This window comes from Mauremys reevesii, linkage group 24 (assembly GCF_016161935.1).
Source record: "Mauremys reevesii isolate NIE-2019 linkage group 24, ASM1616193v1, whole genome shotgun sequence".
NCBI classification, from domain to species: Eukaryota; Metazoa; Chordata; order Testudines; family Geoemydidae; genus Mauremys; species Mauremys reevesii.
The window spans coordinates 819674-872817 of NC_052646.1; the positions used below are offsets into that span (position 1 = coordinate 819674).

Below are 53144 nucleotides of genomic sequence, written 5' to 3' on the forward strand. Positions count from 1 at the left end.
CTCTGCCCCCAACTGCCCCCTCCCCTCTGCCTGCCCCGCAGACCTCGACCCCTTCCCCCCCCTCCCGACTGCCTGTGACGGAGCAGGGAGTGGGGCAGATTTGACCTGGGAATGTTGCAGGGGAGTTACACTGGGGAGGGGGGACTTCCCTTGAAGGAAGCTACCTGAGCTGTAACCTGAGCCAGGAGTGGGGTTGGGAGAAGTGACACCTTCTGCCCTGGAGACTGAACAAAGGAGAGGAGGGGCCGGGGGGGCCGGAGAGAGTGGCTGGAGGAGGTTTTGTTTTCAGTCTTGGGCTGGGGGGGCAACGCAGGGAACCCCAAGCTGGGGTCTAAGCTCCCTAAACCCCCAGAAGGACTTGATTGAGGGGTGCTGGTTGTACCTACGAGCCCTGCTTGGGACTGTGTTCCTGTCGGCTAATAAACCTGCTGTGTTACTGGCTGGCTGAGAGTCCCGGTGAATCGCAGGAAGAGGGGTGCAGGGCCCTGACTCCCCCACACTCCGTGACACTGCCCCGCTCCCCTCCGCCTGCACCCAACACCCTGACTCCTCTGCCCCCAACTGCCCCGTCCCCCACACGCTAACCCCGCTTCCCCCAACTGTCCCGGAAGACGGGTCTAACAGGAGAAGCTTCTACTGCTGCCAAGGCTTCAGGACAACCCTGATGGGCCGGGGGCTGCTTGGAGATGGGGGGGGGGCAGCCTTTGAATGGGGAGTTGTCTTCACACATCTGGGGCTGGGGAGTTGGGTCCACACATCTGGAGCTGAGTCATACAAAACTCTGGCCTTAGTGGCGCTGGCTCCCAGCTGCTCTCGCTGTGTCACAGGCATGGGGGGGTGGGGGGACTGGGGCAGGACCAAAAATGGGAGGGGAGAGTTGAGGATCAGCCCCTGCTCTGCAAACACCAGCTCCTCGGGACTGCCCTGACCACAGGCTCCCAGCAGGGTTTGAACCCAGGACACTAGCACAGCCCCCAGCCTTTGGAGCTTAAAGGACTAACTCCCTCAGCCAGCAGGAGTAGCAGGCCATTATCCTGCCTGTGCACCAGCTGCTAGAGGGGGACATGAGACAGCCACGAAGGCCAAGACCAGCGTCTGTTTAATGAGCCAGGAGCCCCGTCCTGGGGAGGAGCCTCAGTCCGCGTAGGTCATCTGCTCCTCGCTGCTGCTGTCTCCAGACAGGGACACGTGGCCGGGGGTGCAGGCGAAGCAGACCTGCCCCATGTCCCTCCAGCAGGGCTGGCAGTAGATGGTGCCGCAGGTGGGCGTTGGGCACAGCTGGGAGGTGTGGCTCTCGGGCGAGCCGCACAGCACGCAGTACCGGCGCAGGCAGCGGCGCAGAAGTGGGCACCAGAGGTAGAAACGCTCCAGCAGGGGCTTCTCCTGCAGCAGGGACAAGGCCGGGGGCTCTAGGCGGGCGTGGGCAGTGGGTCCTTCTCCCAAGGGACTGGGAGAGGCAGTTTCCCTGGGGCTTTTGCTTGGCATCCTCCCCCGCAGCCCAGGCCGGGGTCTTGTCCTGGCTGTGGGGTCGGAGTGGGAGCCTGTGACTGTGGCCCCAGCTGCTGTGCCCTGGACTTTGGGACAGCAGAGAGGGGAGGAGCCGAATAACACGAGCTGGGGAGGGCTGTGGGGAGGGGTGGCCATCCACCTGTGGCAACGGGCGGGCGAGTGTGTGCACAGGGTGTGTGCAATGGCTCCCCCATGCATGTGTGAGCATGTGCACAATTGTGCAAAGGGGTGTGCGATGGCTCTCACCAGCAGGTGTGAGTGTGGCTGCTGTCTCCGTGGGTGTGCAGAGGTGTGTACGTATGTGGGGGCTGCAGGGCCCTCCCCTGCCCCTCGCCAGCCCCTCGCCCCACCCAGCCCGACGCCTGCACTCACAAAGGCCTGGTGCCGCCGGGCTCGCCGGGCGATGCGTCTCCTCTGCAGCCGGACGAAGGCCTGGCGCTTGCGCAGCAGCTCGTTGTACAGGAAGAGAACCCGCTTCTTCTCCCGCTGGCCGGAGGGGAGAGCCTGAGGGGCCGTGGGGGCAGGAAGGCAGAGCCCCTCCCCCAGCTTCACTCCCCTGGGATCTGGGGGCGACCCCACCCCCAGGAGTGTGGGGAGAGCGGGGTCTCAGCCCCCAGCCCAGGCAGGAGGGACCAGAGGGGAGATGGAGGAAGAGGGGAAGCACTGGGGGCCGGGGGTGTTGGGGAGAGAGGGGAGGGAGGCGTCTCGGGGGGTCTCAGGGCACAGGGTGGGGACAGTGGGGGGCTCTCGGGGTGCGGGAGGGGGGCACTGGGGTCTCAGGGGCAGGATAGGGCTCAGTGGGGGGCTCACCTTGGGGAAGTAGAAGGCAGCAATGACGCGGCGCAGGCGGTGGGCATACACCTGCCCCAGACACAGCAGCACCAGGGCCCCCAGGGGCAGGCAGCTGGCCAGGTAGTCGCTCTGCGCCATGGCCTGGGGCTGCGGCAGGCAGGCTGTGGGGGCCAGACAGACAGACAGGGTGAGGCCTCGGCTCCGTGTTCCCCTCGTCCCCCGCCCCAAGCAGCCGGAGCGCCGAGAAGGGGAGCGGGCGCTGCCCTGGGGTCTCGCCCGGACGCCCCCCGTGAATTTCCAGAGGGGAGGGGGAATATCCACAGGCTCTGGAGAGCAGCTGGGCTTGGGCAGAGATGGGCCAGGCCACGGGAGCCTGCGCCCTCAGGAGCCACGTGCCTGGGGGTGGGCACCCTCCATGTGGGGGAGGGGTGTCCATCTCCCCCACCCTCACCCAGGTTAGTCGACTCCAGTGCCATCTCGGAGGACGTGTTCAAGGCGCCGATGGTGCTTCGGAGCAGCCGGGCCAGCAGGGAGCGGCCCCCGACCCGCACCTCCAGGTGGTGGCTGCCTGCAGCGGGCAGAGAGCCGGGGTCATGGGGAGAGGGACACGCACAGGTGGGGGGTTGTAGAGGCCTTGAGAAGGCAGGGAGGGGAGTTGGTGAGCCCTGCCTGTGGGTGCCCCCTACCAGATATTGTGAAAGGCAGTTGCTGCTGCTGGAGGGAGGGAGGCCATCATCCAGAGACGGTGCCATGGGGCGGGGGAACTGTGCCTGTCCATGGGGAAGGTGTCGTGGGGCAGAGGAGCTGTCCCTATCCCTGAGGACAGTGCCATGGGGCTGGGGAGCTGTCCCTGGGGATGGTGCCATGGGGCGGAGGAGATGGGGCTGGGGATGGTGCCATGGGGCAGTGGAGATGGGGCTGGGGAGCTGTCCCTGGGGACGGGGCCGTGGGGCTGGGGGCGGTGCCATGGGGCTGGGGAGCTGTCCCTGGGGACGGGGCCGTGGGGCGGGGGCCGGTGCCGTGGGGCTGGGGACAGGGCCGTGGGCCTGGGCCGTGGGGCTGGGGGCGGTGCAATGGGGCTGGGCATGGTGCCGTGGGGCTGGGGGCGGGGCCGTGGGGCTGGGGAGCTGTCCCTGGGGACGGGGCCGCGGGGCGGCGGAGATGGGGCTGGGGATGGTGCCATGGGGCGGTGCCGTGGGGCTGGGGAGCTGTCCCTGGGGCCGGGGCCGCGGGGCGGCGGAGGGGCCGGGGCCCGTGCCCGGCGCTCACTGCGGAAGGAGTACTGCACGAAGGAGTGGTGCCGGATGACGCTGAACATGGTGTAGAGGACATAGTCGAGGCCCCAGGACAGCAGCAGGAAGAGCAGTGGGGGGACGCACTCCAGGAGCTCCAGCATCTGAGGGGGAGGGGTGCGTTACAGCCTCCCCCAGACCTCCCGGCTCCCAGCCCAGTGCTCCCCCAGAGTACAGCGTGCGATGCTCGGTCAGCGCCAGCCGCCAGGCCTCCCACGGGGGTGACGCCGCCGGGCAGCCAGGAACAGCCTGTGCCAGTGTGGCCCCGGCCCCCACTCACCAGGCTCTTCAGCTCGGGCGGCTGCACGGCCAGCCTGCAGGGGAAGATCACGCCGGAGACCTCGGCCCGGCGCAGGGGCAGCAACGTACGCTTCTTCTGGAGAGACAAAGCAGAGCAGCACAGGCTGGCACCCGGGGCCTGCCCCTCCCGAGGGCCCTCACCCCACCTCCCGCCTGGCCGGGGCACTCACCTGGAACAGCAACAGGGAGCAGGACAATTAGTGGATTGTCTGCCTGAGAGCCCATCGCCGAGCCCCCCGAGCCCCAGCCCGCGGCTCCCCATGCCCTCCCTGAGCCAGGCCAGGTGCCCTCACCTGCTTCCAGCGCCGGGCGTCGAGCTGGCGGAAGTAGGTGGTGACGTAGAGGTTGTCAAAGCGGATGTCATGGTTATAGTGGTTCGTGTAGGAGAAAGCGCTGGGAGAGGAGTGGGGGAGCTGAGACCTGGGGCCCCGCTGGGCCAACCCCCCCGCCCCACGCTGGGCACTGCCAGACAGGCACACGGGGCACAGGGCCCCACCCCTTGCTGCCAGGGGAGGCCTCATCCCAGAGGCTGCACACAGCTCGTCCACAGGTCGCAACGGGCTTTACAAGGTCGGGATCCCGTCTCTCTTTTACACATGGGGAAACTGAGGCATGGAGTTGGAACAGGACTTGCCCCAGGTCACGCAGTGGCCAAGGTGGGACTAGAAGCCCAGTCCCGAGTCCCAGCCCCTGGTCTACCCCCTAGGCCATGCTGCGTCCCATACCATCCCCCAGGGCATGTGGGAGTGGAGGCTCGGTGCCATCCCGTGCAAGGGAACGGAGCCCGTCCCCTGCCCCCGCGGGCCGGCGGCCGAGCTCACGAGATGAAGACGAAGAGGAAGGTGCAGGAGAGCAGCAGGCGCAGCACGGAGATGGCCTGGCCCAGCCGGACGCTCTGCTGACGCACGTGCGAGGTCACCTCCTCGGTGAGCCGCTCCCGGGACACGTTCACGCCCATCAGCGTGTCCTGGGGCTCGTGCTGGGGGGCAGAGAGCCAGTCAGCGGGGCGGGGGGTGCAGCAGGCGTGGGGGCTGGGCACTTTGTACAGGGGGGCTTTACGCACCGTCGGGGCCTGGCTGGGGGGAGAGGTCGGGCTCACACCCGGGAGGGTGGGGAAGATGTTACAACCCCAGGGGGGCACTCTTTCTGCCCTAGAATGTCACACCTTGGGGGGGGGAGGGTGTCACACCCTAGGGATGGGGGAAGGGTGGGCGTTACATCGGGGGCAGGGCGGTCACACCTGGATGACCAGCTGGGCGCTGAAGTCCTGGCTGATGCCGGCCACGGAGCCGTTCACCTTGTCGTAGGTTTGGCCGAAGTTTCCCTCCACGGGGATCTTGTCCCTGCACCAGGCGTGCATCACTGCGGGGGAGGGGGTTTGAAGTGAGCTGCATGGTGTGGGGAGCCCCCCGCCGTGGGCCCAGCCCCACCTGTCCTTCCCAGCTCAGGGCCGCTAAAGGTGTGGGGGGGCTTCCTGGTTCTTCCGGGCTCTGGCAGCACCGGGCCCCAGGTGGGAGAGGGTCCTAGCGTGGGGGGGGTCATGGAAGGAGGGTCTCTCACTCTCTGCAGCAGGCCTAGTCCTCTCCGCCACCCCGCTGCCCACGTCCCTGGACCTGGGCACGCAGCAGCCAGCCAGGGCTTCCAGCTCCTCCACCGTGGGGTCACCCTCTGGCCCCTTCCCCTCCCCCACAGCTGCCCCCAGCCCAGGGTCTCCCCAAAGACTCACCCTGCACCACGTGGCAGAGGAACTTGAACTTCATGGGCAGGCAGAGCAGATGGCTGATGAGGGGCACTGCAATGCGCTGCAGACAGGCCTTGTGCTTGGCGTCGAACCAGGCCTGGCAGCGCCCGATCGCCTCGTCAATCACATCTGGGGGGGGGAGCAGGTCACTGGGGCCTCTCGCCACAGCCCAGCGCAGCCCCCGGCTCAGCCCCACAGAGCGAGCGGAGCCACAGTGACAGCCCTGCCTGGTGCAGCCTGGCCCCGCCTCGGCCCCTCACAGGCCGCCTGGCACTGTGTCCCCCGCTCCCGCGCTGCCTGGGCACACTCACATTTGCAGCGCAGTTTGGTTTTCTGCTCGTACAGCTGCTGTGTGCTGGCGGCGCGCTGCCCCTGTGCCTGGCGCGGGCGCCTCACGCCGTACCCCGCCTCGCTGGCCACCTGCTCGTTCAGCTGCTGTGTGCTGGCGGCGCGCTGCCCCTCTGCCCGGTGCAGGCGCCTCACGCCGTACCCCGCCTCGCTGGCCACCTGCTCGTTCAGCTGCTGTGTGCTGGCGGCGCGCTGCCCCTCTGCCCGGTGCAGGCGCCTCACGCCGTACCCCGCCTCGCTGGCCACCTGCTCGTACAGCTGCTGGGTGCTGGCGGCGCGCTGCCCCTGTGCCCGGCGCGGGCGCCTCACGCCGTACCCCGCCTCGCTGGCCACCTGCTCGTTCAGCTGCTGTGTGCTGGCGGCGCGCTGCCCCTCTGCCCGGCGCGGGCGCCTCACGCCGTACCCCGCCTCGCTGGCCACCTGCTCGTACAGCTGCTGTGTGCTGGCGGCGCGCTGCCCCTGTGCCCGGCGCGGGCGCCTCACGCCGTACCCCGCCTCGCTGGCCACCTGCTCGTTCAGCCCTGCGAAAGCCTGCGAGACGTTCCGGGTCTCCGCATTGAGGGTCTGTCCGCCTTTCTGCTGGGGGAAAAGGTGCTCACGGGGGGGGCGGGTCTGACGATGGGGGGGAACCCCACCCTGGGCTGAGTGGGGGACCTCCAGGAACCACCACCCAGTGCAGCTCCTGTCCCGCTGCCCTCACCCCGGTGCCCATCCTCAACTGCCCAGCTCATCTGCCCGGCCCCAGCCGGACTCCCCGGTGTCCCTGTGCCCCACCGCCAGGCTCCCTGGTGTCCCTGTGCCCCCCCGCCAGGCTCCCCGGTGTCCCTGTGCCCCACCGCCAGGCTCCCTGGTGTCCCTGTGCCCTCCCGCCCCCCGCCAGGCTCCCTGGTGTCCCTGTGCCCCCCCGCCAGGCTCCCCGGTGTCCCTGTGCCCCCCCAGCTGGGCTCCCTGGTGTCCCTGTGCCCTCCCGCCCCCCGCCAGGCTCTCCGGTGTCCCTGTGCCCTCCCGCCAGGCTCTCCGGTGTCCCTGTGCTCCCCCAGCTGGGCTCCTGGTGTCCCTATGCCCCCCCCAGCTGGGCTCCCCGGTGTCCCTGCGCCCCCCCCCCAGCTGGGCTCCCCACCATCCTGGTGTCTTTGTCCCGCTCCCAGCCAGGCTCCCCAGTGCTCCAGGCCTCCCCCCCGATCCCCCACGCTCCCTCCACCACACACACACACTGTGCCCTCCCTGGCCGGAGCGCCTCATTGCCCATCCCGGCCAGGCTCCTGCCCGTGCTCCCTGCTCCTCACCACCATGTCGCGCAGCACGGCACGCAGGGGGGCCGTGGACACCTTCCAGATCTGCCGGCTGTGGTTGATCTGCAGCTCCACGGTGCAGCCCACGGAGCGGATCACCTCGTCCAGGTTGTGCCGCATGTTGGCGATGGGGCCTGGGGATGGGCCATGCGGCCAGGTCACAGCCCCTGGCACCAGGGCAAGGCCTGGGGCCAGAACCACCTGACAGCCCCCTGCTGAGATGGGGTGAAAAACGAACCCCCCCTTGCCATACCCCGAGTGAGGGTGCAGTGGGGAGGGGGGTCACACCAGGTGCCCAGTGAGGGCGCAGTGAGGGGGTGACGTTATTGACACAAACTGGGACCATATAGATCAGGGGTAGGCAGCACACAAGCTGATTTTCAGTGGCACTCACACTGCCCAGATCCTGGCCACCGGTCCGGGGGGCTCTGCATTTTAATTTAATTTTAAATTAAGCTTCTGAAACATTTTGAAACCTTATTTACTTTACATACAATAATAGTTTAGTTATATTATAGACTTATAGAAAGAGACCTTCTAAAAACGTTAAAATGTATGACCGGCACGTGAAACCTTAAATCCGAGGGAGTAAATGAAGACTCGGCCCACACTTCTGAAAGGTTGCTGACCCCTGGTATAGATCATTGTTCCAACCAAGGTCCTGTAGTGGCACCAAATCTTGTATAAAGGGGGTCAAAGAAGGTGTCTAAGACAAGGCTCTGGTTTGCTGGTTATGATGCTGCTGTCTGGGTGTGTGTATCATTTTTGTAGCTGAAGTTATGAATATTGGCTCTGACCTGTCTGTATTTCAAACCTGTGCTGTGCTTCTGGGTGACACCCCAGACAAGTTGGTGTCAGCTCGGCCTAGCCTGCTTGACGGCCCATTACGGACCATCAGCTACACAACTGACCCATGGAGAGAAAGCAGATCCGCCTCGTGACTCAGCAAGACATGCAGGGACCTGCCCATGCACAGAACTCTGAGCTTTTTGGACAGCTTGTCTTTTGAACAAAGAAAGAGAAGCCACAGGGCAAGAGACTATAAAAAGCTGCTGCAGCTCCTCCATCTTGTCTTCAGTCCTGCTTCTTGCCTCTGGAGGGACTTTGCTACAAACTGAAGCTCTGAACAAAGGACTGACTGACCCATCCCAGCTGGAGATGGACTCCAGAGACTTGATTTGAACCTGCAGTTTATTCCATCACTGCTACAAGCCTGAACCAAGAACTTTGCCATTATTGGATGTAATTGATTCCATCTAACCAATTCTAGCTCTCAGCTCTACCTTTTTCCTTTTATGAATAAACCTTTAGATTTGAGATTCTAAAGGATTGGCAACAGCTTGATTTGTGGGTAAGATCTGACTTGTATATTGACCTGGGTCTGGGGCTTGGTCCTTTGGAATCAGTGTGACGAACTGGAAATGTTCTTAATGTTTGCTCTGAATGCTGTGTTGGTGCCTCAGAGTCCCCTATGCAGTTCTTAAATATCTAGGTGGTCCTCGTCCCCAGCCAGCTCCAGACTGAAACTCCCCTCCAGCCTCTCCTTCTCTGCTCAGCCCCTTTCCCTGGCCAGGAGGTCACCTGACCTCTTTGTCTCCAACACCTTCAGTTGGCACCTTTGCAGAGGAGGGGCCCAGGCCATCAGTCGCTAGGAGACAGAGTGTCGGGCATTTAGGTGCACTGGCCCTTTGCGCTGCAGCAATCACCCCCCCTGACCCCACCACCTGGATATTAAGAACTGCAGAGGGGACACTGAGGCACCAACACCGTATTCAGAGAAAACATTAAGAACGTTCCCAGTTCATCACAATCAGCAGAACCCTTTTTCTTTTACTGGGGTATTGGTTTTCATAACCATTCGTCCCCATAATGAGTGGCACTGGTGGTGATACTGGGAACTGGAGTGTCTAAGGGAATTGCTTGGGTGACTTGTGGTTAGCCAGTGGGGTGAGACCGAAGTCCTCTCTGTTTGGCTGGTTTGGTGTGTAAAGGACCCCAGCTTTGGGCTGTGACTGCCCGGCTCTGAGCAATTTGCCCTGAATCGATACACTCAGTTGTATCCTGCCAGAGGCAGCATCCTTATAGTCGGGGAATGTCACCCACAGGGGCCCAGTGGGGGGGGGCACACCAGGTGCACAGTGGGGGGGTCACACCAGGTGCCCGGTGAGGGGGCCCCACACCCACCCATCTCCAGCCTCGGCCTGTCTCCTTACCGTCATAGACGGCAGCCAGGACGTAGGTGAGCAGGTAGAGCCTCCCCTCCTTGCCCAGGAACTTGGGGGCCACCAGGAGGGTGGCGCAGCGGAAGTGCGGGGAGACGCCCCAGCCCAGGGCACTGACACCTGCAGGGGAGGGGGGCTGAGAGAGCTGGTGGCTTCTTCCCACAGCCTGCGGCCCAGCTGGGCACCGGTCAGGCCCACCCGCCCCTCAGCCACAAGACACCGACCCACCACAGGAAACACAAACAGCCCTGCCCTGGGCACCCACCCACCGTGGGGCACTGACCCCCTGGGCACCCACCCATCAGGGGGCACTGCCCCCCCACGATGGGCTCCTACCCTCCAGGGGGCACCGACCCCCTGGGCACCCACTCACCCTGGGGAGACGCCCCAGTACAGGGCACATACCCACCAGGGGGCACCGACCCCCTGGGCACCCACCTGCCAGCCCGTACATCAGCTCGATCTTGTGACCCTCGTCGAGGCTCATAGGGAAGATGAGGAGCTGGGAGAGGCCTGGACAGCCAAGAAGCTAGAATGTGGGAGCCGCCCTGAGCACCTCGGGCCCTTCCCTGCCCACACATCCCTCCCTCCGGCCCCACACATGCCCCGCCCATCACGGGGGGCTCAGGCCGGCTACAGGAAGGCCACAGCCTGGGCAGCGCAAGGCAATGGCATCGCTTTAACAAAATGGGGGTGGAGGCTGATGTAGCTAAACTGGGGTGACCCCCCCCACCCCAATATCCCCCCGATATCCCAGTGCCCTCAGACACCCCAACATCCCTGTTGTCAGCACTGCCCTGGCATTACTGGCCTCCATCACAGGCTCCCAAGCAGCCCCCCCCCATTTACCCTGCCCTGCAGCAGGGACCCCGTATCCTGGCCGTTCTGGGTCTAACAGCTCCAAAGGGCCTCCCCAGCCTGCCTACAGGTCCCAGCTGGACTCACCGAGGGCCAGGAAGCCCCCAACGCCTGCGCCCAGGAAGAACTTGCTGAGGCGGAGCTGGTCGGGCTGGCTCCAGAGGAAGCGGGCACAGCAGGCGGGCAGCAGGCCGAGCACGGCTCGCTTCAGGGCTGTGGGGAGAGACAGGGGTTAATGCCGGGTCTCCCCAGGGCACCATGGGGGGGCTGCCCCGCCAGTAACAGGGTGCTGGGATTCAAGGGGCTGGGGCCCAGGCCAGGATCCCCGAGGGGGGTCTCACTCGTATTGGGCAGTTTCTGCCGCTTTGGTCTCGCCATGACACCTGTGCTCTCCTCCCTCCACTGCGAGGCCTGGGGCTCCCCGCGCCCACCCGTGCCCCGTATCCCGGCGACGGGCTGCGAGGCCTGGGGCTCCCCGCGCCCGCCCGTGCCCCGTATCCCGGCGACGGGCTGCGAGGCCTGGGGCTCCCCGCGCCCGCCCGTGCCCCGTATCCCGGCGACGGGCTGCGAGGCCTGGGGCTCCCCCCGCCCGCCCGTGCCCCGTATCCCGGCGACGGGCTGCGAGGCCTGGGCTCCCCGCCCGCCCGTGCCCGTATCCCGGCGACGGGCTGCGAGGCCTGGGGCTCCCGCGCCCGCCCGTGCCCGTATCCCGGCGGCGGTCTGCGAGGCCTGGGTCTCCCCGCGCCCGCCCGTGCCCCGTATCCCGGCGACGGGCTGCGAGGCCTGGGGCTCCCCCCGCCCGCCCGTGCCCCGTATCCCGGCGACGGGCTGCGAGGCCTGGGGCACCCCCCGCCCGCCCCTGCCCCGTATCCCGGCGGCGGGCTGCGAGGCCTGGGGCTCCCCGCCCGCCCGTGCCCGTATCCCGGCGGCGGGCTGCGAGGCCTGGGGCTCCCCGCGCCCGCCCGTGCCCCGTATCCCGGCGACGGGCTGCGAGGCCTGGGGCTCCCCGCGCCCGCCCGTGCCCCGTATCCCGGCGACGGGCTGCGAGGCCTGGGGCTCCCCCCGCCCGCCCGTGCCCCGTATCCCGGCGACGGGCTGCGAGGCCTGGGGCTCCCCCCGCCCGCCCGTGCCCCGTATCCCGGCGACGGGCTGCGAGGCCTGGGGCTCCCCCCCCCCCCCCGTGCCCCGTATCCTGGCGACGGGCAGCAACTCCTGCCATGGAATCCTGCCCAAGTGAGACCTGATGGGGCCCTGGTGCCCATGACTCTCCAGGAGTGGGACGCCAGGTCCCCGCGCCACTGCACTGCTGCCCCCATCCCCACACACCCCACTGCTGCGGCCCCTTGGCGTGTGCCACCTGCCCCAGGCCAGACTCGAACACAGAGCCCCACAGACTGGGCTGGTAAGAAGGAGAAACAAGGTCCCCCACTAGCTGGTGCGGGCCAGGGCCAGCTGGGTTCTATCACCTCAGAGCCACATGGGCCAGCCCCAGCATCGTCCGCAGCGGGGCCCAGCTGATCTGTGCATCACACAGCCCCCTGGACCAGCCGAGGCTGATTAGGCAGGAGCCAGCCCCATGCCCACCCAGGCGTGCTGAGAGCTGGGCATGTAGCGGGCACCCGGAGCAGGAGAGAGCCAAGCAGGCTGGGGCTGGGGCGGGGAGGAGGCTGAGAGGGGTGGGGAGAGGGGCTGGTGTCTGGAGGTGTCTGGGTCCCAGCAATGCCTCGTCTCTCCGCAGCCCCGGGCCCCATTCCGTGGGGCGAAGTGCAGGATTTGGGGTCCCCCCCACCAGCGCCAGCTCCATGGGGCTTGTCTCAGCTCTCCGCAGGGCCCTGGGCACGTCAAAGCAGGGCCCGTGGCCCAGGAGCAGGAAGGGCAGTGGGGGGCCAGGGCTGGCGGGGGAGAGCCCCGTGCGGGGCGTGGTGCGCAGCGCGGGCAGCTTCGCCCTGGGCATGACCCTGGCCAGCCTCTACGGTGCCCTGGTGCTCTTCGCGCAGAGCTACAACGTCTGGTACTGCCTGGTGTCCACCACCAGCCTGGGCGCTGGCCTAGGGCTGGGCATGGCCTTCTCCAGCAAGGTGCGCGTCACCGTCCTGCTCATGCTGCCCCACGTCTTCTCCAGTAAGTGCCCCCCGCCAGCCCTGCCCCCCGCCCGATCCCACAGGGACCAAACCCAGTGCCGGGATCACCCGGCGTCACCCTCACGCCCCCAGGCTCCCCTGCCCCTGCCCCTGCCCGACATATTGGCCATGCCCCTGCCTGGCACACCGCGAGTGGCCACAGGGAGTGGGGGCAGCTGAACTGGTGCCACTTGCCCCACACCCTCCACCTGGCACCCAGCTCCCAGTCTGCCCCCCTGGGCACCCTGCATCCCCCCAGACCCTGCCCTGCCTGCCCCACTGATGCCGTTGGGTGACTGCCGCCCCCTGCAGAGCAGGGGAAGAACATGCTGCTGCTGGTGGCGCTGGGCATGGCCATGCAGGGACCCTGCACCAACATCCTGCGGAACTTCGCCCGAGCGGCCCAGTCCGTGTCCTGCGGGGCCGAACTCACCCTCAACCAGACGGCCGAGCTGCTGCAGAAAGCCAGGGAGCCGCTGCTCAGTGAGACGGGGAGCGGGGGGATGGGTCACAACTGGGGAGCTGGGGGGGCAGGGAAGGATCCATTGTGGAAGCTGGGGGGAGGGCTAGTTGTTTCAGGGGGATTGAGGTATCCCGTTGGGGGTGCTGTGCGGTGCCCAATGTGGGGAGCAGCGGGGGGGCCCTTGTGGGGGGCTGTCTCCCAGATGCTCACCATGTCCTGCCCCCAGGCGCACTGACCAGGATCAAGGCCATTGCCCAGAAGGCCAAGGTGGTGGGTGACCGCGTCCGCAAGTTCTTCCGCTCCGTCATGGACTCTGTGCGGCACGTTGGTGAGTGGCGGGGGGCAGCTGGGACACGGCACCGACAGTGACCGCCTCCTGCTGGCCCCCTGCAGCCTGGGTCAGCTCAGCCTGCAGCCTGCTCCACCCGCCCCCCCACCTACCCCACCCTGCTCCATCTGACCCCACCCCCTCAGCCACCCAAAACCCTGATCCAACCCCCCCGCCAGCCCCCAGCCAATCTGACTCCTCACCCTAGCAAGCCCCCAAACTGGGGCCCTCAACTTGTTCCTCTATGCCAGCCTCCAGTCTGGGACCCCATTCACTACCCTCAGCCCGCTCCCAACCCCAGTCCCGTCCCCCCCCACCCCACCCTGCTTCCGTTCTGTTTGCCCGCTGGGCGGGGGGACATAGGCACCAGCCATGGCTTGGAGCAAAGCCCATCTCCTGTGCCCCACATGGTGCCCCATGGCACTGCCCTCATGCCCCAATACCCCCACAGCCCCATGCCCCCTTCCCTGTGCCCCAGGATCACATCTTCATACCCTGGCTTGCAACCCCTTACTCATGGGCATCATCCCTATGCCACCTCGCCCACCCTCGGGCCCCTGCCCTGCCCTGCTGCCCCAGGGTGCCCTGCCATGCTGTCCCCACAGCCCGGGCCCTGCGGAACGTGTGGTACTGGCTGGTGCACGTGGGTGAGGTGTGCAACCAGGACCTGGGTGCCCCCTACACCAAGTGCCTGCGGCTCTTCGACACGGCCAAGGACAAGTGTGAGCGCGTCATCCCTGCCCTCTTCTTCCTCTGCTACATCCTCCTCCTCTTCAAGCCGCTCTGCGGCCTGGCCAATGGTGAGTTCCCTGGGCGCGGCCAATGGGGAGTTATAATATATGGAGATATACCTATCTCCTAGAGCTGGAAGGGACCCCGAAAGGTCATCGAGTCCAGCCCCCTGCCTTCACTAGCAGGACCAAGGACTGATTTAACCCGATCCCTAAGTGGCCCCCTCAAGGATTGAACTCACAACCCTGGGTTTAGCAGGCCAATGCTCAAACCACTGAGCTATCCCGCCCCCCAGGGGGCGGGGCCAAGGGTGAGTTCCCTGGGCGTGGCCAAGGGTGTTCCCTGGGGGCAGGGCTAATGGTGAGTCCCCTGGGCGGGGCCAATGGTGCGTTCCCTGGGCGGGGCCAAGGGTGCGTTCCCTGGGCGTGGCCAAGGGTGTTCCCTGGGGACAGGGCTAATGGTGCGTTCCCTGGGCGGGGCTAATGGTGTGTAACTAGGCTGTGGTGGGGCCAATGGTGTATGAGTGTCTCCAGGGGGCGGGGCCAACACCTCCAGGGGGCGGGGCCAACACCTCCAGGGGGCGGGGCCATGCTCCGTCAGAGAATCCCAGCGATGTGGGGCTGGAAGGGACCGCGAGGGTGCAGCCCTGGGCGCAGAGGCAGGACCCGGTGACCCGAGACCGGGTAGTGTGGGGCCCCCTCGGGGCTTGCTGGGTGGGGCTGGCCGAGGCAATAGGTACGGAGCCCCCCAGCTCACCTGGGCACAGCTCCCCCCATGCAGCCCCCCACTTTCCCCACAGCGCTCCTGGTCTTCTGCGTCATCCCCCAGTACGTGCAGCCCTTCCTGCGCAGGAGAGTCGTGGCCCGTGAGTGCCGGGGGGCGCAGCGGGGGGGTCCCCAGGACATTGTCCTCCATGTGCTGCGGGAGGCGCTGCCCTGTAGCCCTGGGAAGGGGCAGCCCCCCCCCATGTGCTCAGCAGCACTGCAGTGACCAGTGTCCGTTTGCCGCTGGGCCTCAGCCCCCTGCTCTTCCCCCAGGTCTCCCCCCTCCAGCCCACCGGGGTGTCCCCCACCTGCAGTTGCTCTGCCCCTCCAGATCTCCTCCCCCTCCAGTCCCCTGAACGGCTTCACTGCCCTCCATGGCTCTGCCCCCCAGGCCTCACCCCTCCTGTGGCTTTACCCCCCCCCACCTCCCTACAGCTCGGCCCCCACCTTTCACCCCTGTGGCTCTGAGCCCCCAGCTCTCACCCCCAGCTCTCATATCCCCATAGCTCTGACTCCCCAGTTCTCACCCCGTGGCTCTGCCCCCAGTGCTCACCTCCCGTGGCTCTGCCCCCAGTGCTCACCCCCATGGCTCTGCCCCCAGTTCTCACACTCCCCCATGGCTCTGCCCTCCCCAGTGCTCACCCCATGGCTCTGACCCCCAGCTCGCATATCCCCATGGCTCTGACCTCCCACTTCTAAACCCAGCCCCTGTGGCTCTGCCTTCCCGGGTGCTCACCCCCGCCCCCCCCCCGCTCTGACCTCCCAGCTGTCCTGAGGGTGCTGAGCCGCGTGCGCAGGGAGTTTGAGTTCAACATCTCGGCCGTGCACCAGTTCGACGTCAGCCTCAACTCCACCAAGAGCCTGGCCCAGGTGGCCCTGGACATCATGGAGGCTGTTGGCCTGCGGCTGCAGCCAGCCCGAGAGGTGCTGGGCCTCTTCGCACACGTCTCCTCCTGCGTCCTCCTCTACCTGTACCTGCAGTGAGTGTGTCCCAGAGCCCGCCAGGGCCAGCACCCGGGATTCCTGGCTCCCAGCCCCCCTGCTCCAACCACCAGCCCCCACTGCCCCCCAGAGCTGCGGGGAGAACCCAGGAGTCCTGGCTCCCAGCCCCGGCCGCTCTAACCCATCAGACCCCCCATCCCAGAGCCGGGGAGCAGGGGCGGCTCTAGGAATTTGGCCGCCCCAAGCACGGCGGCACGCCGCGGTGGGTGCACTGGCAGTCGCTGGTCCCGCGGCTCCGGGGGACCTCTTGCAGACGTGCCTGCGGAGGGTCCGCTGGTCCCGCGGCTCCGGTGGAGCATCCGCAGCCATGCCTGCGGGAGGTCCACCAGAGCCACGGGACCAGCGGACCCTCCGCAGCCATGCCTGCGGAAAGTCCGCCGGAGCCGCCTGCCGCCCTCCCGGCAAAATGCTGCCCCAAGCGCGCACTTGGCACGCTGGGGTCTGGAGCCGGCCCTGCCGGGGAGAGAACCCAGGATTCCTGGCTCCCAGCTGCCCCCCTCTAACCCAGCGGACCCCACTCCCCTCCCCGAGCTGGGAGGAGAACCCAGTAGTCCTGGCTCTCAGCCCTCTGCTCCAACCACCAGCCCCCACTCCCATCCAGCGAGTCCTGGCTCCCCTGCCCTGCTCCCTGTGCCGCGCCCCCCTCAGCCTGGTGTTCCCGCAGGGCCCTGCTCTATCGCAGACGGTACCTGCACGACGACAACTTCGACAACATCTACATCACAGGGCGCTTCCTGGCCATGGACGTACTGCGGGCACGGCAGGGCAGGCCCACGGTGCTGCCCCTCTCCGCGCGGGAGAGCACCAAGTACATCTGCCCAGGTAAGGGGCTGCGGCAGGGCCAAGCGGGGCACCGAGGGGCAGGGCCTTGGGCAGAGGGGGCTGCTCCCGCCCAGCTCCCACCCGCTCTCAATGGGGCTTCCTCCCGCCTGGCCCAGGCTCCCCGTTCCTGTCGCGCCGGGAGCGCTTGGGTTACGGCCTGGCCCTGGCAGGCGTCCTACGCCACGTGCTCCTCGGCCTCGCCCTCATCCTCCTCGACTACGGGGTCTTCTGGCTGCTCGACCTGGTCCGCTACCAGCTGCATGGCGAGATCGTGGCCAGGGGTGAGTCCCCCGGCCCAGCCCCGCCCCTCGCCGGCCACCCTTCGGCGCTGGCTGAGCCCCCTTGGCCAGGCCCACCTGCTCCTGCTGGCCCCAGGGATGGCACATTGGGGAGTGGGATGCAACCACTAACCCGGCCCTGCCAGAAACCGGACCCTTCACCGCTCCCCGCCCACACCTGGCCCAGCCAGCTGCTCCCTGCCCACACCTGGCCCCGCCGGCCGCTGGGCCCCCAGCCGCTCCCTGCCCACACCCGGCCCCGCCGGCCGCCCCGCCCGCCCCGCCGCCGCTGGGCCCCAGCCGCTCCCGCCCACACCCGGCCCGCCGGCCGCTGGGCCCCCAGCCGCTCCCCGCCCACACCCGGCCCCGCCGGCCGCTGGGCCCCCAGCCGCTCCCCGCCCCCACCCGGCCCAGCCTGCCCTGGGCTCCGCCGCCACACCCGGCCCGCTGGCCGCTGGGCTCCCAGCCGCTCCTCGCCACACCCGGCCCGCCGGCCGCTGGGCCCCAGCCGCTCCCGCCACACCCAGCCCCGCCGGCCGCTGGGCCCCAGCCGCTCCCGCCCACACCCGGCCCAGCCAGCCGCTCCCGCCCACACCCGGCCCGCCAGCCCCTGGGCCCCAGCCGCTCCCGCCCACACCCGGCCCCGCCGGCCGCTGGGCCCCAGCCGCTCCCGCCCACACCCGGCCCCGCCGGCCCCTGGGCCCCCAGCCGCTCCCTGCCCGCACCCGGCCCTGCACTAACCCAGCCCATCTGCCGGCAGCTCCCGTGGTGATGAGCGTCAGTGTGAACGGGACAGGCTACACGGGTGAGATCTACCGCGACCTGGTCTCTGCGTTCGACGCCCTGCAGCGTGGCAACGTCAGTGTCCTGTCCCGCCGGTGCCGCCTGCGCCCTGCTGAGCCGGACTACCGCACCTACCTGCTCATTGGTGACCAGCCGGCGGGGGGGCGGGTGCACCTGGGCACTAGCCGTCACTGCCTGCGCTGTCTGAGCATAGCCAGATGCACTGTGTGCCCCGGGGGTGCCCATGTCAGTGCGTGTGCAAGGCCCCATATGCCCCGCCCCACGGCTCACCAGCCCGCGCGGGAGAGCTGCACCCACAGGGTCAGCCTCAGCCCCCCTCCATCAGTGTGGCTGGCAGATGCACCCCACTGCGCCCAGCAGCCCCCACATTGTGCCCAGCCCCCCACGTCTGACTGGCGCCCCCTCCTGCTCACAGGACTCATGTACGGTGTCTGCTTCTTCATCGCTGTCTTCGGCAGCTATGTGGGGCGCTTGCGCAGGGTGGTGTGCGCCTCGTATTACCCCTCCCGCGAGCAGGTGAGACCCCCCCGTAGCCAGACGGACAGTAGGCCTGGGTCCTCCCTGGGCCCTCCGCGGGGGAATCTCTCCATCCCTCCCCCCAGCCAGAACATGGACCCTTGCTATGGACACCCCCCCCACCCAGCGCCCCGCCCCGTGCCACTGACACCCCACACCCAGCGCCCGCCCCGTGCCTCTGACACCCCCCCACACCCAGCGCCCCGCCCCGTGCCACTGACACCCCCCCACACCCAGCGCCCCGCCCCGTGCCGCTGACACCCCCCACCCACACCCAGCCCCCCTCCCCGTGCCGCTGACACCCCACACACACCCAGCCCCATCATGTGCCACTGACACCCACCCACCCCCAGACCCCGCCCCCTGCGGCTGACACCCCCACACCCACCCAGCCCCCCATCCGGTGCTGCTGACCCCCCCCACCCACACCCAGCCCCCCTCCCCGTGACGCTGACACCCCCCTACACACCCAGCCCCGTCCTGTGCCGCTGACACGCCTCCCCACACCCAGTCCCCATCCGTGCCACTGACATGCCCCCACATCCAGCCCCTGCCCCACACCCAGCCCCTCCCCTTATGATTATCCCAGGCCCAGCCCCCCATCCCTCCACCGCGTCTACCTCGTTCCCTAGGAGCGGACGTGCTTCCTCTACAACAGCATCCTGACGCGGCGGACAGGCCTGGCGAGCTCCCTGCTCCGGGCCACGAGGCAGCGGGCGGCCGACGAAGGCCACACCAACCTGCTCCTCATCCTCGCCTCCAAGTAAGGGAGCCCCCTCCCCCCGGGGCCAGCCCCCCGGTCTCGAGCCAGGTGCCTGGGCAGGGTGGAACCGTCCTCTGAGTCTTTCCATGCGTGGGGCTCACGGGATCTATCCCAGGCCCTGGCCGCCAGCTCGCCCCATTCACCCCTGGGCTCCTGACTGGCAGATATGGAGACCTGAGCGGGGGCCCGCGGGGCAGCTCACGCTCCTGTGCCCCTCGTGCAAGGGGTGGCATTACCCCCTCTGAGATCCCATGGGCTTGTCCCCCCCACCCTGAGTAACCCCCTCTGTGCACACTGCAAGACCCCCTCACCATCGCCCTGCCGTGCAGTTCCCCTCCGGTGCAGGCTGAGTGACCCCCCCACCCGGTAACCCCACCCTGCAAGCCCCCACTGTGCAACCCTCCCATTGTGCATGTCCAGTGACCCCCCAAGTAACCTCCATACCTCACCCTGCAACCCCCCCCCATTGTGCATGCCCAATGACCCCCCAAGTAACCCCCATACCCCACCCTGCAAGCCCCCACTGTGCAACCCTCCCATTGTGCATGCCCAATGACCCCCCCAAGTAACCCCCATACCTCACCCTGCAAGCCCCCACTGTGCAACCCTCCCATTGTGCATGTCCAGTGACCCCAAGTAACCCCCATACCTCACCCTGCAACCCTCCCATTGTGCATGCCCAATGACCCCCCCAAGTAACCCCCATACCTCACCCTGCAACCCCCCCCATTGTGCATGCCCAATGACCCCCCAAGTAACCCCCATACCCCACCCTGCAAGCCCCACTGTGCAACCCTCCCATTGTGCATGTCCAGTGACCCCCAAGTAACCTCCATACCTCACCCTGCAACCCCCATTGTGCATGCCCAATGACCCCCAAGTAACCCCATACCTCACCCTGCAACCCCATTGTGCATGCCCAATGACCCCCAAGTAACCCCATACCTCACCCTGCAACCCCCACTGTGCAACCCTCCCATTGTGCATGCCCAGTGACCCCCAAGTAACCCCATACCTCACCCTGCAAGCCCCCACTGTGCAACCCTCCCATTGTGCATGCCCAATGACCCACCCAAGTAATCCCCATACCTCACCCTGCAACCCCACTGTGCAACCCTCCCATTGTGCATGCCCAGTGACCCCCAAGTAACCCCATACCTCACCCTGCAACCCCACTGTGCAACCCTGCCATTGTGCATGCCCAGTGACCCCAAGTAACCCCATACCTCACCCTGCAACCCCATTGTGCAACCCTGCCATTGTGCATGCCCAGTGACCCCCAAGTAACCCCATACCTCACCCTGCAACCCCGTGCAACCTCCCATTGTGCATGCCCAGTGACCCCCAAGTAACCCCATACCTCACCCTGCAACCCCATTGTGCAACCCTCCCATTGTGCATGCCCAGTGCCCCAAGTAACCCCCATACCTCACCCTGCAACCCCCATTGTGCATGCCCAGTGACCCCCAAGTAACCTCCATACCTCACCCTGCAACCCCCCACTGTGCAACCCTCCCATTGTGCATGCCCAGTGACCCCAAGTAACCCCATACCTCACCCTGCAACCCCATGCAACCCTGCCATTGTGCATGCCCAGTGACCCCAAGTAACCCCATACCCCACCCTGCAACCCCATTGTGCATGCCCAGTGACCCCCAAGTAACCCCCATACCTCACCCTGCAACCCCATGCAACCCTCCCATTGTGCATGCCCAGTGACCCCCAAGTAACCCCATACCCACCCTGCAACCCCATTGTGCAACCCTCCCATTGTGCATGCCCAATGACCCCCAAGTAACCCCATACCCCACCCTGCAACCCCATTGTGCATGTCCAGTGACCCCCCTCCTGTGAGTGACGCCCCCCGGCTCTGTGCCCATAGGTTTCCCCTGTGCGCCTGGTTGGCGCAGAGGATGGGCGTTCACCAGCAGTACTGCATGGGTTGTGGGCGCATCGGGGGTGGGGCCGCCAGCCAGGACTTCATCACCTGCATCACCCCTGGCTGCAGAGGTAGGAAGCAGGGCGCAGGTGACAGCGAGGGGAGGGGAGCCTGGGACTGGGGGCAGCAGAGGGCAGGGCTGGAGGGGGAAGAGGGGTGGGTGAGTGACCCTTCCCCCCCCAGGCAGGGACAGCCAGAGCTGAGTCTGACGCCCCTCCCTCCCCCTGCCCTGCTCCCCTCCCCAGGGATCTACTGCAGAGAATGCTACCAGCTGCTTAGCAACGTCTGCTCCATCTGCATGGCCCCCCTGGCCTACCAGGGCGACATGGACGAAGAGATGTGAGTGAGGGCGGCAGGGGCCCTGGGGGCACCAGCACCCAGTGCCCACCATGGGGCACAGAGCCCACGGCAAGGGGCCTGGCATCAGCTGGGGGCAGGGGCATCATGGGCTCGGTTTGCGTGGCTGGTGTCAGTCAGGCAATGCCACGAGCTCCCCTCCTGTTGGCTGCCTGCCCCACCGTCCCGCCTCCCTGGGCAGGGCAGCCAATCAGCTGCTGGAGGAGGCAGGCAGTGTTCTTGCCCCCTCCCTTCTCATGGGGTGGGGAACAGAAGAAATAGGATCTCAGGCTGGCTCTGCTCCAGCCCCCCAGCTCTTGTGACCAATGGGATGGCTCCGCTGGCTCCCCGAACACCCAGCCTGGAATGGGGAGAGGGGACCCTAGTGCAGCCCCCCAGGCCTGGGAAAGGGAGTAAAGAGCCCCTGGAGCTACCGGAGGAGCAGAGGTGGGGCTGGGGGTACAGAACTGATGGGGGGGAAGTGGGGCAAAGTCACACTAATTGCCCCACACAGCACGGGGGCAGGGCGAGGCGAGGAATAAAAATCAAAACACCCCAAAACCCACCAGCTCCTCTAGATTTACGGCTCTCCGGCACCTGGGGGCCAATCAGGTAGTGTTGGGGGGTCCGGTGCATTATTTCTGCCCCCCCCAACTGGCACTGGCATTTGCTGCCTGTTGTGTAGAGCTCTAGCTTGGATACAACACAACACAACACGCCGGCTGGGGAAGGAGGCTCCCCCCAGGGCTGGGGTCCAGGCTGTGGCCGGTGAGAGCCGAGGGGCCCAGCGGGAGGAGCTGGCTCCCCTGCCTCAGCCTGGCTCTCGTCCCCACAGCGACTCCAGTGACGAGGAGACCGTGGGGCTATGGCTGGGCGCCACACGGGCGCTGCGGGGGCAGGAGCAGGAGCAGAGGCGCCGGCTGCGCCAGCTGCTAAGGCAGCGCATCCGCCAAGCAGTGCAGGGCCAGGGCTCCTGCCGGCGCCTGCCCCAGGAGCTGGCCGCGTGGGTCTGGGCCCAGCTGGAGGAGGATGAGAGCGGAGACAGCACCGGGGCCAGCACTCCCAGCCCCATGGCAGCGGCTGATGACAGCTCCAGGTGAGCGGCTGGGAACGGGCAGGTCCAGGCACCAGGGCCCATAGGGGATACCCAGGAGGCCTATGCTATAGGGAGAGCTCTTGCCTGCCCCACACTGCTTCAGCCCAGGCTGCCTTTCCACCCGTGTTTCCAGCCTCGCTGGGGCTGGCGCTGCAAGCTGGGCCCCACCCACTCCCCCAGCACCACTACAGCCTGGCCCGAAAGTCAGGAGGGATTTCACCTGGGGGGCAGCTGGGCCAGAGCAGGGGGGCCCTGTGACCTCATGCAGGGGGGCTCGTGGGCACCCACACGTGGTCCGGCCTGGATTTCTGACAGACAATGTTGGCAGCCGCTGGGCGGGGCTGAAGGGCTGTGGGGAGGGGGCTCCCGGAAGAAGCAGAGAGGGGAGGTGGAGGAAGAGCAGGTGCACAGGGCCCAGCAGGATTGTGTGGGAGGGGAGCGCGGGGGCCAGGTGCTGAAGGCCCCATCTGCCAGCACTGATCTCAGGGGCCTCCCCTCTCTGCCCCGCAGCGACCTGGACTTCAGCTACCAGGAGCAGCCTGAGGGCAGTGACGGGGAGGGAGGGGCCCTGCCGGGGCCCAGGCCCCCAGAGCCAGGGGAGCTGGAGGAAGTGAAGATGATCCCAGATACCAGCCAGTGAGGGAAGCACCAGGAGCCGGACCAGTGCCAAGGAGACAGATGCACCATGCAGGTGGGGGCACCAGGCAGATGGTCCTGTCCCCCAATGCATGACTGACTTCGGGGCTGCATGGGCTCCGGCCTGGGCACCAGGGGGTTTCCCCCTGCCTGGGAGCCCGGTCCCCAGGGACCGCACCATCAATAAAGCGCCCTGCGGCTCAGGCTGATCTGTGCACCGGACTCTCTGTGCCATGGAGGGGGGCTCTGGGTGCAAGGCCTAGCGTCTGCATCCCCCCGGCTCTCTGGGGCCAGGGGCTGCTGTTACCCCATTTACCTCCTGCCCCACCGGGGCGCTCTTGACCCTGCAGCCCCCCGGCCACCCCCAGCACAGGCAGGGTCCCCCAGGCAGCCAGCCACACACAGACGGGCGCGCCGAGGCTCCCTGCTTCTCCGTTTATTGTCAAGCAGCCTTCATTTAAAAAATAAAAATAACAGCAACCAAAAAGCGCGTGCGGGGCCCGACCCTGGGCCAGCTCCCGCTGACTCGAGTTGTACTTTGGTTTCTTTACACTAGAGAAGTTCAAGTAGCCGAGATTTCAAGTTCACCATAAGGCACTTTAAGGCCAGGCCAGGCCAGGCCCCCCAAACCCCCCCCAAAGGACTGACAATGACAGCAGACAGCACTGGGGGCTAGGAGGGGGGAGAAATATATTACATCATCTCTTTAAATATAGATAAACTCTGATCTGGGGCTAATACTCCCCAGGGGCTGGGGGGGCGCTGCTGCCAGGGCAGACGGGAATGTGCAAACAGCAGAGACGCCCCTCGGGGGGGGGAAGCCGCAGCTCTGGGGCGGCCCCTGGGGCTCCTCTGCCTCCGCAGGAGGGGGCGGCCCCCAGCCCACAGAACGGGCCCCCTTCCTTTCCTGGGCCAACTTGCCCACATAGTGCAACCAGAGAAAGCAGCAAGGAGTGCAGGGGCGAGTGAGGCCCGGCGGGGGCGGGGGCAGCCCTCAGTTAAGGCATGGAGGTGCGCAGGGCACCCTAGATCTGCATTTCCCTGCAGTGGATAGCTGGGGGCAGGGGCTCTATTCCACAAGCTATTTACAATGGGGGGGCTGAGAAAGCCGGGGGGCACTCGGGGACACCAGCTGTGCCCCAGGGCACTAAGCACTTTTCCCCCACCCAGCGCCCAGCCGGGAAATGAAGACAGACAGCTGTAAAACCCAGGGGCTAGCTAATGCGCAGGGGGGTGGGGGCAGCACATCCCCACGTGACCCCCACATCCGCAGGGCCCTGCCAGCCAAACCCACAGGAGAGCGGGGGGGAGCAAAGTCCCCACCCTGCAGAGCCAGCTCCGTGGGGTGCAGGGCCGGCCACATGCACCAGGGAGGCCACCAGGTGGCGCCCCATGGCCAGCTGTCAGGGCGCGTGACACCCCAGGGCAGGGGGGCGCAGCCAGGCCTGGCACCCTGAGGGTTAAACGCACCTGATTCATACAGGGAAGGGGCACCTGGTACAAGCTGGCTCCAGGCACAGCCTGTCCCACCCGCAGGGCTGGTGGCTCCCTGCCAGCTGGGTCGGTGTGGACACGCTGCCCTCCCCCCGCCAGCTCTGAGCACCAGCCAGCAGGGAGGGGCTGTGAGCTGGCAGAACCGCGAGATCCCTTCTCACCCCCCCTTGGGCAGTGCAGGCACAGCAGCCAGCACCTGGCACTGCCCCCCAGGCTATGGGGAGGGGCAGGGCGAGGCCCCCCCAGCATTTCATTGTGCAAATCCGCCAGGGGGAGTTTCCCCCTTTGCATAATTCAGAACAAACAGCGACGGGAAAAACAGGAACAGAAACTTGCGTTGTCAAGTGAGAGACAGTTTGTGTGGGGAATGGCTTCCCGCCCAGGGAGCAGGGGCAGGCTGCAGCCCCACCCCAACCTGGGAACAGAACCCAGGAGTCCTGGCCCCCTGCTCTAACCCACCAGACCACACTCCCCACCAGAGCCAGGGCGAGAACCCAGGAGTCCTGGCTCCCAGCTCCCCCTCCCCCATCTCTAACCCCCCAGACTCCACCCCACTCCCCTCCAGACCTGGGGACAGAACCCAGGAGGCCTAGCTCCCAGCCCTAACCCACCAGCCCCCACTCCCCTCCCAGAGCCAGAGAGAGAACCCAGGAGTCCTAGCTCCCAGCCCACCCCCCCCCCCATTCTAACCCACCAGCCCCCACTCCCCTCCCAGCACGGGGGAGAGAACCAGGAGTCCTGGCTCCCAGCCCCCCCATTCTAACCCACCAATCCCCCTCCTCTCCCAGAACCCAGGAGTCTTGTTTCCCAGTCCTCTGCCAGCTCTGTGAAGAGCAGTGAGAGACAAGAAGGGGACGAGGCCCAGCCCAGAGCCCCTGCTCCAGGAGAGCTGGGACATACTCCCCAGGCAGCCCCGCCTGCCTCCCCCCACAAGACCCACATGCCCGAAAGCCCCAGACAGTCCTTATTGCTTCTTGTGCCCACTCCCGCCAGGGCAGGGTCCGTGTGCTCCAGCTGGGGGCGCTGTGATGCACTATCCCCAGGGGGCGCAGGGCCTCCGCCCCGCCCAGCGCATGCTCAGCCCGCTCCCAACCCCGGCGCGGGAGCTGCTGGGGCTGTGCCTGCAGCAGCCCCCCACCAGGGCAGCGGCCGCCCTGGGGATAGTGCCTCCAGCCGCCCGCCCGCCTGGGGCAGGGCCCTACGCCGTCTCCACGGGGACGGCCCCGTCCAGCTGCGGCCCCTCCTCTGCCTCCCCCTCCTCCTCCTCCTCGTCCTCATTGGGCGGGGGGGCGCGGGGCGGGTCCCAGAAGCGGGCCAGCGAGAGGCGCAGGCTCTCCAGGCGCCCGTTGGACAGGTCGAGGCCCTGGGGGCCGGCGGGGGGCGGGGGCGGCTCTTCGCGGCGGCGCCGGCGCGTCCGCACCTCCAGGCAGTTCTGGCCCTTGAGGTGGCGCTGCAGGTGGTCGTCCTTGGCGAAGGCCTTGTGGCAGAGGTAGCACTCGTAGGGCCGGGCGCCCGTGTGCAGGTGCATGTGGTTCTTCAGGTCGTAGCTGTGCAGGAAGCGGGCGCTGCAGTGCTGGCAGGAGTAGGGCCGCTCGCCCGTGTGCTTCCTCATGTGGATCTTCAGCTTGTCGTTCCTGCGGGGGGTGGGGAAGGGAACCATGAGCGGGGGGAAGGGGCCGGTCAGTGGCAGAGGGGGTGGAGCCCCCGTCAGCGGGGGCAGTGACTCTGGCCCAGGAGATGCCCAAGCTCAGCGTAAGCAAGGGCCAGGATCACCCGAGAACTGCCCCTACTCCCCCGACAGAGAGCTGCCCCCTCCCCCCCACCGCACACAACCACTGTCCCAGCTGGGCACTGCCATCCATCCCCTGGCATGGGAACAGGGGAACGGTCACACTGGGTCAGACCAAGGGTCCATCTAGCCCAGGGTCCTGTCTGCCGACAGTGGCCAGTGCCAGGTGCCCCAGAGGGAGTGAACAGAGCAGGGAATCATCAAGTGATCCAGCCCCTGTCGCCCTTCCCAGCTTCTGGCAAACAGGGGCCAGGGACACCATCCCTGCCCAGCCTGGCTAATAGCCACTGATGGACCTGTCCTCCATGAATTTATCAAGTTCTTTTTTGAACCCTGTTATAGTCTTGGCCGTTACAACATCCCCTTGCAGGTTGACTGTGTTGTGTGAAGAAATACTGCCTTGTGTTTGTTTTAAACCCGCTGCCTGTTAATTTCATTTGGTGCCCCCTGGTTCTTGTGTTAGGAGAAGGAGTAAATACACTTCCTGATTGACTTTCTCCACATCAGTCGTGATTTTATAGACCTCTAGCATATCCCCCTTAGTCGTGAAGCAGGGGTGTGCGTGGGGAAATCAGCAGACAAAGCGGGGGAGGAAGGGAACTGACTGGGTGAAGTAGGGGGTGCAGGGGGCACGCGTGAGGCACTCAGCAGGTGAAGTGGGGGCACACAAGGGGGACTCACCAGGAGTGTGGGGGAGACGACTCAGTGGATGAAGCGGGATGCAGGGGGACTCACCGGGTGAAGGGGGCACACGGGGGCACAGGGGCACCTCACCGGGTGAAGCAGCAGTGCAAGGGGGGACTCAGCGGGTGAAGCGGGATGCAGGGGGACTCACCGGGTGAAGGGGGCGCACGGGGGCACCTCACCAGGTGAAGCAGCAGTGCAAGGGGGGACTCAGCGGATGAAGCGGGATGCAGGGGGACTCACCGGGTGAAGCGGACGCCGCACACCTCACAGGCGAACGGCTTCTCGCCGGTGTGGGTGCGCATGTGCCGGGGCAGCTTGCCTGCGCCATGGATGATCTTGTGGCAGACGGGGCATTCCTGGGGCATCTGGGAGCGACGCTTGCGCACCAGCTTGTCGGGGCTGTCCAGGCCGGGGGCCAGGGGCTCCTGCTGCAGGGAGCTCAGGTAGGCCATGAGGTCAGGGTCAATGGGGTCCTCGTCGGAGCCGGCGTCCTCGGGGGACAGGGCTGGCTGGTAGGGGTAGGGATACGGGTAGGGGTAGGGGTGCGGGGGCAGCTCCTCCTCCTCCTCAGCCGCCTCGTAGCCCTCGTAGGGCTGGGCCAGGCCCTCGGGCACCGGGGGCAGCAGGGGAGACGGCTCCCGAGGCTCGGGCAAGGGGCTGCCGGGGCCCGGCTCTTCGGCGTGGTGATTGAGCCGGGAGGATCGAGCCTGCAGGAACTTGCGGGTCTTCTTGCTGCGGCGGGGGGCCGGGCGGGCAGGGAGCAGGGGGGCCCCGGCCACGTCCGGCAGGGTGGCAAAGGCCTCGAGGTAGCGGCGTGCCCGCTCGCAGTCCCCGTCATCGGGCCCGGGCGCCTCCCGCCCACTGCCCTGCAGGATCTCCACGCAGGCGGCGATGACGCAGGGGATCTCCAGCAGCTGGGCAGCCTGCAGCACCTCGCCCATGTTGGCGCTGCTGATGGTGAGCGTGGCCGTGTACGCGAACTCCAGCAGCGCGCCCAGTGCCTCGGGCCCCACGAAGTCCAGCTCGCAGACCTCCTGTCCCGGGCCTGGCCCCGGCCCCGCAAACAGCTTCTTGAAGTAGCGGCTGCAGCCGGCCAGCACGGCCCGGTGGGTGCGGTACTCCAGCCCCTGGCTCCGGATGGTGACGTCGCACAGCACCCCGAGCTGGCGCTGCTCGTTCAGGCTGCTTAGCAGCTCGCTGCTGTGCTCCGGGAAGGGGATGCCGATCAGGTCATCCTCGGGGCTCCCCATCCTCCTCACCTGCGGGCAGAGACACAGCCTGGTCAGAGCCTTCCGGCCCCGCGCTCCCTGCAGCACCAGCCTTAGCTCCTGCCAGTCTTGGCCGGGGGGCAGCCCCCACACTGGGAATGGCTGTGCCCTGAGCCAGGCCATGCAGGGGGCTGGAGCCCTCCCCAGAGCTTCAACCCCCTCCACTGCTCCGGGGGGCAGCCAGCGCCCTCCGCCACACAGGGCCTGGTGGGAGGGGAGCAGCCCACGGGGCCGCGTGGCGATGGAAGGGGGAGGGGGCAGCCACTTAGAGGAAACTTCTGTGGTGAAAGCGTTAAGTGCGCCGGCTCCGCCATCGATTGAGGAAACCCCCCCACGCCCCGGAGCGGTGCCAATGCCGGTGCGCAGAGGGGGAGTGGGCGTGCAGCCCCCCAGCACAGCAGATTCCTAGAAGAGATAACGCCGGCTCCACGCTCCCACGGCACCGATAAAATCTGCCCCGAGGAGCTCAGACTGACGCCAAAGGGGTGGGGTGGGGGGAACAGTACGTGCAGGACCCCCGAGCAGAGGGCAACGTCTGGTGGTGGGAAGGTGCTGAAATTCAGCGGCTCCTTGCCCCCATTTCAGGGGTGTCAGCAGCCCCCCCGCCCCGGGTTCTCTGGCAGGCCCACAGAGCTGGGGACCTATTTTCACTAAAGCCAGATGCTGCCAGCAGGTCTCAGCTGCCTCCCAGAGCCAGGGATGGGGAGATGAGTCTGTGCAGACAGAGGCCAGAGCTGGGGAGGGGGGCATGATGCTTATGGTCCCAGGGAGCAGGGCAGGGGACGCACCTCTGCCCAGGGCTTAGATTCACCCTGCCAGGAACCGGGGCTTCGCCTTCCCCCGCAACCCAGACACAGCCGCAGCACCTGCTTGCCGCCCCCCTCAGTGTGACCACACCAAAGGGGGAAATCTCAGCACGCCGCGTTTGAATTGGCAACCGGCGCAGGCGGCTTCCTGAGCCGCCACTCACAGCCCCCCAGCGCCCAGCCCTGAGACCTCCCCTGGCCCGCACCAGCTCCCCACGTGGGCATGGGCCCCAACCTCGCCACCGAGCCCCTAATGGGGCAGCTGCCCCCATCCCCATGGGCACACACGGGCCCCGTGCCAGCAGCCCCCGCAGAGGCCAAGCGGCCTGGTCTCTGCCCCAGACAGGGAGGGGACCGGGGCTGGGCAGGGGAGCGTGTCCAGCTGCTACCCAGGCTGCGCTGGTGTCGAGCGAGGGTCCCCCAGGCTGTCAGCCACCAAGGGGGTCACCGCTGCTCCTCCTGTGCCCCTCGTGCTGGGGAACGAGGCACTGCCAAGGCCGGGAGCCCCACGGAGCCCAGCCAGGCTGGGAACCAGACCAGGGACCGGGCCGCCTCTCCTGCCCTTGGCAGAGGAGGATCCCCGTGACCCCAGGGTCCTGCCCCCGCGGTGGGGGGCACCACCACAGACAGCCAAGCATGGGTGCAGCGGGGAAGGGCAGGTGGGATTTATACCGCAAACCTGACAGCGGCCTGGCCGGGGGAGGACAGGCTGGGCCCAGCCCTGGCCCGCCTGAGTCGGGGCAGGGGGAGATTTCCTCCTCTTCCCCCCATGCAGCCACCCAGGGCCAGCCTCCCCCCACACGCCACTTGGGAGCCACAAGACACGGCTGGGGGCCGCACGGCTGGGGGGCTCGCTCCTGGGATAGGCCCGGGTGGAGCACCCCTCCCCCAGCCGGGCAGGGAGCGGCACCGGAGACGGGACTAGGTCATTCCCAGAGGCAGGGGAGGGGGCAGGATAGTGCAGGCAGCTCCAGCCACCCCGGCACCTCCCTGGGGCCAGGCAGAAATGGGCACCGTACCCCTGCTTGGTGCCCCAGGCATGCTGGGAAGGGGCTGCCCACATACCCCGTAGGCTGCCTGGGGCAGAGCCGTGGCTGCATGGTGGGGGGGGGCTCCAGGGGGCCCAGGTGTGAAGGGAGCCACAGACCCTGAGACAAGCAGTGCCAACCGCCCTCCCACATGGGCCCAAGACGTACCGTGGGGGGGCTCCCTGGGCCCAGCACCCCCTCCCTGGCTGGGACACAGGGCTGGGCTCTGTCCAGGGGCACCGCCAGCCTCCCCAGCCCCCCCTCCCCCAGCCATGTTGTGACCCCTAAGAGCTCCAGGGCCCAGCACTGACACAAGCTCCGAGAGCCCCAGACCCGCCAGGGAGCCGAACGGTGCAGGGGCAGCAGGGACTTAGCCAAGGTCAGCCAGAGCCAGGGATAGAACCCAGGAGTCCTGGCACCCACCATCCGCCTCTCACCACCAGAGACTGCTGCTGCCGGGGGAGTCTGCCCCGGCGCTCCCAACCCGAGCTGGTGAGAGGGACCAGCAGAGCAGGATCAGTGCCCAGCACTGGGGTGGGGCAGGACCCACGGCCGCGGGCAGCTGGGCTGGGGGCAGAGCGTAGCCAGGAATGAGGGTGCGTGAGGGGCCCCTCCCTGTCCCCAGCTGTGCAGGAAGGCGGGGGACATGCCCCCTCTTGCCCAGCTCTGGGGGGTGTGGACAGCGGCCCCATGGCAAGCAGGCCCAGCCCCCCACGGCCGCTCCCTGTGCTTGGGTGCCAGCCAGCTGGGGCTGCCTGCCGGTGCAGGGAGGTGGGAACAGAGCTGAGCGCAGCTGCCCCTCCCCTCTCTGCCAAGCAGGATCCACCGGCAGGGCAGGCAGCAGCCTCCCCAGAAAGCGGAAGCCAAGTCCAGCTGGCTCCTGGGAAGGAGGCCCCCCGGCCCCTGCCACCCACCCGGAGCAGGCAGTGTCAGGGGGCCAGCAGGGCATGGCAGCGGGAAGCAGAGCAGGGCTGAAACCCCATCTCCAGGGTTTGGTCCACACCCCTGCCCAGATGCCCACAGAAGGGACGTGCCAGCTACACAGACCCTGCTGCCCCGCAGCACCCAGCCCGCCTGCCATGGGGCACTTGGCCGCTCCAATCTCTGGTGATGCTCTGCTCTGGCCACAGCAAGGGCTCCTGCTAGCTGCTGCTTGCCCCGTTCAGCATGTGGGGAGGGAGGTCCGTGGTCACACAGCAAGCCAGGGCCCCCTCACTCTAACTCACCAGACCCCACTCCCCTCCCAGAGCTGGGGACAGAACCCAGGAGTCCTGGCTCCCAGCACTGGGCACTAGGCCGTTCCTTCTCCCAGCAGCCTCTCTGGCTGGCGTTTCTCAGAGGGCGCAAGCAGGGCTGGATTAGAGGGAGCAGATTAGCACGGATTAACCCATCACACCCCTCGGAGCAGACAAGCCGTGACAAAACCCCAATCAGATTAGCAGGGGAGATTAGCTGGGGGGATTAGCGGGCAGGAGATTTCGCACACAGCAGATCAGCCCCAAGTGAGTGGGGGGCACTGGAGGAGTTGCGGGACCCCCTCACATTGCTAGGAGATCCTCATGGAGCCCCTCACCCAAAGCCGGAGGCACAGGCTGTCCCAGGGCCGGGGGCTCTCAAGCCAGGGACTGTGTCCCCAGCACCCAGGACAAAAGGCGCTGCCGTGACACACAGCACTGGCACAGAGGGGGGCATGGACGGGGACCACGCCGGCTCTGGGACGGGGGCGCTGAGCTGCGGATACCAGAGCATCCCCAAGGGCAGAGGGGGAAGCAGAAAGACGGTCAGGAGGGAGGGGCACTGGCAGACCTGGGGGGCGGGCATGCCCAGCACAGGAGGTGGCTCTGGGCAGGGCAGGGAGGGGGCAGGTCTGGGATTGTCATTTCTCATCCTAGCAGCCCAGGTGCACAGGAACCACCCCGCTCCCCCCCCCAAATATTGTTTTGCTCCCAGTGTCCTGCAGCACCAGGGAGCTGGGGCCAGCTGGAGCCACCTAAACCCGAACACACACGGGAGAGGGGCGCCCGGCTGGGCCCTTCACGCTCGCAGCTCTTCCTGTTTCTAGCGCAGTACCAGACTGCCTGGCAGCTAATGGCCGGGGGTGTGTGTGTGACACATTCCCCCCCAAAAAAACACCCAAATGGCCCCGGTCCCCGCTGGGAAATTCCACAGCAGCCCAGGGCCGCATGCAGGGGGATAGGGGCCCCTCGCACCCACGTGAGTTGGCCCCTGGGGCTCTGCATTCTGGGCCCCTTGCACTGCTGGCGCCCTGGAGCCCCCAACCCGGACCCGCTCCCCACAGGGCTGATGGCTTGGTGCAGCGAGAGCTAACTGAGAACCCCAGCGTTTCGCTCTCGATTCCCCTGCCGGAGTCAGATCCACCCCCGCCCCCCCGCGTCTCTCACAGTTTCACAGCTCCTGCCCCCAGCCGGGTGCGGTTCTCCCTGCGGGTGTGAGAGAGAGGCCCCCACGCCAACAGTGCTTCCCACCCTGCTGCTGCGCCCAGCCAGGCCTGCCAGTCCCCACAGCCAGCACCTCAGCGCTCCCTTCCTCCAGCCCCGGGGGGCAGGGGTCCCGCTACAGCCCTCTGGGCAACACCTCCGGGGGCACCCACTGGCCCAGCTCAGCCGGCTGGGGGGCTCTACATCACAGGTGGGAACCCTGCCCCAGCCACTAACCTGCAACCTCTTGGGCACAGAGGGGAGGGGGGTGAGGAGCTGTGTGCCCCATGCCACAGCTCAGCGTGGGGCCTACCCTGGGGTCACTGCAACAGGGGGGCCGTGGCCCAGCTGAGCTGGGCAGTGGGGGGTCAGCTGCCTCGTTATCCCTGGCCTGGCAGATGGGCAGCAGTCAGCACACAGGCCGGATGGTACCGCCAAGGGGCAGGCCCATCCCAGCGGCTAGCGGGCGGGAAGGGGGGGGACTTTCCGTCACACCCACTGCCTCTTACTGGGCCCCCCCCGTGCATCCTCCCCGCAGGAGCAGCACTGCATGCAGAGCCAGAGTTACCATCGAGGCAGATGAGAGCGATAAGCGACGCAGGCGGGGGGGGGGGCGCAGGTGTGTGGGCGCAGAGCGCAGCCCGGAAATGGAGAGCGGCCGCATGGCGCAGCCCCCGCCCCATGGAGCGGCCAGGCCCCAGGGCTCTGACCCCACAATCCCCCGACCAGCCCCTCTGGAGACGGTTCCCCAACCTCTCCCACAGGGGACTGGGGGGGGAGGGAAACCTGGGCTCCGTGCAGGGAGCCACCCCCTGCAGCTACGAGGCTGAGAGAAAACAGCAAGCAACTCCCCCCTCCCCCCCATCCTTCTGGGCCAGGAGCCTCAGCATCTCCCCAGCCCCACTGGGCCAAGCTGTGAGCAGGTGGGACTCCAGCCCGCCCCCCGCCTCGCTGCAGAGCACAGCCTGGCCTGCAAGGGGGTACGGCGGGTCATGCACGGGCAGGGATCCTGCAACCCAACCCAGCCCAGAGACGCTTCTTAGGCTCCCAGAGATGGGGAGGAGCAGGGGGCCTACGTCCCACCCCCCGGGTTTCCCAGCCACTTCTGTGTTGCAATACCCAGTGCTCAGGCCCGTCCACAGGACCCAGGCCCTTCCCCTGCCGTGAATCATCCACAGCCCGGGCCAGGGCCCACCCGTGACTCAGCCCTGCAGCACCCAGCACAGAGCAGGGCCTGCAGGAGCCGACGACGCCCCGAAGCAAGAAAGGCAGCACCCTCGCTCTCCCCCCGGCGAGCCACGGAGCAGGGGCGGGGGGTCCCCCTGCTCCCAGCACAGCGGCTGGGCCTGTGGCAGCGGCGCAGGGCAGGGCGTCTGGAAGCTGCGTCAGCTCCCGCGGCCAGGCCTGGGCCCAGGGTGATTTCACTCTTTCCAGCACAGCTCTGGCACCGGAAGGCAGAGCCAGTGCCGGTAAGGGGGGCCTGTTCCCAATCACTGCGGTGAGCCAAGGCCAAGGCAGCACCGCTCCCCACGCCCACGGCTCCTCTCTGCGGGTAGCAGTGCCTCGCAGGGGCCCAGCCGTCCCACCGAGCGGGGGCGGCCCGTCTCCCCAGGTCCCAGTAGGCCCCGGCCGTCTCCCCTGGTAACAGCGCCACAGCCCCTGCTGGGGAACAATGCGATCCCCAGCGGGTCAGCCTGACACCGCGTGCCCGGCAGGCTGGGCCCCGCGCAGAGGCCAGCTCCGCCCCGCCCCATGTGTCAGCAACGCAGGAGGAGCCTTGCGCAACCGTATTCGTTACCTGCCCTGCTTCGCCTGGCAACCAGCCGGTTCCCAGGGAACGAGCCGCAGCCCAGGTCAGAGCCCTGCCCTGGCATCGCACGGGCCTAGGTGCCACCTGGCAAGGGCACAGCCAACCGCTCGGCTCCTCCTTGCTCTCACGGCCCTTTGTGCAAGGGGCAGGTGGCGGGACCCAGGGGCCTGGGAAACCCTCTCTGCGAGGCTGCCTCAAGCCGCTGCAGTTCCAGCTGGAGACGCTTCATCCAGCACAGAACTGGGCAGCATTGCTGTGCGTTACTAAACAGCTACCCCACCCCACCCCAGAGGCAGCTGCCTCAGCACCAGGCGAGGGATCACTGGGCACTTCACAGAACCAGCAGCTGCCATCCACCATTCACACCTCAGAGCAGAGCCTGTGTCAGATGCAACAGCAGCCACCCCATCCAGCTGCCAGCTGCCCCCGCGGGGGCACAGGGGGGCAAGCCCCCGAGGTACTGGCCAGCACCCAGCCACTGGGGCAATCCAGAGAACAGCACTGAGCCCTCTCCCACCAGGAACGTGCTGCCCTTCACCATCGTCCACCCCGGCACCAGCCTCCTTCAGAGCCTGCCCTTCCAGCCCCACTCCCTCCTCCCCGGGGCAGGCCTGGGTTTGGGCTGCTGCCCTGGGCCCCACGGCAATGGTGATTTAACCAAACGCCCCACTGCTAGTGGAACATGCAGGGACTGGAGAGCATCCCACCTGGGGCCCAGCCCCCCAGCCTCAGCAGCTGTAAGTGTCTGAGTTACACCAGAGCCGGGGCCCCGGGGAGAGGGACGCTGTCGAGGGACTTCACAGCTGCACTGGGAAATGTGAGTCACAGGGGAGGTGAGAGCAACTCTAACCACTGGGACATATTTCCCTCCCACCCATCCCCAGAGCCAGGGAGAGAACCCAGGAGTCCTGGATCCCAGCCCCCACTCCCCTCCCAGAGCCGGGGAGAGAACCCAGGAGTCCTGGCTCCCAGCCCCCGGTGCTCTAACCCACCAGAGCCCACTGCGCTCCCAGAGCCGGGGAGAGAACCCAGGAGTCCTGGCTCCCAGCCCCCCTGCTCTAGCCCTGAGACACTGCTCTCTCCTCATGGCCCACAGCAAACCCACCAACAGCCAGGCACAGAGCAGGCAATCGCCCCAACTCCCTGCAGGGTCTGGCTGCTGGGCTCTGCTACCCATACCTGGCCCCCAAGCGCTGCCAGCACCCGAGCACGGCCCCACGGGGCTGCCCCACCGGGGGAAAGGGAGCACCTAAGGGGCAAAACCAGTTAACACAGAGCCCCCCCAGGTGAGCTCCAGCCAAGAGGAGGGGGCAATAGCCAGCTTCTCGCTACTGAGATTAGAGATCCCCCCCCCCGAGCCTGCCCCATGACCTGGGTGCTGCCAGCCCCATGTCTGGCGGCAGTGGGGCCCCGCCGTGCACGCAGGCAGGGGGATGGGGGCTGAGCGGGTGCCGCTCTATGAAAAACAACGAACACACAAGAAAGGAAATGGTTTTAAACAAGGAGGAAAACAAAACCCACCCGCCCCATGGCGGGGGGTGGGGGCGAGTGTGTGGGGGGAGTTGTGTGACACCCCCCCCATTCTGTGCAGCAGTCTGTCAAGCTGTCACCAGGTGCCAATTGTGTGTCAACCTCTGAGCTCAAGTACATCCATCACAGCATCACCCTGCCAGGCAGCAGCTGGACCACGGCAACGGGACCACGGCCCCCCCCCACACAGGGCACAGCGACGGAACCACGCCCCCCCCCCACACACACAGGGCACAGCGATGGGACCACGGCCCTCCACACACACACACAGGGCACAGCGACGGGACCATGGATCCCCCCACACACACACACACAGGGCACAGCGACGGGACCACGGCCCCCACACACACTGGGCACAGCGACGGGACCACGGCCCCCCCCACACACAGGGCACAGCGACGGAACCACGGCGCCCCCCCCCACACACACACACACAGGGCACAGCGATGGGACCACGGATCCCCCCCCCCACACACACACACACAGGGCACAGCGACGGAACCATGGACCCCCACACACAGGGCACAGCGATGGGACCACGGACCCCCCCACACACAGGGCACAGCGACGGGACCACGGATCCCCCCCCCCCACCCACACACAGGGCACAGCGACGGGACCATGCCCCCCTCCCACACACACACACAGGGCACAGCGACGGAACCATGCCCCACACACACAGGGCACAGCGACGGGACCACGGATCCCCACACACACACCCACAGGGCACAGCGACGGGACCATGCCCCCCACACACACACAGGGCAGAGCGACGGGACCATGCCCCACACACACACAGGGCACAGCGACGGAACCATGCCCCCCCACACACACAGGGCACAGCGACGGGACCACGCCCCCCCACACACACACGGCAGAGCGACGGGACCACGGCGCCCCCCCCCCACACACAGGGCACAGCGACGGGACCACAGACCCCCCCCACACGGCACAGCGATGGGACCATGGACCCCCCACACGGCACAGCGATGGGACCATGGACCCCCCACACACAAGGCACAGCGACAGGACCACGGACCCCCCCCCCCCGACACACACACACGGCACAGCGACGCGACCATGGACTCACACACATAGGTCACAGCAAGGGACCACCCCCCCCACACACACACACAGCGACACGACCACGGACCCCCTCCCCACAAGGCACAGTGACAGGACCACGGACCCCACACACACAGGGCACAGCGACGGGACCACAGGCCACACACACACGGCACAGCGACAGGACCACGGACCCCCCCCACACACACACAGAGGACACTCTTGCCAGTGGTGTTACTGGGCAGAACTCACACCTTTCCCTGCTCCTCTAACGGGCTGGGCTGGGGGGGCAGGGCGGGGGGAGAAAACGTGTGCTCCCTGCAGACACCCAACCATTGCCCCAAGGAGCCAGGGCAACCCCCCACCCCCACAGGCCGGCCCAGATGCCAGAGCAATCCCATCCCAGGCCCAGTACCAAGGAAGGGGGAGCCCTGTCGCCCCCACGGCCATGCCTGCTGTGTAGCAGGCTGCAGGGGAGGCCGGGCGACAAGGCCCCCAATGCATCTTAAACCTCAGCCCACCCCCAAATGCAGGGCTCAGGCAGTGCCTGGGGTGACGGGCACCCAAGGGCACCAGGGCCAGCGAGCAGACCAGGCCGAGCCTGACGCTCACCCTCCCGGTGCCTCCAGCCACCCGTCACCCAGGCAGAGCCGGGGCATCAGGAGGCCCCTAGATGTGGGGCAGCTCCACAAGTGGGGGGCATCCACCCCCCTCAGATCCAGCACTAACCCCACCATAACACCCAGGGCCTCAGCTCTGCTCCACAGTGCCCAACTGAGAGACTAGGTGGCCCTGCGCCCAGCTCCCCCAGGGCCTGCACCCCAACCCCCTGGGCCTGTGTTCCCCCTCCACCCCCCCAGGGCTGTCCCAACCCCATCTCCCCCAGGCCTATCCCCCCCCATAGGGCCAGCCCAACCCCGACTCCCCCCGGGCCGGCCGCCCCCTTCCAACCCCTAGGGCACACAACACTCCCCTGTCCCGGCCCCATCTCCCCAGGCCTGCAAACTGCTCCCCCCCGCGACAGGGCCAGCCCAACCCCGACTCCCCCAGGGCCTGCACACATCCCACCACAGGGCCAACCTGTCTCCAGCTCCCCCAGTGCCCCCAAACCACATCCAGAGCCAGCCTGCCCCCAGCTCCTCCAGAACATGCAACCCCCGCCCCCCAGCAGGGCCAGCCCAACCTCGGCTCCCCCCGGGCCTGCACCCCAACCCCTGGGCCTCACCCCAGGGCTCCCCAGGCCCTATCCAGGGCCAGCAGCCCCCCCCCCCCCCAGGCCTGCCAGCCCCCCTTCCAATAGGGCACACACCCCCGCCCGCCCCCGCCCCCCTAGCCTGCAAACTGCTCCCCCCCTCGCGACAGGCCCCCCCCAACCTCCCCCCAGGGCCTGCACACATCCCACCACAGGGCAAACCACATCCAGAGCCAGCCTGCCCCAGCTCCTCCAGGACAGCTCCCCCAGGGCCTGCACCCCCAATCCCCTGGGCCTGTGTTCCCCCTCTACCACCGCCCCAGGCCTACCCCCCCCCCACAGGGCAGCCCTAGTTTAGCTGGGTCCCAAGCACTGAGGGTCTCCCCACCTTGTGCAGATGGTTCCAGCTCACTGGCTTGGTCCCACTCCGGCCTTTGGGGACCCTTGGAGCTGGCAGCCCTGGGACAGCTGGGCAGCCAGGAGCTATTGCCACTAGCACCCCACAGAGCACACACGGCGGCCCGACACCAGGCCACCGAGCTGAGACCTGGGGACACCTGGCTCCCATTCGCAGCCCCGCCATGGCCTCTCGCTGGGACCCCAAGCCAGTCCCTCCGGGCAGGTGGGCGCAGTCCAAGGCTGTTCGGGATTGCGAGGCTCAGACCCGCCGGGAGGAAGCCAAGGCACAGCCCCCCCCACACACCGCCTCCCCCGGCAAGGGGCACCTGCCATACCAGCAAGGGGCCAAGATGTCTGCATCCCCTTCCCACAACACGCAGGCCCCCAGAGCCTCCCTGCCCCACAGCCACCGGGGCACAGAGCTCCCAGGGGAGCGCCCCCCAGACAATCCCAGCACCGCCTGGCGCCTGCAGAGCAGGCACGGCCAGGGCACAGCCAGACGCCGGCTCCGCTCGCCCCGTGGGTGCTGCCAGGCCCACTCCCCGCCAAGGGTGCCAGCGTGTGCCCCGGGCCCAGGGCCCCTCACCTTCGGCTGCGTGCCCGCGCGGCTGGCTCTCGGCAGGGCACCCAGGCTCCGTGTGAACATGGCCCCGCTCCCCGCTCACACTTCACCTCCCACCCCACCTCAAAAGGAGTCGACGCCCACACCCCGGGTCACGCACCTCCCAGCCCCGCTCCCCAGAACACACACAGCATTAACCCTTTGGTAGCTGGCCACGGCGCCGGGGGCCCCCCCGCCCCGAAAGAGAGGAAATTCCCAGCACGCCAGGCCAACGCGTCAGAGCACCTGGAGTGAGGCACAGCCGGGGGAACCCCCCCACACACACACAGCCCCAGTGGGGAGGGGAACAGAGGCCAATCGCATGGGGAAGGGGGCTCAGGGCTGCCCCTGGCCCAGCCATGGGGGTGGGGTTCCCCCCAGGCCCCCTGCCCCAGCCATCCGAGCGGGGGCCCTGCTGCCTGTGGGATAATGCTCCGCTTGCTGGCTTAGCTGCAGCCCCGACACCCTGGCCAGTGCAGCCCCCTGGGAGTCCCGGGGTGAGGTGTGCTGCCCGGCCCCGCAGGGAGCCTCAGCGGCTGCCGGCTCTGCTCTATCGGCTCCCACCCTGGGCTCGTCCCGGGGAGCAGGGCTGCATCAGCACCAGAGCCAGGCTCTGCTCTGCGCTGCATGCCGCAACGTGCCCAGCCGGCCAGCCCCAGGAGCCACCCCAGAGAGACCTGGCCTGACACGCCTGGCCCCACATGCCGGAGAATGACAGGGGCTGGCAGCTTGGCTGCCCCCAGTGCCCCGGGGCAGGGGGAGGAGGGGAGCAGACAACCCATGTCTGCCTGCAGGCTCCCAGCTCCCACGTGCACAGCAGGAAGGTGCTGGAAAGCGTCTAGGCCATGGGGGGCTCCAGCATGCGCCCCTTGAGGCTGCATTCAGGATGACCAGCACCCCTGGGTGCTCAGCGAGCTCCCACCAACACCCGGGCAGGGCACCACCGTGTAGGGCGGGGAGTGAGATGGGCTCCTGGCAGCGCTGGGCATGCCACGCAGCCAGCAAGTGGAGGAGATCCCAGGCAGGGCACGGGGCAGGTGCTGTGAGCACGTCATATCTTACAGGCTGTTCCTGCCCTAAGCAGCTGAGCCAGAGTCGGAGCCAGACCCCCTCTTTGCTCAGCTTCACCTCTCCTTCCTCCTGTGCACCAGGGGTGACGCTCCTGAGCCGCTGGGGGCCAGCTCCCCCCACTGATCTGCACCCACACACTGTTGGCACTGCCCCTGCCAGTGCGCTGGGTGCTCCAATCCCCTGGGCAGAGCCTATGGTGCCAGCTTTGGTTGGACAGATTCCTGGAGGTTTCATCACATGACACAATCTTCAGTTCCCAGAGACTCCAGGACAATCCTGTAGGGTTGGCAACCCTGGCAGAGCTGCAGCTTCTCACACATACCTGTCACAGCCTGCACCCCACCCACAGCGCTTGCTGGGCCCTCGCCCTGGGCAGCCGCAGCCCTGCCAGGCACACGGGCAGCAGGGGAGAGCGCTCCTGGGGCAGCCACCGTGTCCCTAGGGGCCACGGCAGGTCGCAGGAGCAGGGTTGGGCACTCAATGCAACTGGCGCTGGGAACCCGCAGTCCCCAGCCCGGTCAGGGAGGGGCAGCCAGGCCCTCCCGCCGGCAGCTCCAGCACCGGGGGCTCTCAGAGAGACAGGCCACGCCAGAGGGGTGGGGTGGTGAGAGGGGCCATGGACCAGTGCCCGTTTCCCAACCCCACAGCCCCCACCCTGCCCGCCGAGTCCATGCTCACACCACACCAGTCCCCTGCCCAGCAGCACTGGGGGCCCCTGGCAGCCAGAAAGTAGGGAAGGGAGCAGCAACCCAGGGCACTCAATGGCACTCAGTCCCCCAGGGAGGGGGGCGGAGATGCAACCAAGACCCCCTCCATGGCGGCGAGTCGTTACCCACCAGTGCCAGGAACATGCCGAGCACAAATCCAGAGAACAATCGCCCTGCTGCTCTACCCGGCAACAGAACGGGCAGCTGGGGCCATGGCACTGCCCCCCATGCCGCACCGACCCCCCCACTGCCCCCCATGCTGCACCAAACCCCACACCGCATGACCCCTGGCGCACCCCAGCAGGCAGGTGCTGAAGCTGAGCCCGGTGGGACGCAGCCACGAAACATCTACAGAAGCAGCCTTGACTCTGGGGTCTCCTTCTGTGAAGGGTTTAAAGGGGCTGGGTCCCAGAGGTGCTCTGTGCCCCTGCTGAAGTCCACGAGAGTCAGGCCCCCTTAAGGCATTTTGGGGGGTGCCAGGACTGAACCCCCCACCGCACCAGACCACAGGGTTCCGGCTTTCGGCTGCAGCCACCTCACAGAGCACAGCCGATAGGCAGGAGTCAGAGCATTACCGGTACCGCCCGGCCTGCCTGGCACCAAGCACCCCACCTTGGGGCAGAGAGCAGCACCCTGCCCCCGGCCCCGCCCAGGGCCTCGCAGGCTCAGTCAGAGCAGCCGCAGGCCCAGGCCCCTACTGCGGGGAGCGCCAGGCTCCAGCCACCAGCCAGGAGCGGAGCAGCCAGTCTGGGGCAGCAGAGGCTGGCTCCGGGCGCCCTGGTGGGCACAGCTCCGAGAGGAAGGGCACGAGGCACCTGCCTGCCTGCCCTTTGCCCCCATAAAGGAGGGGAACGGCTGCAGCGGAGCCAGCCCCCCCAGCCCAGGTGCGCCAGGTGCTAAGGGCAGGAGATAAGGTGGGCGAGGCGGGCAGGGAGGGGCATGGGCACAGGAGTCGCACGCAGCCCTGAGTCAGAAGGATCTCGCTGGTGGCAAGTGAGTCACCGGGTCGTCCCACCCCCGCCCCCCAGGGGTGTTGCAACCTCCTGCTTTCAGTCACCAGAGCAAACCACAAACTGCTCCCTGTCACTGTCAGGGACGGGTCTTCGCGGGGGGCACCCACCAGCCAGGCCAAAGCCAGACGGACTCCAGAAAACCAACTACCAGGCGCCCCCCGCTGCAAGCTCAGAGCCAGGCCTAGGGCCTCCTCGGAGGCAATGCTGCTGGGACAGCTGCCGTCCCCCTTCCCCCCCCGTGCCAGCCTCAGCCCAGACCCGCCCCTTCTCCCCGTGCCAGCCTCAGCCTGGACCCCCACCCCTGTGCCAGCCTCAGCCCGGACCCCTTCTCCCCGTGCCAGCCTCAGCCCAGACCCGCCCCTTCTCCCTGAGCCAGCCTCAGCAGAGGCCCCCCCGACGCCCCTGTGCCAGCCTCAGCCCGGACCCCCCTTCGCCCCGTGCCAGCCTCAGCCCGGACCCCCCCCCCCTTCTCCCTGTGCCAGCCTCAGCTGAGACCCTGACTGCAAGGGGCTCAGACAGATTCTTGCTCCACAGCTGCCCCTCATGAGCCCTCAGTGCCCGCCACAGCTCTGCGCCCAGCATGCCTGGCAGCGTCAGGGTGCCAGCTCCCCATCTGCCCCAAATCCCCCACTCAAGGCGGGTTACAGCTCCTATGGCGGACGGATGCCCAAGGCCGATGTCAGCAGAGTCCCCGACCCAGCCAGCCTAGCAGGCCTGGGCACCCACAGCTCCCAGTACCCCGAGGAGCAGGCCCTGAGGGCAGGTTCGTCCCCGCCCCCACACACAGACAGTTCCTCCATGCCCAGCTCCAAGGTCCTACAAGAGCCCAAGGAAGGGGGCCAGTGGGCAAGGGCCAGCCCAGGCGCTGGGGAGAGCTCGCCCAGCCAGCTCCAGGGAGGGTCCATCCCTGTTATTCACCAAGGGATTGGGCTCAGGATGGCAGCTAGGGCTGTGCACCCCCCACACCTCTGGCTCCATCAGTGTCACTGCCAGACGCAGACAAGCAAGGCAGCATGGCTCCTCAAACCTACTCCCCCCACCCCAGCACAGGACAGCTCCCCTGCCTGAACCCCCGGCCGTGCCCCCCCCACAGCTCCCCTGCAGGACCCTCTACTCCCAATCCCATTGAGAGCCACTGGGGCACCCGGATAAGCAGCCCTGACCCCACCCCCACCCCCAAGGGGCTGCAGGCCCCAGAAAGCTGCCAGATGCTCCAGGCAGCATTGCATGCTGGGACTCGTAGGCTCCATGAGTTGCACCAGAGGGTTCCCGGTGCTGACCCACGGGATGGGCCCCAGCCCCAGGGCGCAGACCCCTTGTGGGTGGCTGGGGAGCAGCGTGCCAAGCGGGTGGGCAGGGTCATGTGGCTGCTGGGGGAGCACCGTGTGAGGGGGAGACCCCTGCAAGGAGAGGGGTTCCACAGGGCAAGGCTCGCAGCCCAGCGAGGGCTCTGGGGGGCAGCTGGCATGGGGGGCAGGGCCGCGTGGGAGGCAGGAGCAGCGGAAGGAAGGAGTTGCTGAAACGCAGTCGATGGGGGAACAGGAAGGAAATATTAAACAGCAAAAAACCCCAAACCAAAGGGAGATGAACTCAGGGCACCGACCTCCACCCCACCCCCCACAGGAGGGGGACCAGCTCAGCCTGGGACAACCCAGGAGCCTCAGCACCAGGCCCTTCCCCCGCCCCCGAGGCCTTGAGCGAGACCCGCTCAGCTGCCTCCCACCCACCCAGCCAGGCGCTGGGGCAGCGTGCCAAGGGACCCCCCCAGCCCAGCTCAAGGCACGGACAGGGCTTCCCCCTCGCGGGAGCCTCTGCTACAGCGCCCGAGAGCTGCAAAGCAGGAGACGCAGAAGAGGCCGGCTCGGTGCGGCCTCTCCGGCTCTGCCCTTGCGCTGCTGCTGCATTTCGCCACTGCCTCCGCACCTGGCCCCGGACTAGCGGGTTAATTCCTCCCCGGGGCTCAGCCCCCGGTCTCTGCCCCACCCAGCTCTGCAGCCTTGGGGTGGTGGACAGGACCCCCCTGCTGCATTCAGTTCCTACTTCCCTCCACGCTCCCCTCAGCAGCTTCCCCACCCAGCCATGGGAGCTGGCTGGAGGCCGGCTAGCCCCTCGCTGTGGGAAGAGGCAGGGCAGGGCCAGCTCTCAGCCTGGCACCAGGTGGGAGCAGAGTGCCAGCTGGCCCACGCTGGGCCCCAGGAGCAGTGCAATGAGCTGGGTCAGATCTCAGCCCAGGAGGCCCCACTGGCCCAGCACCAAGAGCCAGAGAGCAGCCCAGCCCAGCCTGCAGCGGGAGGGAGGTAGCTCTGCTGAATGGCCAGAGGACAGGAGTGGGGACCACAACCCCCCCCCCGCATCTAGGAGCTGCAAGCAAGGACCCCCTCCTCCCCCCAAGTGCCAACACCCTGGAACTAGCACAGCATCGGGTGCAAGACGAATCCCCAGCCAGCTCCACGCTGCAGATCACGGGGGAGGCCGGCCCACCAGCCCCCCGGCGTCGCCCCACGTACTAGTCCCCATATGGGGGTGCAGGGTTCCCTGCCTCGCTCCAACAGGGCCAGAGCTACAGACAGCAGGGGCGCCGAGCTCAGCACCGCGACCAGGCCAAGCCTGAGCCGCCTCATAAGGACAGCGGCTGCTTGGAGCCCAGGCTGGCCCCCAGTGTGCCCCCACCCCACCCCAAAACAAAAATAGCCCGGCTTCCGCCCCCAAGGCAGCTGCTGAGGCCACCGAGCTGCACCTGAGCCCAGCGGCCAGGCCAGCGCTGATCTCCGCCAGCCGGGGTGGGCGGTGCTAATCCCCACAGCCCCACAGCCTGGAATAGAGCTCAGAACTAGGCCACTGCCAAGATCCCAGCCCCACCCCGCCCGGCTCAACCTTCCCACGGCCCACGCAGCGCCGGCTGCCACGCTGGGGCAGGCCGTGCTGGCCCCCCAAACATGGGGCTTGGGAACCGCTCCCCACAGCCCTGGGGCAGGATGCAGCAGCCGTTCTGCACTGGGGCGAGTGCGTGTCACAAGGGGCAATGACACCCTAGTGCTGCCCCTGGGCATGGGGCCAGCACTGACTGCCCCCTGCTGAGCCCCCACCCTCTCCCTGCATCCCAGTGCCCCCCAGCCCGGCCAGGGGAGAGCGCCCCCTGCTGAGCCCCCACCCGCTCCCCGCATCCCAGTGCCCCCCAGCCCTGCCGGGAGAGCGCCCCTGCTGAGCCCCACCTGCTCCCTGCATCCCAGTGCTCCCAGCCCGGCCGGGGGAGAGCGCCCCCTGCTGAGCCCCCACCCGCTCCCTGCATCCCAGTGCCCCCCAGCCCTGCCAGGGGAGAGCGCCCCCTGCTGAGCCCCCACCCGCTCCCTGCATCCCAGTGCCCCCCCGCCCTGCCAGGAGAGCGCCCCTGCTGAGCCCCACCCGCTCCTGCATCCCAGTGCTCCCAGCCCTGCCAGGGGAGAGCGCCCCCTGCTGCGCCCCCACCCGCTCCCTGCCGCCCAGTGCCCCGCAGCCCTGCCGGGGGAGAGCGCCCCCTGCTGAGCCTCCACCCGCTCCCTGCAGCACAGCGCCCCCTGCTGAGCCCCCACCCGCTCCCTGCCTCCCAGTGCCACCCAGCCCTGCCCGGGGAGAGCGCCCCCGGCTGAGCCACCACCCGCTCCCTGCATCCCAGTGCCCCCAGCCCTGCCGGAGGAGAGCGCCCCCTGCTGAGCCTCCACCAGCTCCCTGCATCCCAGTGCCCCCCAGCCCTGCCAGGGGAGAGCGCCCCCTGCTGAGCCCCCACCCGCTCCCTGCATCCCAGTGCCTCCTGCTGAGCCCTGCCACCCAGGATGGGAGACTCATTTTCTCTGCAGTCCCACACACTTCTCCTGCTAAACCTCCTTCCTATCTACCTCTCTCACTCAGGCCCCACCCAACAGCACAGCATGTGCAGGATTAATTACTACTAATTAGGAGAGGACTAATGTCCTTGCTGCCCCCCCCCCCCGGGCACTAGGGGGTCATCAGGCCACAGGACAGCCTGGACAGGTGCTGAGCAGCAGATGTCCCCAAGCTCTGCTCCCCCTTGCCAGCAGGGGCTCTCGGGCCCCAAAGCTCTGTCTCCCAGCACCGGGGTCCTTTGCCAGCTCCCTCCCACCCAGCTCTGACTGGGCAGGTCTCCCCAACACCGGGTAACCCCCAATCCTGGAGATGGGGAAGCCCAGCAAGGCACCTTCCTTCACGCTACTTCCTGCCCTGGGCAAAGCCTCTGCTCCCACCCAGCAGCTGTGCATGGAGCGGAGGGGCCTGGCCAGCTCCAGGCTAGGGGTGGGGGGAGGACACCCAGGGGTGGAGCACAGAGTGACTGCACACTAGGCCAGCAGTGCCTGGATTCAGGAGCTCCCTTGGGGTCCGGCCCTGCTCCCCCAAGGCGATCAGCCAGGACACACGGAAGGGGGCTCAGGGTCAGACTGGATAAGATCCCCCCACACCTGACCCTCCGGGGGACCATGGAGCGGGAGAGGAATGGAGCCAGCTGGGGAGCAGAGCTAACACCCCCCACCGGGACCCCTGGGACAGCCAGGGCCCTCCACCACCGATGAGCTCAGCCTGACATCAGTGCCTGGGCTGCAGGCTGGGAGGAGACAGTGCCCAGAAGGAGGGGGGATGGCCCTGGGCAGCAGGACCCCGCCCCGAGGGGGCAGTGCACAGAGAAGTACTCACCACGCTTGCCAGGCACTGCCCATCGGGGCCCGGGCTGCAGCAGCAGGGACAAGCTGGCAGCAGCAGCGCATGCACACCCTGAGCCTGCCTGCTGGGAGAGGCCAGAGCTCGCCTGACCTACTTCTCCTTCCGCATCACCTGCTTTCATTTTCCCTCCCGCAGCCTGGTCCCCCTCGCCCGCCCACCCTCCCGCCCGCCAGGGGAACCCGGCCAAGTCACGCCGGCTGCTCCCTGGGGACATGGGGCTCCAAGGCCCAGCAGCTCCAGAAGGTGCCAAGAATGCACATGGGCAGGGCAGGGACACCATGAGCAGCTCAGCGCCTCCCCGCAGGAGCTGAAGGTCACCAGCCTTGGGGGAGCTGGCATGGTGGGGGTGGACGGAGCGGTTCTCTGGGGCTCCCCGAATGGGCACCAGGCACCTGCTGCTGGCTGGGTCTCAGCCTGGCCCCCCGCAGCAGGGAGCAATCCCCCAGTTCCCCAGGGCCAGGCTGAGACCCACCATCTGCAGGACGTCAGAGCCCAGCACCTGACTCCAGAGTCCCATGTGGGCGCCCCACTTCCAGGGTGCCCCATCTCGCTGCAGCCAGGGACACGGCATGCTGCCCCCTCGACCCAATGGGGCTCACCCTGCCCCCCACGGGGGAGCACGAAGGAGTCACCCATCACATCCAGACTCAGATCTGCCCCCGCCCCCACACGCAACTCCTGGAACTCCACCCCCCAAAGCTGGACCCCCCCTTCCCCAGCACGCCAAGGTTACTGCGGCAGGCCCCAAGGCACGGCGTGGGCTCCCAGGGCTCCAGCGCACTACCAGCAGCAATTTCTCTGTGGTTTCATCATCCGCCCGCTCCTGCTGGGGGAGAGGTTCCTCAGCTGGGCATGGCAGCAGCCCCTGCTGCTCCGAGCCCCAGTGCCGCCAGGCCGGACCAGGCTGGGCCACTCTGGCCCACTGACCCCCTCCTGCTGTACCCCTCAGAGGCCTGAGCTGGGGAGAGTGCCCAGGGCACCAGCACACGGGGCTCTCCATGCACCCCATGACCCTGGGACCCAGAGGTGCCCCAGCCAGAGGACATGGATTCAGGGGGTGTTGGGAGGAGCTGGGGCCCAGCTGCACTCCCTGGGTCTCACATCCCATCGCTGGGCAGGGAACAGCTCCAAGCCCCATTGCTCAGTACCCTGTGTGATGCAGCTGGGACTCCCCCCTCTCCCCAAATACCCTCCGGATCTCGGAGCCTCCCCAGGGTGCTGCCAGCACAGCAAGGCCAGTGCCATCGAACTCCCAGGAACACACCAGCCAGGGGGCCAAGCGGCATTGCCTCCCGGCCTGACCCCCATTGCTCATGCCCCACCCACCCCACACCCGTCCCGCACAGCCAGCGGCGCCTCCTCCACGGACGCTTGTAGCCCAGTCAAGCTTTGGCTGCAGACACAGCCCACCTACCCCGCAGCCCTCCTACCCAGTCTCCCCCCACCCCCGGGGCCCTCTAGCGCTGCCTTCTCCCCCACACCAAGCTCAAGCTCCTTGTCCTGCCTTTCAAGGCCCTACAGAGCACAGCCCCTCCCTTCCAACCTGCTGACGCTTCCCCAGTGTGCCCCTGCCCTCCTCACACACTGCCATCCATGCCTCCAGAGAGACCTGCAAGGCCCCCTCCCCTTTCCACAGCTCTGTGCCCACGGGATGCCAGCCAAGTGAGGGGCCCCGCAGGGGGCCGCACGCGGGGACAGCCGATAGGTACGTCCCTGGACGGCAAGCAGGCAGAACCCGGAGGTGCCAGAGTGAAGCAGCCTGCCCCACTCTCAGCAGGAGTCGATTCCCTATTAAGGAGGGGGAAACTGAGGCACAAAGCCAGGCAGAGACTTGCCACCCAAAGCCGCAGTGTCAGAAGCTAGAAGTAGAACCCAAGAGTCCCCCCGCCCCCTGCACTCTAACCACTAGACCCAATTCCCCTCCCAGAGCCAGGAGAGAACCCAGGAGTCCCAGGCAGTAGCCATGAGAACAGCCCCTGGACTCCGGCCCAGCAGGAGCTGTCCTGGGAAGGTAGATCCCAGCAGGTCAAGGGGAGTCTCAGCCCTGAGACAGCAGCTGCTCATCATCCCGCTGTGGCCCAGACAGTGTTGGGAGGGTAAATACGCGCCCCACCCCCTGGGTAAACACCGTGACCAGGGGCGGCCGGCTCGGGTGGGAACAGCTGCCATGGGCTGGGCACAGTCAGGGCAGAGTCCAGCAGCCTCCAAGCAAGGTGAGAGTGATGGGGCACCAGATTCCCGGCAGGCGGCCCCCAGAGCAGAGTCTGACCCAGATGCCCCAAGAACCCCCGTGCCAGACACACACTGTCATCCTGGGATACATAAGCATTAATGAGAGCAGGGAGGGGTGGATTATCCCTTCCCGCCGAAACCCCCTTCCACTCAGGGACAGGTGACACTTCCACAGAACGGTCCCTCGCCAAGGGACAGCCAGAACACACACCCCATTTACTGTAGGCCCTACACAAACAAAGCAGATCACATGTGCTAAGCAATGGCCAGGGGGGGGAGGGTCTTCGGTTAAGTGCAGGGCCTAGTTCAAGTGGCCACAAGCGTTAGTCAGCGACTGCTGCAGGATAGATTATGGTGACACCCAGTTCCTCCCCGCTCTGCCGGCCAACGGGGGGGCTGCTCCCTTAGGCCACCCACCGGGCATCAGGGCGGCCAGGGCGCCAGAGGGCAAGGGGCCCTGTGCCCAGCGGGACGCGGAGGTGGGGGGTGAGCGCTCACCAGGTTTGTTACTGTCGGGTCGCAAGCCAGGCAGAGGTAAACAGAACCCAGACAGGCCCAGATCAGACTGTCCTCCCACTGGGGCCTGCCCAGCCATGGGGTGGGGGGAGCTCGGCAGGGAAGAGCCCCAACGCCTGAGCAGGCCACCCCCCAGATAGCATGGGGGGGTCTGCTTAGCTCTCGCCATACCCAGTTTCTAGCCCAGCAACAGCCCCGTCCGGACACAGCGAACCACGGCAGGAACCACGGTCCCTCTCCCCACCTCCGCCAGTTTAGCCCAGTAAGAGTCAGACTCCCCCACCCAGACGCGGCCAGCGCAGGGGATGCGACGAGTAATCCTCCCCACCCCACCCCACCTCCCTCCTCTCCTCCCGCCTGGCACCCTGCCCACCCGCAGCTTCCAGGAGAGCCAGCGGCCTGGCGACGTGTCCACATTCGCCGTAACTTGCCGCTCCCAGCGGGTGCACTCAGGGTTTCCATTCCCGCCCCCCAGCGCGCCAGGGGAGCTGCGCCCGGTGGGGCCCGAGCCCCGGGCAGCCCTTCACCCAGCCGGAGGCCGAGCTGGCTCTCCGCAGGGAGCGGCCAACAGCCCCAAGGGGCAGCAGCCGGGCTAGCCGGGGCTCAGGCAGCCCAGATCTACGGAGCCGGTGTCTCCGGTGTCTCCGATCCCCTGGGCCGGGCCGGGCCAGGCCAGGCACACCCGCCCTGCCACTCACCTACCAGCTTAAGGAGGGTTTTATAACCCCAGACCTGAGCCACCAACCAGGCCTGCTCCCGTCCCATGGCAGCCCTCCCCCAGAGGGTGATGGGGGCTCCGCTCCAGGGACCACGACCCACCTGGCGGGGTCCAGGGAGAGACCCGAGCTGGGGCAGGGGGCGGGGGCGGTGACAGGAACCAGGCCACCAAGGGGGGCGCTAATGGGGCGCGGGGCAGCCGGATCCCCCCAACTATTCCCCCCCGGGGGCTCCGGGCAGCTCCAGGCGCAGGACTCACCGCTCTCCGCTCGGCTCAGGTGCAGCAGGCGGGTCGGTGCGCTCCGCTGGGGGCCGGACTCCTGGGGCCCCTCGCTCTGCCCGCCCCTGCGCTCTCCCCACCTCGCTCACCTGTCCCGTCCCGCCCCGCCCCCGGCGGACCCCACCACGCCCACCTGCCCCGCCCCGCCCCCCACCTGTCCGCCCCCCCGCGGCCCCCCCGCCCTGCCCCGCCGCAGCCCGGCCCCTCCCCCGCCGCTGCGCGCCCCCCCGCTCCCCTCCCGACCCCTCCCCTCCACCTGGCCCCAGCCGCTCAGCATCTCCCCTCGCCCTCCTTAGCCGGCTACCAGGAAGCGCCCGCCCCCGCCCCAGCTCATTGGACAGGGGGTGGGTTCCCAGCCTCTCATTGGTGGGGGGTGCTGCCCTTCGGGCCCCCCAGGACACACCCCTCAGGGGCGGGGGGAGGAGGGAGGAGCTGGCCGGGGCGGGGGGAATTACAGTGTCTGCAGCAGCAGCGGCTCGGGTCCCCCCCCGGCCTAATGGGGCCCTTAAAACTGCACCGCTCCTGGGGGCTGGCAGCGCTGGCGGGGGCTGCCCAGGATGTGGGGTCTCGCAGCGCTGGGGCGGGGCCTGCCCGGGATGTGGGGCTCGCAGCGCTGGGGGCGGGGCCTGCCTGGGATATGGGGGCTCGCAGCGCTGGCGGTGGGGATGTGGGGGCTCGCAACGCTGGGGGCGGGGCGTGCCCGGGATGTGGGGGGCTCGCAACGCTGGGGGGGCGGGGCGTGCCCGGGATGTGGGGGCTCGCAGCGCTGGGGGCGGGGCCTGCCTGGGATATGGGGGCTCGCAGCGCTGGCGGTGGGGATGAGGGGGCTCGCAACGCTGGGGCGGGGCGTGCCCGGGATGTGGGGGCTCGCAACGCTGGGGCGGGGCGTGCCCGGGATGTGGGGCTCGCAGCGCTGGGGGCGGGGCCTGCCTGGGATGTGGGGCTCGCAGCGCTGGCGGTGGGGATGTGGGGGGCTCGCAGCGCTGGTGGGGGGGGCTGTCCGGGATGGGGGGCTTGCCCGGGATGTAGGGAGCTCGCAGCGCGGGCGGGGGGCCCTGCCCGGGATGTGGGGGGCTCGCAGCGCGGACGGGGGGGGCCCTGCCCGGGAGGGGCGGGAGCGGCGGGCGGGGAGGAAGGTGACTCAGAGCGCTGGGGTGGGAGGAGGCTGCAGCTGGAAAGGATGACCCGTCCCTGGCCGGCTCTCTCCGGGGGAGGGGTCCCGGCCTGGCAGGGGAGCCCCGGGACTGGACACCCCCAAAGGCCCAGCCGAGCCGCAGCTATCGCTGGCCCGTGGCTGCAAACTGCTGCGGCAGGAGCTGGCCCGGCTCCCTGCCCCGGCCAGGGCAGGCTTGCCAACCCTCCAGGACTGGCCTGGAGTCTCCAGGAATTAAAAAAATTGGCAGGAGGTAGGCCTGTTCCCGGGCGCCCTGCCCTGGCTGGCCCTCTGTCCATCCCCACACATATTCCTCCAGCCATCCTTCCATTCAGCCATCCCCACACAGATCCCTCTGTCCGTCCCTCCCTCCCTCTGTCCATCCCCACACAGATCCTTCTGTCCGTCCCTCCCTCCCTCTGTCCATCCCCACACAGATCCCGCTGTTCATCCCACTGTGTCCTGCTGTTTTGTCAATCTGCCTGGCCCTCCATCCAAACATCCCCACACACATCCCTCTGTCCCTCCCAGGGCCGCCCAGAGGATTCCGGGGGCCCGGGGTCTTCGGCAGCGGGGGGCCCTTCCGTTCCGGGACCCGCCGCCGAAGTGCCCCGAAGACCTGCGGCGGGGGCCCCCCCACCGCTGAATTACCGCCGAAGCGGGACCCGCCGCCGAAGTGCAGCCCGGTCTTCGGCGGTAATTCTGCGGCGGGGGGCCCCCGCCGCGGGTCTTCGGGGTACTTTGGCGGCGGGTCCCGGAAGGGAAGGGCCCCCCGCCGCCAAATTACTGCCGAAGACCGAGCTGAACTTCGGCGGCGGGTCCCGCTCTGTCTTCGGCGGTAATTCGCCAGCGGGGGGTCGTTCCGCCCCGGAGAGGAAGGACCCCCCGCCGGCGAAGACCGGGAGCGAAGAAGCTCCTGCGCCCGGCCCCGCAAGAGTTTTCTGGGGCCCCCTGGAGCGAGTGAAGGACCCCGCTCCAGGGGCCCCGAAAAACTGTGGTTGGGGCCCCTGTGGGGCTCGGGGCCTGGGGCAAATTGCCCCTCTTGCCCCCCCTCTGGGCGGCCCTGGTCCCTCCCTCCAGCCATCCCCACATAGACCCATCACTCCATGTACTCTGTCAACACACCAGGCGAAGCACTGAGGCATTGACACAGCCAGAACGGGGGACGCTTTCCCTCCCCACCACCCCCGCCTGACTGGCTGTTCTCTCGGCAGCATCGGTGTCAGCCAGCAGGAAAACCAGTTCGCTCACTCCCAGCCCCACGCCCTGGGCCCTGCTTGTCAGAACATAAGAACGGCCCTACTGGGTCAGACCAAAGTCCATCTAGCCCAGTGTCCTGTCTTCCGACAGTGGCCAGTGCCAGGTGCCCCCGAGGGAGTGAACAGAGCAGGGAATCAGCAAGTGATCCAGCCCCTGTCGCCCTTCCCAGCCTCTGGCAAAAAATGTCCAAATGTCTCACCTGCACCTGGGCATAACTACGCAGCCAACAGGGAAGCCAGCATGCAGGCTGAGGCGCTGGGAGAAGATGGATTTGGGTCAGAACACAGGACTTGGAGCCAGGACTCCTGGATTCTGTCCCTGGCTCTTCGAGGGGAGTGGGGCCTAGGGGGTTAGAACAGAGGGGCTGGGAGCCAGGACTCCGGGGTTCTAACCCTGTCTGCCAGAGTCGCTGGGTGGCCCTAGGT

The 53144-nt window shown here is 67.6% G+C and overlaps 3 protein-coding genes across 4 annotated transcripts; 1 reads left to right on the forward strand and 2 right to left on the reverse strand.

The window, feature by feature from the left end:
- Window positions 1-1134: 1134 nt before the first annotated feature.
- DCST1 (DC-STAMP domain containing 1) lies at window positions 1135-10872 on the reverse strand. The gene is made up of 16 exons (XM_039513180.1): window positions 10696-10872; window positions 10442-10567; window positions 9935-10009; window positions 9488-9616; window positions 7269-7408; window positions 5946-6558; window positions 5620-5763; window positions 5134-5255; window positions 4715-4872; window positions 4187-4286; window positions 3874-3969; window positions 3571-3697; window positions 2753-2869; window positions 2320-2462; window positions 1882-1995; window positions 1135-1383 (listed from the first exon to the last, which is right to left on the reverse strand). Exons 1-16 carry the CDS (start codon window positions 10730-10732, stop codon window positions 1135-1137), a joined length of 2490 nt encoding a protein of 829 aa, XP_039369114.1. The 5' UTR covers window positions 10733-10872.
- Window positions 10873-11350: 478 nt separating this feature from the next.
- DCST2 (DC-STAMP domain containing 2) lies at window positions 11351-23162 on the forward strand. 2 transcript variants are annotated; one of them, XM_039512707.1, is made up of 16 exons: window positions 11631-11756; window positions 12093-12475; window positions 12787-12957; window positions 13164-13265; window positions 13871-14065; window positions 14797-14862; window positions 15528-15741; window positions 16428-16585; window positions 16702-16866; window positions 17624-17791; window positions 18083-18183; window positions 18816-18946; window positions 20829-20956; window positions 21131-21224; window positions 22057-22317; window positions 22828-23162. In XM_039512707.1, exons 2-16 carry the CDS (start codon window positions 12157-12159, stop codon window positions 22955-22957), a joined length of 2403 nt encoding a protein of 800 aa, XP_039368641.1. In that variant the 5' UTR covers window positions 11631-11756; window positions 12093-12156; the 3' UTR covers window positions 22958-23162. The 2 variants fall into 2 exon arrangements, with proteins under 2 accessions (XP_039368642.1, XP_039368641.1); XM_039512708.1 differs by lacking the exon at window positions 12093-12475 and having other exon boundaries at window positions 11351-11756.
- A 2053-nt stretch (window positions 23163-25215) lies between these two features.
- ZBTB7B (zinc finger and BTB domain containing 7B) lies at window positions 25216-50429 on the reverse strand. Its single transcript, XM_039512254.1, has 3 exons — window positions 50286-50429; window positions 27164-28182; window positions 25216-26081 (listed from the first exon to the last, which is right to left on the reverse strand). Exons 2-3 carry the CDS (start codon window positions 28171-28173, stop codon window positions 25646-25648), a joined length of 1446 nt encoding a protein of 481 aa, XP_039368188.1. The 5' UTR covers window positions 28174-28182; window positions 50286-50429; the 3' UTR covers window positions 25216-25645.
- Window positions 50430-53144: the final 2715 nt, after the last annotated feature.

Excerpts from the sequence above, each read along its gene's own strand:
- DCST1 (XM_039513180.1), bottom strand. The coding sequence starts at position 10,732 with ATGGCGAGACCAAAGCGGCAGAAACTGCCCAATACGA. Across the intron at positions 5,256-5,619 it reads CCTCTGCCACGTGGTGCAGG|TGATGCACGCCTGGTGCAGG; the intron begins GTGAGTCTTTGG and ends CCTCCCCCGCAG. Across the intron at positions 1,996-2,319 it reads CTGCCTTCTACTTCCCCAAG|CGGGAGAAGAAGCGGGTTCT; the intron begins GTGAGCCCCCCA and ends CCCTCCGGCCAG.
- DCST2 (XM_039512707.1), top strand. The coding sequence starts at position 12,157 with ATGGGGCTTGTCTCAGCTCTCCGCAGGGCCCTGGGCACGTCAAAGCAG. Across the intron at positions 12,958-13,163 it reads AGCCAGGGAGCCGCTGCTCA|GCGCACTGACCAGGATCAAG; the intron begins GTGAGACGGGGA and ends TCCTGCCCCCAG. Across the intron at positions 18,184-18,815 it reads ATTACCCCTCCCGCGAGCAG|GAGCGGACGTGCTTCCTCTA; the intron begins GTGAGACCCCCC and ends CTCGTTCCCTAG.
- ZBTB7B (XM_039512254.1), bottom strand. The coding sequence starts at position 28,173 with ATGGGGAGCCCCGAGGATGACCTGATCGGCATCCCCTTCCCGGAGCAC. Across the intron at positions 26,082-27,163 it reads TGCGGCGTCCGCTTCACCCG|GAACGACAAGCTGAAGATCC; the intron begins GTGAGTCCCCCT and ends CACCCCCCGCAG.